Below are 72,089 nucleotides of genomic sequence, written 5' to 3' on the forward strand. Positions count from 1 at the left end.
GAGAAATATTTAATCCTATTTCTACCATAGGCTGCTATGATGGCAGAGGAACTGAAGAAGGAACAGGACACCAGTGCTCACCTGGAGAGGATGAAGAAAAACCTGGAGGTCACAGTCAAGGACCTGCAACACCGCCTGGATGAGGCTGAGAACCTGGCCATGAAGGGTGGAAAGAAACAACTCCAGAAACTGGAGGCCAGAGTAAGTTTAACTAGAAGCCTAGTAGTTTATCAAATAGATGCTTTTGTTAAGGTAATGAAATGTTTCACTAGTGATATATTAATGTATAAAATCTTTAAGGTGCGCGAGCTGGAGGCTGAAGTTGAGGCAGAACAGAGACATGGAGTTGAATCTGTTAAGGGTTTCCGTAAATATGAGAGAAGAGTGAAGGAGCTCACCTACCAGGTATGTATGAACCCTGTGAAATTAGGAATACTTCTGCTAAAAAATATGAGCTTATAACAAAAAATATGTCATTTGCAGACTGAGGAGGACAAGAAGAACATTAACAGGCTGCAGGATTTGGTTGATAAGCTGCAGTTAAAGGTGAAGGCCTACAAGAGGCAGTCTGAGGAAGCGGTGAGTCAAATTTGCCAAAACATTATAGGACAAAAGGGAAAGTCACTGGTAAAAACTCTATCTAATATAAAAACATAGCAAAAGCGTGTTACAAACTCTGTATATCTGCATACATTTAGGAGGAACAAACCAATGCTCACCTGTCTAAGCTCAGGAAGGTGCAGCATGAGCTGGAGGAGGCTGAGGAGCGTGCTGACATTGCTGAGACTCAGGTCAACAAGCTCAGAGCTAAGAGCCGTGATAGTGGAAAGGTCAGTCTAAATTTAATCTAGGATTTATAAAACATAAATCAGATTGGATTGTTTTTATGAAGTAAACCACAAACTTTTTTGCTTTCTTTTTTCCTCAGACTAAAGAAGAGTAAATCTTCAAGTCACAGTTCAGCTGCTGTTATACAATATAACTGTTTAGCAGAACTGTTTAAAATTTCACTATTAAATAAAATATGACATATTCTCTCAGCTGCCTTTGTTATTAATTCATATAGTAACTAAGACCTTTTTAATTTGCTATTGTTTTTAACTGTTATTTTTGTAACATGGATACCTTTTAATTATGTGCATTTAGCTTTTTCAAATTTAAATGTTTAAATTGCTGGGATTCAGTGACAATGATGTATTACTTTATCCATTTTAATAATTTAAAACACTTAATAAGAAAAAAAAATCAGTGGCACCATTAACACACTACAGCTCTATAAAATTTTCTACTTAATAATGTCGACCCATCTGAAACAATTTCAAAGTCAACCAAATACAAGACCTGGGATCCTCTTACTTGTTACTGCTGTTCCTAATGTCAAGGAATGTTCTATTGCCATGCCAGCTGGCACAATACAGTCCCTCCCGAAACATTTGAACAGCTTGTTCATAAACTTGTAATTTCTACCTGACAATAACTGCACTTACACTCTCTAGACACCAGGCACCTCTAGTAGGACAGAAATGTGACCAAATGACTTGGTGTTCTATTACTGTGCCATGTTGAAAGCCCCTAAGCTTTCTACAGGCATTGCATGGCTGTTAGTAGCGGGTGTGGCTAAAACAGCCAGATCATTCATTAGAAGGGGCATTTACATGCTTTTGGTTATAATGTACCTTTTAGCTTTTCATTAGGCCCTCACAATTTAAGACTTCAGGTGGCAGTTACATTGTGCTTCCAGTTTCCACTGACTGTTCAAAAACATGACCTGAAAAGCTGTGAGAAGAACTCTATGTAGACAAAGGGTCATGTTCCTTTACACTTGTTACTGTGGTCTTGCTATTTTAAGAAATGTAGCACATGGATATAACTTCTTCCATCGCTCATTCAATTATAGAGAGAAGTCAGTAAAGCTCCTTCAGCTGTTTACCAGAGCTTACATTAATCTACAGGACACAGCTGATCATTACTTCTCCTCTGTCTCCAAGCTTTTTTTTGTAAATCTGCTGGTCATGTTTTATTGTTTTACCTTGTTTCTTCTTTGTCTACAGTTAACAAAACATTACTACATCTTTCGTTTTCCTTACACTAAAATAAAAGGTGGTAAATACAAATACAAAGGCAGGTAAATTTTTAAATTTAAGCTTTTATACTGCTTCTACAATGCTTGCAATATTAGCTTTTATTTTGTTTACATAATAAATTTTATAGTATCATTATATAACTGTAAAAAATTGTTAATAAACATTGACATGATTATGATTGTGTGTGCATGACATTGTGCTCTAAAAGCAATCATAAATGACTAAAAGTTTCATTTGTAAACTACCGATATATAACTTATGCTGAAACAAAGCTGAGCATTTACTTACACACAAAACTCACATTTAAACTGCTGCTGTATTTAGGTTGTTTTCTCTAATATAAACCAAATAAAGACAGGATTTATGTTTCCATTTCATTGTTAATGCTTTGTTTTGTCTGGAGTGTGAAGAAAGTCTGACTTGAATGTCATTCGGGAATAGAACAGACAAAACAAACTGCTTTACCGATGATTTTATTATGACAGTTGAGGGTCTGAGCTTTTCAACAAAGTGTCAACAAAGTCTGTATCAATCAGATGCAGATATAAATACACTTTTAAAAGCATGTAAACAGTCTAAAAGAGACACCTGGTAGTACCAAGTTCTAAAGTTAGAAGCTATGGAGCTAATGCACCTACCACTAATACTGTGCATCTTGTACTCATTATCATATATAATTATTTTTTTTATCAAAATAAAAAAGCCATAACACTTGTTTATGCAATTTTAGGTAAGAAATGTTGAAATTAGAGACTATTTAAGACAAACGTGTTTGCTAAAACTCACTGACATGGATTGACAAGAGTTGTATGGTTCATCCTTAAAAGTCCTTAGTGAAAAGTATAGAAAAGAAAGGAAATCAAAGTTATTAATTAATATATTTTAACTATATTAGGTTTTGAACAGACAAATCAAACAGAAGTTGCAATGCACAAAATATTTGTACTGTTTCATAATAGCCTAGTGTGTTACACAAGTCCAGCTGCTACTGGGCAAGCTCAAACCCAGTGTGGCATGTTTGAAATAGCTGATACATATCACACCTACATGCAACACATGTCTATATTCAGAAATTACTTGCTTGGCATCCTCGGTAAGGCCTGCGAATCAATCTGGTAACTTGAACCAGAGTCTGAAAAAGCACATACTGTTTACTTACCTTGTAGGGTCAATGACATTTATATGCTTTCCATGCTAGCCTGATCATATATAGGGAAAAAAGAAAAGTCTGAAAAGTAAAAAGCATTATATTTTAGTGTAGGTACTGTACATGGTACTGGAAATTCGTAAAAATAAAACAATAGATAATAATACATTTCTGTTTTAGTCATCTTAAAACATACAATGCATCGATATAAGAATTAAATTAAATTCCATAAAGTAGCAGAGAAAGTAAAGTGGGTCCTGGGGATTACTGAGGAATTTCTCATGTCTGTCTGGAAGCACGTGGGTTTCCTTTAAGCTCCTAAAATTGTGCAAAAGGTGGATTGCCAACTCTAAATTGCCTTTAGAAGTAAGTAAAAAGTGAGTTTAAGATCATCTGTAATTCATTGGTACTCTGTCCAGGGTGTATTCCTTTCTTGCAGAATCATTTCTGGGTTAGTGTGGCATTTAAAAAAATCCTTGCAATCAATCCAGGATACAGCACCAGGAGTATCTGTATCTGACAGTTGGACTTGGCCTGGTACATGAACGTCCAGCCACTTCTAGCTTTGAGATCATCATCTTTACACCTAATACCCATGACACATATTTACGGCTAGTTTGAAATAGCTCTGGATTTGTAAATGCTTTCAGATCAGCAGCTCATCAAGGCTTCCCCACAGCCAGGATTTATGACTGCCTGCTTCCAAGCATTTCATCACTCAGTGTGCGAAATGAATGCCATGCTGCCTGTCCCCGCTGGGATAACAAATACAGACTAGTAAATCAGTCGATTATCAGCTTAGGCAAAATAAAACAAAGTCACTAATAAATTAGAGGAACTGACAAATAAATTTGTTAACTGTTGCCTACACCTAGGCTATACAATTATGCACTCCCCAAACATTTAACCATTAATCTGACAGCACTGTCCACAAAACAAATGGACATTTAATATCAGTCAGTTATCTAATTATGCAGTTGATTCATAAAGTATTCAGACCCTTGACTTTAAATTCTAAGCAGGATTGATTACATCATGAATGAAGCATAGTACAGAGAGATTTTAGACAAAATCTTACCCTGATCTTAGCCCCATTAAACATCTCTGGCAAGACCTTAAAACTGCTTTATACTGGCACTTTCCAACTAATTTGCATGAAAGTTACCAGACTTTGTTAAAGAGAAATAAGCCAAAAATGCTTCATTACATTATGAAGAATTAATTATGACTGTCCATGGTTTGTTACTGTTTTGTTCCCAGTCTTTCTGGGTGGCACTGGGTCCACCACAACCCTGATTTTTAAATCTGTGAATCAATTAATAAACAAATAAAAATATAATGACATGTAGAAAGGTAACATGTCGATTTAGACATGGCTGATAAATCAGCTGTTAAGGAAATTATTAGTGTAAACGTAATACACACAATCCCTGCAACAGCTCTTTTCACACATGCTTATTCTCATGTTCATAATCACACATGATGATAATGGGACAGCTGCAAATATGTAGCAAAAGTTTTGCACCTGTGAAAACGAAATCTGTAAAATGTGTACCTGTAAAAAAAAATCTGTAACTGTGAAAAAGATTTGTACCTGTAAAAAATAAATTTGTAACTGTAAAAAAAATCTGTAAAATTTTTTATCTGTAAAAATAAAATCTGTAACTGTGAAAAAGATTTGTACCTGTAAAAAATAAATTTGTACTTTTATTTTCGATGTGAGAATAAAAACATTGCAGCACAGTTTCAAATCTGCCCGCCACGAGTTTTGCAACAAATATCTCAGTCAGCGTGTTGCAAAACTGATCTGTACCTGTAGCTGCAGGGGCGGGGCTTAGGGGTGCAGGGGGCGGGACTACTGAGGAGATAGACGTAATTACCGACCAATCAAAAGAGCTGGTTTTTAGCGCAGCAGAAGCGTGTCAATCACAAAGTTTCAGTGTAGTTGGATCAGAACATCATAACTCACGTTATAACGTCCTTATTAGTGTTGCTGTGGATATTATGGTGGATGTTTGCTGCGTGTTGTCTGCTAGTTAATGTGTTAATGCGTTTAACCCTGCTAGTTTTATACTGGACATATTGGACACTCGGCCTGACATTCGAGTTTCTTTCATCTCGTTCTCGGCTAATAAACATTCAAAAACGAATAAACCTGCACGAACTGACTCTGCAGTAAACAAAGCACAAACTACAATCTAATATGTTTTTAAAAGTCTTTCTGTTTATTTTTATTTAACGCTATTTCGTGATTGTGAGCTTTATCTGCCTTGAAAAGCCAAGGGAGCCTCTCAAAAGTGCGTAAAACCAGGTTATAGTTCTGTATTACCTAGTGACATGTACCATTCACCACAACTGTATTAAGTCCTACAGTACTGGTACAGTCAAATACATATCGTGTAAAAGAAATCTAAATGTACATTTTAATGTAATAAGCAATGTAAATTGCAATTAAAATTTTCTATATTTCATTCTTTATTATTATACTCATGCTGTAGGACTTTGTATGATTTATCACTGCTGTAAGACTATTATGTAAAATAGTGAGTAGTGCAAGTGACATGGTAACTACTACAACCTTTTTTGTATACAAATTTACGTTTCTATGTTATATTTCTACGTTTATATTTTATTCTTCATTACTATACCCACACTGTAGAGCTTTTTTTCTGTAATTTAGGGGTAGTAGGTGGTGCATGTCACTACATTGCTTATTACATTAAAATGTACGTTTAGATTTCTTTTACACGATATGTATTTGACTGTACCAGTACTGTAGGACTTAATACAGTTGTGGTGAATGGTACATGTCACTAGGTAATACAGAACTATAACCTGGTTTTATGCACTTTTGAGAGGCTCCCTTGGCTTTTCAAGGCAGATAAAGCTCACAATCACGAAATAGCGTTAAATAAAAATAAACAGAAAGACTTTTAAAAACATATTAGATTGTAGTTTGTGCTTTGCTTACTGCAGAGTCAGTTCGTGCAGGTTTATTCGTTTTTGAATGTTTATTAGCCGAGAACGAGATGAAAGAAACTCGAATGTCAGGCCGAGTGTCCAATATGTCCAGTATAAAACTAGCAGGGTTAAACGCATTAACACATTAACTAGCAGACAACACGCAGCAAACATCCACCATAATACCCACAGCAACACTAATAAGGATGTTATAACGTGAGTTATGATGTTCTGATCCCACTACACTGAAACTTTGTGATTGACACGCTTCTGCTGCGCTAAAAACCAGCTCTTTTGATTGGTCGGTAATTACGTCTATCTCCTCAGTAGTAGTTACAGATCAGTTTTGCAACACGCTGACTGAGATATTTGTTGCAAAACTCGTGGCGGGCAGATTTGAAACTGTGCTGCAATGTTTTTATTCTCACATCGAAAATAAAAGTACAAATTTATTTTTTACAGGTACAAATCTTTTTTACAGTTACAGATTTATTTTTTACAGGTACAAATCTTTTTCACAGTTACAGATTTTATTTTTACAGAGAAAAATTTTACAGATTTTTTTTACAGTTACAAATTTATTTTTTACAGGTACAAATCTTTTTCACAGTTACAGATTTTTTTTTACAGGTACAAATTTTACAGATTTCGTTTTCACAGGTGCAAAACTTTTGCTACATATTTACCTCCATACAACACTGCCCCTCAATTGACCCTGTACAACAGTGGTTTTCTACTGGTTTCCTATGACACATGAAAATGTGACTCTCACTTTTAAAATATAAGCACATGATTATTGAAAATTAATATAGAACTAATGACTATTGTTGCAACCATGCTCAAATAAATTTTACTAAATTTACTAAATTTTACTAAATTTACTAAATTTTACTAAATTTACTAAATTTTACTAAATTTACAAAATTTTACTAAAACCAAATTTACTAAAGAGTAGCAAAACAAAGTAAAAGTAAACTTAGGAATTCAGCACTGACCTGCAGCCAGACTGGTTTATTTTGTCCAAAGTATGCATGCCATCTTGCATCTTCCTGCGGTATTTCCCAGTTTTGCTGCTTGTATTAGATATAATAACTAAATAAGACTTACTTAGGTTTATTGTTTTGGGCTTACTACACTAAAACGTTTTAAGTTACCCTGCTTACAACTTAATAATTCTGAGCTAAACGCATTTCTTTAACATTTTAATAACTTCGTGTATGTAAACAAATAAACGGCGCCCTCTCGTGGTCAGACAAAGTCACAACAGTGACCTTATAACAGTGTATTTTCAAAAACTGCTTCATCGTGTTCAGGGTCGTTGTGAATCTGTCAGTAACCAGAGTAACCAATCCACCTTTTGCATGTTTATAAAAACATACTTAAGGACAATAACTGAAATTTAAGCGAAACCAGGGCCCTAGGACACTGGAGCCATGTGCCGCCCATTCTGCCTACTGTGCCAACATGCTACCCTACTATTTTCTCATTTATTAATCGATTTATCTTCAGTAACTGCTTTATCCTGATAGGGGGAAATGTTAGGGTGGAAATCCATTGCTAAGTATCACTTACTCACTTACACTTACTTATTATTAGGAGCGAAAACGTGCCAGTTCACCTACTGGTAGGTTTTTTTGTGTGTGAGAGCCAAAATAAAACCGAACACATAAAAGAAAACCAGCAGTGATATGAAGAACATGCCAAACTCAGGCAATATTTAAAGCCAGCTCTTTGGGGCTTTGCTGCACCAACACTATCACAGGTATCTCCCTTTAACACAGAAGTTCAGCCAAACCTTCGCACCGTAATGTAGTCAATCAAAACGTGCTTGGTGTGTTTTTGAATGGAGCTCTGTCTCTATCTAGTGGTTACAGTAGGAACTGCACTCGAATTGAGTAAAGATTACTATCTGAATTTTTTAGCTGGTTAAAATTTCTACAATTGTTTTGGGGTATTTAATCCACTTTACAAGCCATTTTACTTTTGAGAGATTTAGTCTTTTGGCCTTTGAATAGCAAAATACATAAATAAATCAAATAACCATTCAAAAGTTTAGGGCATGACATAAAAATGTGTTTTAGCTTAGGTAGATGTGCTCAATGTTTTCTTGCAAATATATAAAAACATAACAGTGGCATTTTGCTGGCATGGATTGGGTAAAAGCAAACCAGGCATTTTAGTCATTTCAATTTTACTTTATTATTATTATTTTTATTTACCAATGCTTTATCTATGTCATGTCAATCATGTATGTATGTAGAAGCCCAGCAGGTAAATAGCACCACAGGCTATTCGAACCCTGGATCTCAGCGGCAGTGGGTTATATCGTAGTTTTCCACTGTGGCACTTGAGCACACGCATTTCTAAATGCTGGTGGTAGGTAGTTTTGCCATAATTCTTTATTTATGAATTATTAAGAGGGTATGTTTTGCTTTATCATTTGCCATTCTCTTTTTGTGGATTTATGATGAGCCTCAAAGCAGAGGCAATTTTTTTGTCATCCATCTATGGTCGCTTTTTGTCATCCAGACAAGATCAAAAAAAAAATTCTGCGACAGCAAATATGACCAGTTATCACAATAAATGAGTAACAGTGAGTGAGTGAGTTACTAACAAGGATACAGTGCCATTGTTGAGAAGCAGCAAGTGTGGCCGTTTCTGGAACACACACACACAAATGATGCCAACAGCGCCCCTTTGTGGACAAACCTGTGCGTGCTAAATGTAAGTACAGTATGTGAATAAGCAAGCGTGTGAATGAGTTACAAACCCAGTCCATGAAGTGATTTACAATTAAATATTCACAAACACATTTAATACACGGTTATATGCATTGTAAGTGCTGAATGGGTAGATATTGTTTTATTGCACTCACTATGTTCTTAATCTCTTTATAGCCTGAAATGGCAAAAAAAAAAAAATCAAACAAAACAAAAAAAACATACTTATATTTTCATCACATATCAATAGCCAACCAAAACTTCATTGAGTTTATTCGTTAAAACATCAGTTCACTTGTGCAATGGCAGTTTCAACAATGGCTTTGTTCTAAAACAGGCCTGTAACGACAGTCACAAAATACGAAACTAAATGGCACCCCTTAGTTTGAGATCCACAACCTGTTCTGTGCCAGGTATGCATAGAGTGGTGCCAGTAGTTTTAAAAAAGATATGAATCTTTAGGGCTTAAAAAGATACTAAATGTCCTGGCCCCACAATTGCCACTTTTTTTTAAAGAAGTTAATTTTATTTTAGTTGTTGCTTACTTAGATGCCAGCTAGCCATGAATCCTGCCAGAAAGAACCCCACTATAAGACATTACACTATGCTGTCAGATTACAAGTGAAACTGGCAAATCTCTCTGTTTTGCTTACAAAAATAGTTTGCCGTTCATCACCACCAACCACTAAATGAGATTCCTTATATTTCTGTTGGCAAAGACCGATCAAAACATGTGTAAACTGCTATTTAGGTTATCATTTACAAATATTTATATAAAATTTGTACAACACAAATCGCACCATTTATTCCCTGTACAAGAGCAAGAATAACGCCACACTAAATGATTCACAATGCAACAAACAATAAAGTCGCCTGATCAAAAGAGATAAATGAATAAATAAATAAATGAAAAACATTCAACACAACTTAAAGGCATTTGGCAATTTGGCAATCTCTCAAAGATAAAGCTTATGTTTAGTATCAATAGCCATGAAACAAAACTGCTATGGACCACTTTTTATTTACAGACAGCTAAAATCTCTGACAGATCCATGCTCCACTTCACGACCTGAATTTGTCTTTTAAAGTGCATGCAATAATACCAGGAAGGAATCTGACAGAATTGATTCATTGTAATAAACACCCTGATCAAAAACTAATGCCAATTAATTTAGGATACTTAACGATGAAAATTATAGCGCCTAGTTGTTTATTTTTTTAAGCCTTTTTAAAAACTGGTGTGTTTTCTACTACGATATGAAATTAATTGAATGCTTTCAATATAGTCACTATATTTTAAAATCAGACACTGTGTTAAAACCTGCCTTTGCATACAGCTCTGGTCGACAGTGTTCACATTCGCTGTGAGAAACAAAGACAAAAACAGCTAATAGCCACGGTGAAGACGGAGGACACATTCTACAGTCGCAATGTCCTTTGATTAGACCAAAGGCATTTTCGCACAATATGTTCACTTTACATGTAGGGTTCATACTTAAACATATCAAAGTGCTTACTTGTACTAAAATATCCTGAATTACTGATTTAATACCAAAAGTGGGTTGAGGGCAAGGAGAAAAAAAGTCTGTTCTTCTTTAGCTCATTCAGTTAGATCATCTGTTTCGGCTGCATTTTATGTCCTTTCAGAGAAGTTTCCCAGCCAGGATATAAGTAAAAGACTGATCCAGCATGTTCACTGTAAAGGTGATCTTGGTAAAATCCAAAAGTCAGGGACAGTACAGGCACAATGTGTCCAGAGACATCAGCATCAAACAGTCTCTCCGGCCTGGGTTCAATCATCTGTCGTCCTCCTTGGGAAAATCGAAGGAGGCCAAGCTTCCGAATCCCAATCGGGCGCTCTCAGCATCAAACATCTCCAGCTCTCGCTCCTGCCTTTCAAATAAATTCTTGATTTTTTCTGTCCGCTCTTTCTGTAGTGAAGTCAGCTCCTCTTCGATCTGCAAGCAAATTTAACAGTTTAATATTTGTTTTTTTCTTACTGATGATGACAATACATATTGTTAGGGTGCAGATGTTTCCTTTTTTCATGGTAACATGTAAGCCCATGACACTTGTAAGCTCATTTGATTTTGGATACTAGAAGCAATTTAAGGAAGCCAATCCACCTACTAGCACTTTTATTAAGGTGGAACAGAACTGGAGTATCTGGAATGTACATTATGAACACTAGTTATTTAAATACATAAAATGTAGTTATTTTCTTAAGCAAGTCATGGTATTACTATAGAAATTTATTATAAAACAAAAGCCCCACTTTCTGTTCCAGGTGAGCCCTGCGCAAGGACGCCTTCTGCTCCAGCTTCTGCATGTCATGCTCATACTGATCTTCGGCCTGTGCCTTTGTCTTGCTTTGGTAGGCATCCAAAAGCTCCATTTCCTGCTGCAACTGTCGCCTTAAAGCCTGGCATTCAGCCTCCTGCTCAGCATCCAGACGTAACTGAAAGCAATATCATACAGTAATAATTAAAAGAACATGTTAGCATTTTTACTATAGTTTAATCCTAAATATTGTGTTGTGTGTACAATTTCTTTAGACAATAATGTTTACATGTTTTCTTGTACCCAAAAGTAGTCAGTAAATTTGTGTAAAGAGCCAGATTCTCTTACCGCTTGCGAGGCCATCATGTCGTTAATGCTTTGCTCATACTGCTCGGCCAACACTCCAAGTTTGCGCGTCTGCTCCTCCTTTAGAAACTTCAGCAGAGTTTTGTGGTCACCCTTGGGCGAGACTTCAAGCTGATGGTTTCTCAGAGCTTTGTACTGCTTATTCTGAACCTTACAGGTATCCTGGAATTGCTTTTTGATCTGCATCTCCAACGCCTGGGTTTATCAGAGAGACAAGCAGAGCACAATAAACAATCATAAACGCTACAATCCCTTCTCTCCCTTCCTGTAGCCTCCCCTAACTATTATTCTTGTAAAGATGGACCAACCTCCACCTGTCTGAAAGGTCTGGTCAAGCCTTAATCTCATACCTTCCTTAACCTCATACCTTCTTTAGACGACTTGTGGTCAGTCCTTTAGGATTTACATGAAGACAAGCATCAAGGCTCTTTTCTGAATTGATCTTAATGGTTGTGTGGAAATATACAACCCTGTACTTCTTTATTAGCATAAGTGTTGTGTGTGGAGTAAAGAAAATGGGCTGATGCAGTACACTTCACTTCTTATTGTTTACTGGAAAACTTTTGTTCCTGCTGTTTTCAGTTCCTTCTGCAAGTCTTTTGAATGACTGCTGGCCTCTCGTTAAACTTCCTTATCATTAGTCTGAGGGCATGTTGTGCAATCCTGTGTAGTGCATGTGTGATACAAGGATTTAACAAGGTAATTATTTATTTCTGTAAATGTTTTAAAGCTGTGATTGGCAAAAACGGCTTTGCAACAAAGAACTATTATTAATTTATTGTCTTAATACTTGTTCTCATTCTGTAAAAAATATTTTTGTTTATGCTTATGAATTCAGATGTTTTTGTTCATATTGGAAGGTACATTAATTAGAAGTGGACATATGCACTAAAAGTATGGCCTTATGCAAAAATGTAGACACAACACATCCTCCACAGGGAAGTTATGGCTACTCTGGAGAATCTTTAATGTTGTTTGTAGTGCAATGTTTTTCCTCTTTAAAATGTATACCTTATTTACCAACCAATGATATTTTTTTTTTCGTATAAAGATCTTCTGACATGCACCTTGAGATTTTTGGGCTGCTGCCGGCGCTCCAGTGCATGTTTCCTGTGCAGTTCTCTCTGGCGTCGGTTGTTGTATTCCTCCTGGTTTTCCAGCTCGGTGTGGTGTTGCAGTCTGATTAGCTCCATACGAAGTCTCTGCAGACACTCCAACTGTCGTCGCTCCAGTTCCTGCGTGGACTCGTCATGTCTTATCAAAAGCGCCTGCTCCATCTCCTTCTGCAGTTTCTTCTTGTTTAGCTCCTATGACGTAAAGAAAAATATGTTATATTTTTTAAATTAACAATCTTTTGAGTACTGTAGCTCGATGTGAGCATGCTTACTTTGAACATTTTATATTTTGGGGGATGATTCCACCAGGTTTCTGATTTTAACCTAGTTAAGCTGTTTTTTGTTCTCTGTTAAGCTAATCATAGCTGATAGAGTTAAGGTCAGTGCTGGTCAAAAGTGATGAGAAGAATGATGGCCAGCCTATCTGGTCAGGTCAAGCTAGCCAATCCAAGCTGGATTTTTCTTTAGCAGGGTGACATTACAAGTAAAAAAGGCTAAATAAAGAAAGGTATTTTAATGATGTTATACATTTTTTTTTTTATTGTAATACCAACTCTCACCATAATGTTGCTATAAAAAGTGTCACAACTGACACCCAGCAGTTCACCAGTGCTGTGACTTACCTCTCGAATCTGCTCCTGCTCGAACTCATGTTTTTTTATGAGGCTTCGTCTCTTCAAAGCGCGACAGCTCCTCTCGTAGACAAGTCTCTGCTGGTTGAGCAGATGCGCCTCCTCCTCGGCCTGTGAACGCTGCATTGTCTCCTTGTGACGTGACAACCGCTCTTGTTTCTCCTCCTTTGGTGTGCTTGTGTCTTCATTCATCTCCTGGAGAAACATTAGTTTTAGCAAATGCTGTGAATTTCACATTAAATCCGTGCTGTCAGTGTTTAACTGAGACTCTTCAGTTTGATTACAGACTTCAGGGTCTCAAAGACTTGTGTGTGATTCACTTCTGATTTACTTACAAATGATTCCTCATTTCAGACATATTACCTTTACAAACAGCACTTTTATTTTATTCAATCACTGAAATATGCATGCATTTATACTGTTCAGGATTGTTTTTATATTAGACAGCACATGATTAGATAATAACAGAGTACCTAATGAACGAATACTAATACATTTTTAATCCTATTTTATGCTGTTAGTTTAGGAAATGCTCTGTTTCTAGAAAGGTTGCAGTGTATTTTGCCCTTTTTATAAAAGAAGCTGTAACAATAATAGTAGTAGCCCTCATGTATACACTGAATTTCTGAAGTTTGGATACACTGTAGAAAACACTGTACTGTCATCCATGAAACCAAAACCGGTCCCATCTTAAAACAAGTAATAATAAATGACAGACAAAATAAAAACAAGTACATGCTGTGAGGAAACAATGAGAAAGGCCTGCCATTTATGGGCTATATACTTACCTCCTTTATCTGGTCTCGGCACAACCTGTACTGCTTTTTTTGTGTGTCCAAGAAGGTGGTCAGTTCCTTCTTCTGTTGGACCAAGATTTGTTGCTGGATTCTTTTTTCCTCTGTGGCTATAGCCTTCATCTGTGATAGAATAAACATTTTGATATTATATATTCAGAATGCCGTTTATAAACATTACAAAGAGCCCTTAGCTGGTTGTTGGTCAGGTTGGTTCTGCCAAATACTGATCTTTTGTTGATTCCAGCTATATTTTATGATGTTGACCAGCAATAACAAGCATAAATTTGTTTAAAAAAACACAACAAATGCAGGTAGGCTCTAAGTTAACTGTTATTTTGCTTTTGTTAAGAACGTGATGCCACTGAGGTTTTTGTTTGATCAGGAGTGGTACTTAACAAGTAGACTAACAAGTTTGTGAACCACTAATTTGTAGGCCATTGTAGGTTGACATGCATTTTATTTTATACAGTTTGCCCGCTAAATGAATAAATTAAGTGCCAAAACTCTTACTATAAACTGGGGTTTATGTTACCTCCTTCTCCAAGTGGGTGGCCTGCTTCTTGGCCAGCCGTTCCAGTTCGATGTAAGTGTTGTTAGCCTGGGTCTCCAATTCCTTCTGCAGCCGAAGCTTGTGCTCATCCATTTCAGCCTTTAGCTTGTTTTCCAGGGCGATCAGCTGCTTCTGATGCTGCCGCCGCATGCGCTTGTACCCTGACATCTGCTCCCGCTGCACAGAGTCCTGCTCATGCTCCTGGATCTCCTAGCTGACCTGCAAGATGAGAAAATCATTTACATACACACAGATAATACAGACTTGAATGGTTATTCATGTAATTATAAAGTTATGTAAATTATCTTTAATTAAATAACAGGATTTTAGTTACACCTGGTTCAAAACAGCACTGACCTCACAGTGCATCTTAAAATACAGCTAACACAATTCAGGCAAACCTAAAATGAAAATGACGGCGTTTATCTGCGTTACTTATCTAAAGACTTTTTATTTGTATGTAATACTAAATAAAGTGCACTGAAATTTCCCCACCTTAAAGTGAGATAAGAAAAGTAACAACCACATCATTATAATCATATCATGTCATTTCTTCCCTTTGCACTCAGCTCTTACTGTAAGTAACTAAGTTATTTAAGGCTGCGCCCAAAACCGCTTAAGAAACATGTGGTTACATTTCTGTTTTGTGTTGTCTGTTTTAAGTTGCATCCTCCTCCCCCCCCCACCAATAAAAATTAAAGAAGTGCATGTGTAACATAAATAGTGCATCCTGATGGCCTACAAGGGTGGGTTTTAAGCTGTACAGGCCCACTGTGGCCTTGGGAAATGCCCATTCTATTTTTTTACTCTTATAGCCTTGACTTTATTTCAAGGCTAATCTAAAAAGAAGCGATTTAAAGCATAAAAAGTTTTTTTTTCTTGGTGCCAGTAGACTGTATATGCACCAATTATTTTAGTGCAGTGAGTCACCTAAGGGCTGCACGAGGACTCGCTGTAAGTAGCACTGTTGCCTTATAGCAAGAAGGCCTTGGGTTTGATTATCAGGTGGAACAGTCCTGGTCCATTCTGTGTGGAGTTTGCATGTTGTCCCTGTGTCCATGTAGGTTTTCTCCGGGTGCTCCGGTTTCCTCCACAGTCCAAAGACATGCAGTCAGGCCAATTGGAGCTACTAAAATTTCAATTTTGAAAATATTAGCTGTGCAGAATCAGTATGTGAATATATTTGATGTTTTTAGATCAGATTTACAGATTTTTTATATGATGACATTGATTGATTTTTTTAATTATTACCACAATTAACACAATATGTGACCTAATTTTACATGAAGTATATATCTCATAACATGCTAATATCACATGTAACATTTTAAATCATTTGCATCTGGTGCTTCCTGCCACTCTGGCAGACTCTGCCAACAGCACAAAACCTATACTACCCAAGAAAGGTCGCAGGCTAGCACATGCCTTCTCTGACATGTGTGAAGCCACCAGACACATTTTATACTGGCCAGTGGTGAATTCTTGCAGACAGCCTTTGTACATACAGAGAACTATGCAACTCTATCTGTATTTTACTGTGTTTGTGTCTGCACCTTGACTAGACAGTAGAAGTCACTGTTACAGTGCTAAGGATGTGATTCCCCATCCCAGCTTTCCTTCATTAGCCACAGCCAGTTTTGTACATTGAGTGTCTGCTCAGGCCGATGGCACGGATGAGATTCGAACTTAAGATTTCGGTCTCAAAGTTGATGGGCTTGTGCGTTGGACTGCTGGGCCACCCAAGCTCCAAATTACACGAGTGACTAAAAAGATAATAATAAAGCTCCTAAATTGGTAAAATAAAATGTCTATAAAATTAGCAATTAATGTCAACTGGTGGCAGTGGCTTATCGAACAATAATTGATGTTGACTGGCTGCAATCAAATATACAGTGTATGATGATATGCACTTACTGAGCACTTTACTGTTCTCGTAAATACATTATTTTATTAGTTTATATACTTATTATTATTAATGAACTGTTATTACTACTCATTTATTAGCTCATATTTAAAAGCAGGAAGGGTTTAAGAATGTGCTGTGAGTTAAACTAGGTTTAATGAAGTCTGGAGGAAAATGACGAACCATTTCTGAACTACAAACATCTAAATTTTGGGATATGTTCCTTTTAATATATGTTAATTTTGGGACATATTTTCTAGTTTGCACATTTCATATTGTTTATTTATAGAGTTTTTTCATTTATTTTGACAAAAAGTATGCATTCTATTTATTCAGTCACAGAAAAAGAATCACTGAAATAACAGAAATTCCAAGATTGCCATGCCATACTAGTCCGTTACAAGTGCATGTAAAATTTTGACTTCAGCTTAACATGCAATTTTCTGCTATGTGGTTAAATACAAAACTGCATTCCGTTGTCTTATACTGTATGATTAGCTGAATCTTATGAAATCCAGTCTAATCTAATTACATCATAGATTACACCGTATAGGGGAAAATGGCCTAATATGTGCCAAGAACACACTGAGAGAAAAAGGAAAGATGTTTTGGTTTACACAAACGAATAAATAAGAGCTGTACGTGGAGAAAGGAGAAGGAGAATGAAGAGGAGGAGGAGGATGAGGAGGATGAGGAGGAGGATGAGAGGGGGAAAAGGGCTTATTAACAGGATGTGGTTGCCATGGCTACAGATGCAGGGCCTACAGATGCGCAAGCGGCCTATTCCTTCTTTATGTAAAGCAATCGAATGAAAGAAGAAAACCGAGCGAAAGGAAAGAGGAAACGAATGAATGGCGAGCAAAGAAGCAGCGTGAGCTTACCGAGGACGCCGGTGCGCGGGTGCGGACGCGGATGCGGACGCTGCTCGGGCTTTAATGTGGGCGCGCGCAGCTCCGGGGAGAAGAAGCAGGCCGCGGCTCTGGCCCGGTTCGCCCGTCTCCAGCCTCATCCCTCACTCCAGCATCCTCCTTCTGCTGCAGGGGGGGAGCGAGCGAGCGAGCCACGGCTGATGGGGATGATGATAGGGGGTGGGCGCCAGCCGCGCGCCCCGCCGCCGCTTCTGCTGCTGAGGATGAGGCTGAGGATGCCACCGAGGATGCTGATACCGATGCTGCTGAGGCTGATGCTGCGTCTCCGTTCGACCCGCGTAAGGCATAGCTCGCGCCCGGCATTCTCTTCCTCTCTCCCCGCTTTCTCCACTCGTTATTCACAGGAGCAGCGCAGCCTTCCTGCCCGCGACCGAGCGCGCCATGGCGGCGGATATCCGCGGAACTGCACAAAGCGAGAGAGAGAGAGAGAGAGAGAGAGAGAGAGAGAGAGAGAGAGAGAGAGCAGGAGGAGGAGGAGGAGGAGGAGGTGAAAGAGGAAGAGTAGGAGGCAAACGGATCCGGTGGGAAAGGGTTAGTTGGCCTATGCAAAGGCCAGCAAGAGCGTAACGCTGCAAATAAGCACATGCACACAAGCTTATTACTACAGTTACAGATTCATTTATTTATTTATTTATTTATTTATTAGGATTTTACTTCATGTTTGACACTGGTTACATTCATGACAGAAATGGTTGTTACTCCTTACACAAGATTCATCAGTTCACAAGTTTTTAATGTCAAACACATTCAAGGACAATTTTGTATCTCCAATTTACCTCAATTGCATGTTTTTGGACTGTGGGAGGAAACCCATGCAGATACGGGGAGAACATGCAAACTCCACACAGAAAGGACACAGACCGCCCCACCTGGGGATCGAACCCAGGGCCTTCGAGCTGTGAGGTGATCTTCTTGCACTGTGCCACACACTCAGTTACAGATTTACATAGCAATGTTCGTAATACCTTTTAACTATGTCATTAAAAATGAATGAAATTAAACTCGTCCCGTAATTTAACAATTGAATAAATATTTAGACAGAAAGCAAATGCATAATAAAAGGTGAGAGGCATGGTGGCTCACAGCAAATAGGTCCTGGGTTCGATTTCCAGGTGGAGCAGTCTGAATCCTTCTGTGTGGAGTTGCATGTTCTCCCTGTGCTCGCGTGGGTTTCCTCTGGGTGCTCCGGCTTCCTCCCACTGTCCAAAGACATGCAGTCTGGTTAATTGGAGCTACTAAGTCTCCCATAGCTGTGAATTTGTAATAAGATAACAGGATAAAACAGAGGTAAAACAGACAAGGGATTAATGAATGAATAATTAAAGGTTATTAGGAAACCCCCAAACCTGCAAGAAGTGATCAGAGTGGCACAGTGGTGGAGCAGTTATTGTTTGCACACAGCATCAGGGTCCTAAAAAACAATGGCCACTGTCTGTGAGGAATTTGGCATGTTTTCATCAAGTCTACGTTAGTTTCCTTTGTGTAATTTGTTTTCCTTCCATCTCTCCCAAATACACGAACTAGCTAGTGTTGGATTTTATCGTATGCTTTATAAGAATGAAGCAATCACTGAGAATAAATGGCATTTTTATTACTCATTTTATCATGATCAGGGTAGCAATGAATCCAGAGTCCACATGAGAACCCTTTACTCACTTACTAAAACCTAGGGTCAGTCTACAGTGCCTACCAGCTTTAAAAACCATCATACTGTCTATGCAAGTAAATAATAATTAATATTCATAGTAATTTCCATACAAGGCGCCCAGTATATTTAATACTTAGCAAATTACAGCTGTCTATTCACATACTGGTAAGTTTTTGAGAGGTCCAAAGAAAACCAAAGACAGGCAAAACATGCCAAATTACACTTTGGACCTTGAGGTTGTGCACCAACACTGGCTTTTGGGCTAACCTGCCTTTTTTGTGTGTTACACCTTAAAGCAGCATCAGCTGATTTTTCAAACTTTTTTCTGCAGGAAACGCAGATCTGGCCTGGTCGTTTGTATGTTTTACCCAGAAAGACAGGGGGAAATTCCTCCCATAGACATTTCCTGTGTGGTGAAAGTGTTAAGAGAAAGTGCCTTTGATCCTTTTCAACGTAAATACACAGATATGTAGTCTAGACTAGGTCGATAACATAGTAGCTGAATTAGCGAAATTGACGCAAAATAGATGATGCTTGATTTTTTCTAATCGCAAATGTTTATATTATTTAAATACATTTTAACTCTTTCTCAGCAGGGATTTAAAGATAACAGACACAGACGTTGATCTAGAAGCTTATCTTACAATATATGTTACCTGAATGTAAACTAGACTTCATCATAAAGGCCTGAAAAAACACAGTGATTTTGTGCTGATAGAGTATGTTTCCAATAAATGTCACCATAGTAAAATTATTTAAATATATCCATAAAATAAATAGTTATTATTACTCAGTTACCAAGTACCAAGTACTGTAACCTCCATGTTTATGCATTAGAAACGAGTAAATCTTAAAAAAAATTAGGCCTTTCAATTAAATTCTTCAATTTCATTTCATTGCCATTAACCACATCATCCTTGTCAGCTGTGAAACACTGACCATCATGCCCACAGGCATAGCCAATCATGTTTGTGTAGATGCCCAGCCAGCCAATCCAGGTTTGAATGACAACGGCTTGGGGCTATCGTGATAGAATGTTGCACAACCCAAGTGTGGCAAAAAAAGTGGTCACAATAGATAATACTCTACATAATTGTGGCTAAATGCCACAGAAGTGGAACAACAAACCCTCCACACAATTACATTAGCATCTTTATGAACAGCAAACAAAGTACATCATAGTACCAACATTCAGAAACTGCAGTACAAATCTGGACCCTGAGCAATTGGGCAAAAATGTAATTTATAGGTAAATATAGGTAATTTTTTACACTTGAAATAATAATTTTTTTAATTATTGCACCACTGCCTGCTGCAAACTTAGACAGGCATTATGCAGATACCATTAGATCCAGTTATTGTTTTGCATGGTCATATAACAGCTAATACGTATAAAGTAAATTTACAGGACAAGGTGCACCTTATGACGCAGGCATTTTATTCTCATGATGTTTCTATATTAGAATGATAACAACTATACTGAAGTATTACAATAAACACTGGGATGAAGTTAAACTATTTATGGTCTTTACAATCACCAGACTTAAACCTTTATTAAACTCACAGACTTAAAGATGCATCCTGAACCATTTCCTTTTGAAGAATGTCCCAATACTGCACAAACCATTTTAAGAACATTTCAAGAAAGCTGTTTTGAAGACAAAGAATAAATCTATCCTTTATATTGTTACATGTTTCAGATTTCATCCACTATGTTTTTGGGATGATATATTTTCTTCATGCCTCAAATGTTCTTGCACAAATCCTTAGACAAACATGGAAAGTACCTCGGTTTGCGAGTTGAACGGTTGTTGCCAGTTTTACCTGTGTTTTGCTGAGAAGACATAAGAGTTTCCCTCCCGCTGTTTCATTTGGCTTGTGACCACAACAACCTCAGACTCAGGTCTTATACCGGCAATGTTAGCATGAAATGAAAGTTAAGGTCAAACATGGCATTCAAACACACCAGAAAAACAGTAAAACAGATATTCTCTCTCTCTGCTATAAACAGCCAGTTTACTGCCAGTTTTAGCATGGGGGGTTTCCCGTGTGGTTTTATGCTATGAAACAAGACCTCGCCCACAGTAATTCACAAGTTTTATTTTACCTTACTCCCCCTACTCCTGCAGATAGAGCCGAGATGATGCTTTCAAAATCTCTATGTCAGTTTTGTAAAATATACTACGCATTTATGAAAGTCTTGAGACACAAGTATTGAGACACATTTCCTGCTTCCTATTGACCAATAAAACACAAAATATTGACATTATAGATATTCCCTAGGAATTTCAATGAACAGCACTTTTCACAGTTTAATAGTTCTAAAGTAATGAAACTTTGTGTTTATTATACTGTACATAAAAAATATAATGCAAATATAATGCAAACCCAGATGATGGTAAAGCAATGTGAAAAAGCATGTACAGTAATTGCTGGTGGGCTGACAGACTTTTTTCACCACCCATAAAATCATAGAACACTCCATTGTTAACATAGCACACACATATACAAAACAGAATTATATATGTAAAAAGTGAACTGCAGTGTCAAGCCAGTCATTTCTATGTCTTTATTGATCTCACTTTGTGCTGGTATGTCCCAAGTGCTAAAACATTCCTTAATTCTTGTTAAGAAATATGTTTGACAACAGCTGTTTTCTTATCTTTGTCCACATAAAGAGGAATAGTTTGAGTGCACCTATTAAAAACTACATGGAACAGTGGTCTCCTGCCAAGCTCGAGAAGAAAATAAAGTGTCACCTTATGCTGAGGGGCAATTTGACCAGCTCAATTAGGTTATGCAATAAGGCAACAATTCTAAGCACAGAACTATTCAAAAGAAGCTTAAGTGGTGTTTTTAAATGACTAAGTCAAACCCCCAAACTGCATTGAGATAGAAAGGTGAGTCATTATTTCTCCAGTTGGTTTGCAAAAGGCTAATCTTAGGCTATCAGATGCTTTTGGTTGCAGTTGTTACTTCTAAAGGTGGCATCACTGTTTATTGGGTTTAACGGAGCAAGTAAAGGGGCAAGTAGTTTTTCACATGAATGATACAGGTTTTGCATAACCTTTTTGTGTTGTGCTTTCTCATGTTTTTGTTCCATAATTCATTTTGTATGAGGAATTTGGTGTGACAAATATGTAAAAAAGCAAGACACCGTAGAGATGGAAACATAGGCCAACTAAAGTACAGTGTATGAGGTATACTCAGGGGTCAGCAGTACAATTGGTGTGTAAGTAAGGTGTGTTGCCATTTTTGGATGGCAGCAAAAAGAGGTTGGCTTCAGAAGGCTGGGGCATTACACATAGTGCATGTGATGCAAAGACAAGAAGAAGAAGAAAAAAATTCTGGGAAATCTTGTTGTCTCACAAGGCGTGCTGCGTCATTTCCTTCAGTGACAAGTGTGTGGTTTCAGATCTTTAAAAGCTTATGCCGGGCTGCGTTCATGACTTAGTTTCACCTCTGTGCATGGAGAAATGAATGGTCATGACAGGAACATGTTTTGGCAGGCACACAGACCACAATCAGCATCCAGTAAGTACTACACAAAACTACTGCAGATACAGTAATGGTTAAATGAAGAATGAAAATATTATACATTTTGAATAATAAACAAACTCAGTTGGAAAAAATTAAAGATTTGGGTATATCTACAATCAGCAGAGTACATTACATGTACATTTAGTAGCACATTCAATTAATTTTGTGAATAGATTTTGTGAACTTTAGTCTGTTAAACTAAGTGCTATATTGTATAAAAGTGTAGTGAAGTCATTCTGTGAAAATATTATGCAAATTCATACAGCTAAATTCGAAAGTACAATCTATAATTGTACAATGATTTTTGTAGCTGTAGTCAGTCAGTATAACATGCAAAGTACAGTTTTAGGGGTGTAGGCAAACAAGGCCTTTTATATGGGCACAGAGAAGTCAACAGTCCAGAAGGAATTACAAGACCATGTCATTAAATTCCATTAAACTATTATTTAAACTTTATTAAACTTTAAACATCACCAATAATGAAAATTGCTGTATGTATTTTTGACCCAGCATACTCTCAAAAAACCTACAGTAAATGTACCCCCCACACCCCCAACCCACCCAAAAGAAAAACCTGGCTGAAGAATCTGCATGTTTTTTCTTTCTTTCATTTCTTGTGAACCTCAGTGATCCTGCTCTCCATAGTCTTGTTAAGCATCATCGATCTGACAAGTGCAACCATACCATGCAGTGAGAAGACCTGCTGTAAAACCCTTACTAAGGGTGTGAAGCTTGCCAAACTCATGAGCAAAAGAACTGAAGATCTTTTAAAGACATATGTAAGTGATCTTATGCAATACACACAATCGTATTATACATTTGTAGGTCAATGATACAGTGATTACATGTATTGTGTAATCAGTTTTTAATGCACCAAAATAAAAATATAGACCTTTTTTGTTTCATTAAACCATTTATTTATCTTCAGTAACCACTTATATACATAGATACTGGCGGCAAAGTAGAAATACACCTAGGAAAATACCTAATGCCATTTTTTATATCCAAACCACCTTCCACATATTGTTGGAAGGTTGGAGAAAACCATGGTAGCCTTGCCTTACTGTGCCATATGCTAGCATTTTGCATCTCAAAGTCCAAAAATGTCAAGAGGTACAACCATGCAATCTGTATTAACTGATAAAAAATCGATATCTGTGCAGGGTGTTACCAAGTAAAATTCAATATTTAGATATTTCACTAACTTTCATATTCTAATCTGTATAAAGTGCATATATCAGATTTTAAGTGTACCAACTGTCGGTTTAGTGACATAACGGATGTCAGTTTACTGATGCACAGGGCCAACTTCAAGCTGCCAATATAACAGCATATAATTGGAACATAGGTAGAAAACCTGGAGTACCCAGAGGAACTCAACTTGGAAAAAATTAAGAACACTAATTACTAAAGTTTTTACGGATACAAAGACCACGAAAAGGCCACGCTGAACAGGAAAGGGCCTTCCCTAACCTGTTGCTGCACAGTTGGAAGCACATAATTCTCTTCATATAATTGATTTGTTACACTTGTGAGCAGCTGTTGTGGCTGGAACATGAATTTCCAATATTTTATAATATATTTGTATCACATTTGATGAGATAATCCCTTCCATTCATAAACGTATGTGCAGCATTTGTGGGTGTCTGTGGGTACGCAAGAGGAAAATAAACAGTGTTGACCATGATATAATGTCTGTGATATAATGAGAAATTATCACTCACACCATCATTATAACATTGGCTGGAACTTTGCCCTCTATATATAGACTAGGTATACACAATATGAAAAGGGTTGAGTGTTTTTCTGTGAGTCATATGGAGCTTCTTTATTTGCACACACTGACTATTAATTTATTATTAATCCTTAAACAAAGCACTTCTTTTTTTCAAGATTATTCTTGACCCATTCAGGTTTACTGGCCACAACTCTTTGTAGTACTACCAAGATCACTGATGTCTGTACAACATTAATACGGTTAATTATAATGTTAATTATAAGTTAACACTCGTAGGTCTTTCAAACTGTCCAAAGAAAATGGGACTGTAGTAGCACTTGACTACTTGTTCTCAGAGTACCTTAATGGTCATGTTCTGATGTTAAAGAGACATACTAAGGGTTCTAAAGATGTACATAAGTGGACAACCATTGTGACAAGGCATGATACAGCATAGAGGCTATGTACCTAAGATGAAAGGGACCCAAGAAGAGTGGTCCTATAACCTTAATTACTTTACAGACTTACTGAAGCATTTGTTTATTTTCTTATCTAGCAAGCCAGCCAGGGGGACTTTGCGGAGCAGTTCTGCAAAATGCAGATGGAAAACGTTCCATCATCAAGCCTCTCAGGCCAAACACCAGACGATCGCGTGCTGAGCATTTATACCCATCTAAAGGAGTTCCTGCCACATATGAAAAAAGTGCTGGAACAGCAGAAAGACTTGCAGCCTCCTCGCTGTGTACTGCTAAGCGAACTGGCTGAAACGGTGCAGCAAGCCGGCCACCTTATCCAAAAGGTGAAAAGCATTTATCAGATCCTTCAGCCCAACATTCCAATACCCGAACCAGCGGCAGGGCCCACCGGAATTCCCCTGCCTCAAAATGTGTTTCAGCAGAAGGTGTACGGGTGTGTCATCCTGACTCGGCTCAATGAGTTCCTCTCTAATGTCGTCGACGAACTGAGGTCACTCAAGGGCAGCAAATGTATTAAAAGGAAACATGCTAAAGTGACAAAACTGTTGGACAATTATTTGAACTAGTTTAGGTGTTTTTTAGATTTATTTATGAAGTATTTATTTTTGCACATTAATTATGTATATAACAAAGTGCCTTGAGGAATAAGGATGCACTTTTAAGAAAGTTTTCATGTATAGATATATTTATTGCTTTTATTTATTCTGGTGTCATAATTAATGAATGTAAAGCTATGTGTAATCTGTTTATCAAAGTGCAACTCTGGATTCTTTAAGCAATGATTCACTTTAATCAGTTATAACTTTGTGGTTTACTTTATTCTGTAGCAGACCCATGGTTGCACTTTGACCCAGACTAAGATTTCCTGCCCCTAACGGTCATGTACATTGTCACATTTGACAATGTTTGACTGCTCAAGCTTTCACAAGGAGTGTGATGTAAGAAGGTGTTAGCCATATTGGCTTTTGTGGTCTGAATAAACTGGAAGATGAATATAGCATGCCTGGGCTGTTGTCTGAGACATTGCATTGTGTTGAGATGGGTTTAGAAGACAGGAAGTGAAAGAGACTGTGATATCAGGCTCTAATGACGCATTCAGCTCGACAGATAGGAAAGAAAAAAACACTGACTAGCCGTCTCCCTTGTCACAAGGTGCGCGTCTGGGTGTCTGTGCATGCATCTGAGTGGATTATGCCACTCTTACCCAGGGTCAAAACACACCCTGATTCACATCCTAATTCTTGGAAAAAACTTTTTACTCAGCTCAGATATTGAATGTGCTATATGGAAAACTTGACACCTGTCCTCCTGACATACGGTATGTTAACGCATCCACGTGTATTACAGTCATTTACCTATTGTGTGATGTGAGATCTTTATGTTTAAGACAGTGAACAAAGCTGCGCTTACACATGTTGCTGTCAAAACAATACTGAAGCTGTCAGGCTTGCTAATTGGAAACCAAGGTTTAAGGTATATAGGCATAGAAAGTAGTGCATGCCAACAAATAATGCCCTTTTTCCTAGTCACATGTTTATGTAAAAATGGAAGCAGAAAAATAGATATTCGGTCAACTTCCTCGTTAGGAGATGTTGACATGTCAGGATTTAGCAATACTGGCAAATGTTTTGCCAAAACTGCAGAAAAGTTATTTTTTTGTGTTTTTGCCACATTTTATAAATACATTTTTTTTGCACAGGACAACACTTTGCTTAAAAAGTCTGTCTGTGTATATAGTTACTTACTGTATCCCAACTGTTGCTTTGTACACTTGGTCAAATCCTTTTAATCCGTCTATCAATGCAAACTGACCCCTACACGACCCCAAGTGTCAGGGTATTAGGTGCAGCAGTTTTAAACTAGGTCAAAAATATAAAGCCAACAGCATCATAACAGGAGGTTCTGATAAGTTCTTTGTCCAGTCTCTGTGTCACTTATTTCCAGCCTTTGGTTCATATGCAGGCTCTTAAATCCTTCCAACTGCCTCTCTGCCCTTCAGAGCAGCATCTACGCAATTCCAAGCATTAGTCCTTCTCCTGCCTTCAAGTGTATTCACCCCTTATTGCAGATTTAAAAAAAAAACTTCTTCTGTCCATCACTCAACACTATTCAGCATTCACTTTAGTGTCTCTTTATTGTAGACTCTTCAACATTTTAGTCTCTTTGTCCCTCACTGCAGCATCTAAGTGCTTCTTTTGAGCATTTCTTCTGTTAACACCACTTCACATTTTGCTCCAACACTCTTCTTTACACTGGCCAGACGAATTCCTACAGAGAATGTATAGAGAATCACTCCAGGCTCTCTGATTTATTCATTTATACAGATGTGGCAGAATCTACTGTAGATATAACAATTATGTAAGCTGTCCACATCATTTTTTTTTCATTTAGCGTATGATGTAGGTACATATACCTAAAGAGTTAACTTTAACTGTAATGCACCCAAATATTATTATTAAGCTTCTTCTAAATACCTTAAATAGTTGGGTTAAATGTGTTAGCCTGTAAGTAATGAGTAAATTTCTATAACATTATAGTTTACAATTTTTGAACCATTATAGTTCTTAATAATTTATTATATGAATCTACACGAGACCGAATAGGTTTAGTGACACTAACCAAACCGCACATATGAGATTCCCCGAAAGCATGCGACCGTCTTTCCTGTTTAGATCTCCCCACAGAGGTAAGTGCATCCTCACTTCTAAGAGCTTAATACACCAGGTGGTATGAAATTGTGTTCTCAACTTGTTAACATCTTTACAAGGGATATTCTGCAGAAATTAATCTTAGGCGTCTATTATACATCAGCAAGTTGTTAACTCACAAAAATAAAAAGTGAGACAAAGATTGAAAAGAAAAGGTTTTACTGTAAAATAGAAAGAAGGGCAGTGGGTAAGGGAAACAACCCTAACCCCCTCCTGCCCACAACCAAAGCTGTACCTGTGTGAGAACTACACCTAACATTTCTCGCAAAAAAATACTTCAAAGAGGATGTTTTCTCATTTACTCACAGCTGCAAGCAAAATAACGTTTTGAAGTGTTTGATATAAAACCAACATCAAAGTCCTGATGATAAATTTCTGAGTGTTACTGGAAAGGTTTATACAACAGGGGCACAGCACAGCTTTCACGAGTATAGACAGCAAAAAAAAAATCCTGTGATTCTATTTGCTACTAACATTGCTATACTGTGAAAAAAGCACGTGATTTACAGTAAAATTGTACACATCAGTACCCTGTAGACAGTACAATACAAAAAAATACTACAACTTTGTAATTAAACAGTTTGCACTTACATAATGTAATGAGGGAACAGTCCATTTTTTGGAATGTATTTTTATGTGAATATGTAGGTTTTAAGTTTCCGTAAGTAAACAGTGCTAATCATAGCATGATTACAGTCAAACTGGGATCAAACTGTGGCAATACATTGATTCAGACAAGAATATTAAATTAAACTAAGTCTTCGAGTGTTCCCAGGACCACAGTGGCCTCAATCATTTCTAAATAGAAGAAACCATCCTAGAGTTGACCTTTTAGACAGGTTTTAGTCAGAGACAACCCAACAATAACTCCAAAAGTAGCTCCAAAGGGCTGTTGTGCAGACATGGTACAATCTGTTGGAAGGACAAATATCTATGTAGCACTTCATAATTCAGGTCTTTCAGCAGAAAGTCAAGTAAGAAGCCACTGTTGAGTAAAATGCATATGACATCCTGCTTGAAGTTTCCTAAATGATATGAGACAAAACTGAACTGAACTCTTTGGACAGAACAGCAGCAGTATGGTGAAAAGCAGGCACTGCTCATTACCTGGCTAATACCACTCCTGTGGGGGAACATGGTGGTGGCAGCTGTGTGTTTGCTATGTGCATGCTTCTCAGCAGAAGGCACATGGGGACTGCAAAGAATCAAGGGAAAATCTCCAGAGCACACGCAAACTTAGTTTGTTAGTTTGACAATTCTGTTCTCAGCACTGTACAGACACTAACATGGTAATGTCATGGTAGTGTGTTGTTCTGGTATTAGTGTATCAGGTATGCTCTGATATGTGTGTTGTTGGGATTGCTAATAATGGGAAAGCAACTTAATGATCCCAAACAAACTTTCAAATCAACCAAAGCTTAATTTTATTCAGACAAACCAGTCTGGAATATCTTGGAGTGGCATCAAAGTGTCTATATTTAAATCTAATCTAAAATCTTTAATGGGATTTAAAGAAAGCAGCTGCAGCACAAAATTCATCAAACCTCAATGGACAAAAAGCTTTTGGACAAAAATGGGTGAAGATTTTACAACAGAGTTGTTAGAAGCTTGTTATTACTTACCGAAATTGCCAGAATTATGAGAGGTTATAAAGGCAAAATGATGTTTCACAAAGTACTAAGGCTGAGGTTAAGGATTATGATTGAAAATCAAATTACATTTTAATAAACAATAAATGCAAAAGTCCAAAGGGTTCACAAACTTTTTCCTGCAATTGTACATGTATGAGGACTGCGGATATGAATTAAAAGGATTACTCACTCACTCTTCCTCTGTAAATATTCAAGACATTAAGTAATATAACAATATTGACATCTACTGGTGACCAGAATAAAAACAGAGATATCAGATTTATTTTATCAGAAGTTATTTTATTTGTTTCTATTAATGCATAAAGGCCATACATCAAAATAACATCAGACATCATTTTACTTATATTATGTCTTATATGCTCACAGTGCAGGAAGGTATTGCTAATCTACTCAGTTTGTATTGCTTTTCTGAGTTGAACATTCCCCTGAATAAAGCTGTCAGACACAGTTTAACAGAAGTACAGTTCTGTTATGACACATTCAACTTATTATTCTACTTATTGCTTAGAATAATGTAATAAATGTAACAAAGTTAGATATGTTAGCACAAACCTCAGTTCCAACAGAAATGTGACAGTATGTAAAATGCCAAAAAGCATTTTGTATGTACTTTGATGTAATTTGACTTAAAAACAGTACCACCTTCCTTTTTATTATGCTTATTTGACTATTTTTCTAAATACTTTCAGAATAATTTAAGACTGGAAACACTGTAAAAAATAAACTGTTTAGAAAGTGCATTCCTTAAAGATGATTGCAAGGGTTTTAGTCCTAACTTCATAATAACCTCTATTGACATCTTTGGGTATTTTCAAGCACAAAATATGACAAGAAGTCCCATTGGTTGTACTGTAGGAAATCTGCATTAAATTCCACTTTTACTATTTTATAATCGGTCTTCTGTCCCTACATCATTATTGATACATCAAGGAAAGATAATGTATCACATTGATAAACACTTTTGTGTTGCAGGCATCAAATTTTAAACAAAACAGTTTTCTTAGTGTAACATCAAATATGTTTTGTACACTTTACACAGGTCAAAGCCAATTTACACAATCCTCTTATTTTATTAGCATTTCACATACTGTCTTTTTTACGATTAGTTTACTACTGTATTTGAGCAAATAATCACAGTTCTTCAGTTAGCTAAAGTACAGTGTACCATTGTGCACATGCAAAGTCTATTTATGTCTATGGACTTAAACATGCCACACTAATGTTGTTTTAATTGTGAATCAGTTTGGCATTCACGCTGAATGTGATTAGTTCAGAAAACTACAGCACTAAAACAGTACCCGGCCAATTTAATGCTACAGATATAAAGTGCAGAAATGACATATGTAGCTTTGCATTGAGCTTTTGTTTGTCAGTAGCTGATATATGAACAAACATTACTTGCATAGCACCGATGTGTCCATGTTTAAGAAACGGATGTTCATCCTCGTCTCAATTTCTAGCCCCTGCAAAATCTGTGTGGGAAAAAAATGTGCATTATACATGGCTATAAACCCACCTAATATAGACATAGTAGGTTTCATCTAGTGTTATTAATAGTACAGTGCCTTGCATAAAGAATATTTGGGTAAAAAGCAAACATTTAAAACATTTAGGCATTTGCTGTTTTTTAAACTTTCACTGTTTCTAACTGCTCTTTTCAATAGATATCCTGTTTGAGATTCATTAATTCACCTCATGCAATTAAATATTATTTTTATCACCCTTTTTCAACAATTCTTCATTAATTTCATGCAAGATGTGAACTACAAATGCAACCTAGCACTTTAATTTGCACATGTCATTTAGTACTGGTTATTGGGAATCTTATCAATATCATAAGATTTAGGGTTTAAATATACAAACCTGCAGAAAATGCTCAAATGTGATTCCCTCATAAAATTTATCCGGACCCTGTTAAAAAAAAAAGATATCAATTATTTGTGTAACCTGAGTTTAGAATCACTGGCTTATCAGTGGATACCACACTACTACAGAGTGCTGTTAACCTGGGATCAAGCCTCACTCCCAGTCATTTCCATTCAACTCCCAAAGCCTGCAGAAGGGGGATTGTCTCCTCTATATATTACCCTTAGCTGCCCAATATATTGGGATCCTGTCTAGTAAGTATGTCTGTTACTAGATGCTTATATTTATTGAGACTTTAAACTGAGACATGCATCCTGCCCATTAATTAAATGTCAGATATTTCATTTAGGGACACAACAGAGCTCAGAGATTTGAACTCACAAGCTTTTCATATATGTTTGGTATGCAAACAAAACTGAAACTTCCACAGGAGTCCAGCAGGAGGCACTGTTAGACCACAAGTTAGTGTAAGAATATAACACTAAAGAGATTATACCTAATAGAATGTAGGCCGGTCAGTCAGTAAAGCAAATTTACTACTGGTGAATTTTCATACAGTTTTCATACCGCACAGCATGCATATAGCGGCAAGGACGAAAAATACAAGCACATAGAACACTGTGACAATACAATTAAAAATTCCTGTTCATTCATTCATCCATCCATCTATTAGTGGGTTATGATTCACTACTCACTGAGGATGTGTATAGTCAGACTGCACCTATATACTGTAGATGTGGCTGTTTATCATTCAACAGCATACTAAGTAAGGAACGTACCAAGGGAGACTTTGAGATGTTGGCAACCTCCTGCATGGCAGCATCTGCAATTCCCTTAGCTGTCTCCATTTCAAATGAGCCACTCCGAGAGAGCAACTCTTCCACCACCTGCAGTAAGAATTTACCATGTAAAACACCATATATCCATATCTGCTACACCAATAACCTTCTTATGCACAACAAATTGACTAATGCTAAGTTAACAATAAGGGGTTCATTTAGTTAGAAAACAATTTAAATATAAATCCTGCAGTATTTATAATGTATTTTAGACATTTTATCATTTTGAAAAAATGGGGATTAAGATCAGTTAAAGGGTCCTAAAAGAATATGTATTACAGAGAAATAAAAATAGTTTTTTTATTTCATGTGCAATATAAAGTCATAAGCAATAAATTAATCCTAAATAAATAAATAAATAAATACCAATAAAAAAAGCAAGAACAATAAATAATTCTGGAAGCAGAGGGTTCCAAAAGCAAAAAATACACATGGGCAGTACAGTGGTGTAGCTGGTAAAGTGGGTACCACACAGCAAAATGTGTCCTGGACACCTGGGTCCAATTCTGTCATATGGTCACATTCTTTGAAGAGGTTTCTAGTGTACATGTGTTCTACTGATACTTCTGATCTCCCAAAAATATGCAGTAGGTAAACTGCAATGATCTGTATTGTAATGGAATAGGATCCTGTCCAGGGTGTATTCATATCTTATGCCTACTGTTTCTGGGTAATGATGTCCCCACTGCAAACCTGACCAGGATTAAGAGATCCTAAAGCAAAACATGGATTCTAAAAGCAAACAAACTGAGCAACAAAAAATATAGTGTGCATATTTATATTAGTGTCCGTATTTATATTTGCTCCATCTATATATATTTACTATTTTTGTGGATCCTTTCATTTTCTTTACTTTTGGAACATAATCTGCTTTATATGATAGGTCTGCTTGTGAATTTTATACAAAACATGTGTTAGACTAATGTATTTGCTTAACAAATATTGATTTTGCATATCTTACCCGTCTGTATTCCTCCAGTGTTATGGTGCCATCATTGTCAGTGTCGTGCATGTTAAACAAGACTGTCAGAGGAAAAAAAGTGGCTGTTAAATATTAATGAAGTTTACAGAAGGTGAGTCGAATTTCCACCGTACACGAGACGCTGGGCAAAGAGCCAGAGTGGCTTTAAAAAGCACACTGGTATTTAAGCATAATTCAGCGTTTCTCCTGCTCAAGCTAAATAAAATTATGCTAGCTATCAGTTTCTTAAAGAGCCAATTTATTATCAATAATTTCCTTCAGGATAAATAAAGTATCTATCTATCATCCATCCATCCATCCATCCATCTAGACTTTTCCTCTTTATGTGATTCTGTGTTCTTCATCTGAGTGATAAAGATCCTCACAGCGCAGTTTGGTCCTCCGTATCTTTTCCCTGTTTTCCTCTGTCATGTGCACTGATGGAGCTCTGAAGTATGACATGACTGTCAGGAACTCCTCAAATCCAATCTCTTCAACTTTGCCCTCAGCTCCAGTCTGAAAGTTTCTGTTAAAGAAAAGAATATGAGCTTATATTATACATGGCACAACAATGAATGAAACCCATATTTGAAATGGCTGTAATGTGTCTTGTGGTTTTAAATGTGCAATTCCAACAATGCTTTAAAAAGTGACTTTGACCTGCAGGTTTCCGTTCTGTTTCCAGATCTAAAAAAAAAGCTATAAATGTTGTAGGCGTATATCTGACTTAGTTTAAAGCTAGTTTTAAAACCAGACCCTATGCTTAAACCAAATTCTAAAATCAATCATAGGGGAACATTTGTCAGTGTTAACTTTTAATACAAATCAAGAAATCATTTCTCTATGAAGTCTATTTTAACAAGCATTTATTTAAAAAAAAAAGAAAGAGATGTTCTGTTGTTACAATAATAAGCAGTGAACTTGCATAGTACAGGCCAGTAAAACACAAAATTGTAAGTATAAGACAATGTCTGTTCATGCTGATGTTTATTTGTTCTTAAAGCTACAGTTAGGTTTGTGCCTATTAAACATACAATTACCACTGTCAGCGCTATACAGGCCGTCTGTCACAAAAGAATTAACTTCTTCAGAAAACAATCACATGGTATGAATATTCTCCAAGACCAAGTAGCATAATACAAAATGTTAAAACAGCCAAACTGTATTTGGACGAACCTGTCAGTCTAGATGGGCACCCATAACAACAAGTCCGCTCAATGAAAATACAAATATCAGAAAATAAACAGCAAATTAATAATTGTACCCATTGCTGACCTTTTGTCATAGAAGGCCTCTACAATCTGGGATCGGATTGGGTTGCTTGATAAATCGGGAAGAGTGTTCAGATCTTCTTTCCTTTAAATAAAATAAAAAAACATTAAGATGTAATAAGGTTACTTCAGATGTACCTTAGCAAATCATAACTATGGTTCTGCACAATTGATAACAAGTAAATAAAAGTGTGTACAGAAACACAAAACAATAAGATAGACGCAGTTCATTTGTAGCAGAGAGAGATTTTCTAATCTTGGAAAATGCATACATGAAAGAATATATCTGCAGGCAGCAGAAGGCTGCTGTTTACCTACCGTAGCACATCTTCATTGTGGCTTAACTGCTTGAAGCGATTATGCAAAATCACAATCTGGTCCAGTGAAACTGTGGAAACAATGAGGGAAAAACAGCGTTTATCAGATTAGTGAGAATAAGTAGCAGATTTACCCCTGCAGTGCCATTCAAAATAACTTGTCAAGTTTACACACAAAATACCCAATAATACCCAACTATAGCAAAGGTTATTAACCTTAATTTTCACAAAGTGTGCTGTTTAGGAGCAAAGCTATCTTATTGAAGGTGCACTGGTCGATATTTATTGATCTTAATCCTAACTCCTGCAAACCATGGTGTAGACATGCCCTTAAACAGTCTTCCACTTCAGTTCAGCTCTAGTGATCACAACAGAAAACATGGATGGTTGCTTTTTAAATGTCTAGCATCTCAGGATAAGGTAGCTGTGTGCAAAAAACATCATTAGTTTCACCATGTAACCACCGAGACTGGAATTCTAACCCATCTACCATTAACAAAAATGAACAGTCAAAATTGCACAAATATATTGAACAAATATTTAATAATATACTTTGAAAATCTAGAATCCAACCCCAAAACAGTGAAATAACACAAAATAGAAATAAATTTTTTCATATTTTCTCAATAATTTATTTACAGTACCGGCTTCGTTCTGATCAGTTTTGCCAAAACAATGAGTTAAAGCATACCTGTATCAACACACCAGTCCATTTACCAACTTCTCACATCTAGGGGCATTTTCAGGAAGTCAGTCTGCCATCTGCATGATTTGTGAGGCAGGGAGAACATGGCAAACTCCTTGCAGAAGTTTTAAAACCCAGGTCCCCAGGGAAGTTTTAAACCCAGGTCCTCAGGACCTTTTAAAAGGTTTTTTTACAGCACCCCACATTAAGTACGTAAACAGTTTATTAACCAGTGTTTTGTGACTTGGAATAGATTTAAATTTGCTGGGAACCATCTCATGTTTCTGCCCACAGACAAGACCCTAAAAAGCAAACAGATTTCGAACTGTTATTTCCTGTTCATTTAAAGACAGTGCTGGTTCAAAAACAGGACTTTGCCAGCTGAACAACACCCTCACTGACCAAAGAAGGCTGCAGACTACCACACTCCTCCTCCAACACCTGCAAGGCCACCAGCTGCTTCTTTACACTGACTAGTGCTAGTTTTTTTAAAGCTTTAACACATATCAGGTATCACACTATGCTTTCTGTATTCCACTGTTCCACCCACTGTTACTTATTTTTAGTTTTAACAGGTATACATATATAAGATATTGTTGTGTATGAGACTAGAAAGGGCTAGGCAATACAACAATACAACCTTAAGGTGTATCATGTATCAAGAATGATTACAATGCCACTGTCACATTATCATATTACAAGGTCCTACCTTTGTCTGCCAAATCACCAGCACTGTTACACAATGGAAAATAAAACACATGCTTATTCAAAAACTTGCTGCGTTTGTTATAAGCACTGCAGAATCTTCACAGCTACTGTTTCCTGTTTGGCTTGTACAATACTGATTTCCTGTTTACATTGTTGATATTTATAAAGTTACTTACCAGTGGTGGTTGAAATTACATTTAAAAACATACATAAAATTAAAAAATAGGAATCACATTGATAACAGAACACTGCTGTTTAACAGAGCCTGCATTTTTGCAGAAGTAATAAAAACCTCATGGGAAGAAGTTGGGGGAGGTTGCATTTATTTGGTTTATATTTATTAGAAAGGACACCGGGTGACCTCACATGAACATTATGCACATCGAAATAAACTTTCCTCTGATGACTGAAAACTTTCTGTTGTTTTGTACAAACCCAGTCTCTAGTTGGGACATTAAGTAAAATGCAATCTCTTGAATCTTTATGTGACAAAAAGTAGAACAAATGTATTGTATTCATTGATTACTGTTCACTGTCTGTAAATATAAACACATATATTTAAAGGTTGGGACAGGGCAAAATAAGCGTAAAAATAAAATAAGGTACAGTGTTTTAAAACATTCCACAATGAACATGTGAATTGGTAACAGGTGAGGGAATCATGATTGGGTATAAAAAAAGGATCCACCAAAGGCTCAGTCTGTGTCATCGATAATAGCTTATGGCTCACTACTATGTTCCTAACTTTATGAGAGAATTGTCTATCAGTTCAAAAAATAACATGTCACTACAAGATTGCAAATAATTTAGGTCTTTCACCAACTACCTTACATAATATTGTCAAAAGATTTAGGGAATCTGGAGAAATGTCAGTCCGTGTAGGGCAAGAACAGAAACCACTACTAAAAGTGCATGAACTTCAAGCCCTCAAATGATAAACCTTCATGCTACTGTGATAAATATAGCCACATGGACTTGGGAGTACTTCAGAAAACTGAACACAGTCCATTACTGCATCAAGTAATGCGACCTGAAACTTTATTACACAAAGAGAAAGACGAAATGGACCATCCAGACTGTTATCAGCAAAAGCTGCAAAAGCCAACAACTGTCAGTGGCCATGGCATGGGTCTGTGGGCACAATGCCAATGCACTACAACAATGTGTACAACAATGTGTACAACAATGCACTACAACAATGTGGCTTTATAAACACAGTGTGTGCTTGAGTGACCTGCCTGCAGTCCAGATTTGTCTCCTATTCCAAATACAGTGTATCACAAAAGTGAGTACACCCCTCACATTTCTGCAGATATTTAAGTATATCTTTTCATGGGACAACAATGACAAAATGACACTTTGACACAATGAAAAGTAGTCTGTGTGCAGCTTATATAACAGTGTAAATTTATTCTTCCCTCAAAATAACTCAATATACAGCCATTAATGTCTAAACCACCGGCAACAAAAGTGAGTACACCCCTTAGTGAAAATTCCTGAAGTGTCAATATTTTGTGTGGCCACCATTATTTCCCAGAACTGCCTCAACTCTCCTGGGCATGGAGTTTACCAGAGCTTCACAGGTTGCCACTGGAATGCTTTTCCACTCCTCCATGACGACATCACGGAGCTGGCGGATATTCGAGACTTTGCGCTCCTCCACCTTCCGCTTGAGGATGCCCCAAAGATGTTCTATTGGGTTTAGGTCTGGAGACATGCTTGGCCAGTCCATCACCTTTACCCTCAGCCTCTTCAATAAAGCAGTGGTCGTCTTAGAGGTGTGTTTGGGGTCATTATCATGCTGGAACACTGCCCTGTGACCCAGTTTCCGGAGGGAGGGGATCATGCTCTGCTTCAGTATTTCACAGTACATATTGGAGTTCATGTGTCCCTCAATGAAATGTAACTCCCCAACACCTGCTGCACTCATGCAGCCCCAGACCATGGCATTCCCACCACCATGCTTGACTGTAGGCATGACACACTTATCTTTGTACTCCTCACCTGATTGCCGCCACACATGCTTGAGACCATCTGAACCAAACAAATTAATCTTGGTCTCATCAGACCATAGGACATGGTTCCAGTAATCCATGTCCTTTGTTGACATGTCTTCAGCAAACTGTTTGCGGGCTTTCTTGTGTAGAGACTTCAGAAGAGGCTTCCTTCTGAAGTGACAGCCATGCAGACCAATTTGATGTAGTGTGCGGCGTATGGTCTGAGCACTGACAGGCTGACCCCCCACCTTTTCAATCTCTGCAGCAATGCTGACAGCACTCCTGCGCCTATCTTTCAAAGACAGCAGTTGGATGTGACGCTGAGCACGTGCACTCAGCTTCTTTGGACGACCAACGCGAGGTCTGTTCTGAGTGGACCCTGCTCTTTTAAAACGCTGGATGATCTTGGCCACTGTGCTGCAGCTCAGTTTCAGGGTGTTGGCAATCTTCTTGTAGCCTTGGCCATCTTCATGTAGCGCAACAATTCGTCTTTTAAGATCCTCAGAGAGTTCTTTGCCATGAGGTGCCATGTTGGAACTTTCAGTGACCAGTATGAGAGAGTGTGAGAGCTGTACTACTAATTTGAACACACCTGCTTCCTATGCACACCTGAGACCTAGTAACACTAAAGAGTCACATGACATTTTGGAGGGAAAATTACAAGCAGTGCTCAATTTGGACATTTAGGGGTGTAGTCTCTTAGGGGTGTACTCACTTTTGTTGCCGGTGGTTTAGACATTAATGGCTGTATATTGAGTTATTTTGAGGGAAGTATAAATTTACACTGTTATATAAGCTGCACACAGACTACTTTTCATTGTGTCAAAGTGTCATTTTGTCAGTGTTGTCCCATGAAAAGATATACTTAAATATCTGCAGAAATGTGAGGGGTGTACTCACTTTTGTGATACACTGTATATGGTGCATCATTTAGAGGAGAATCAGACAACAATGACCTCACACTGTTGAGCTGCTGAAGTCTCAAATTCTCAAAGATTCCTCTGTTCATTGCATCTTATAAAATCTCCCAATTTTTCTGGAAATGGGGTTTGTATGATTCTCATGACATTTGATACAATTTCCTTCTTAAAAACATTGTCCATGAAGAAGCAGACATGATTTATTATAATCGTCGTTTAAAGGGAACAGGCTGCACTCTGCTTCCCCAAACACAAGCAGTGTATCACACACAGCCCAGATTATCCCCTATTTCACCCATTCATAGAACACAGCATCTTCGTATCACATACAGAACCTGTCATACTTACAGCCTGTCTTCTGTGATAAAACCCGATACTGATGATCCTCAGGGACAGAATGAAATGCCCCCATGGCAGCAGAGATCTTGGCGCGCTGTTAGACAGATTAGATGTAGAAGGAACCTGCGCTGCTTTCAGTTTCCAACCACCCAGATGCAAATTTAAACTGAGCAGTGGAAGTTATTTCCGCAGGGTCCTAGTGCTGAAGGTCAGCTGCACAATACAGATAAAGCACAATACTGTACAGGAGTCATTCTATAATTTGGGCAGTGTTGTGCCAGTTCACAGCTTTTCTGAACTAGTTCAAGTTCAGTTCATACATGCTCAAAGTGAACAGTTCACGTTCAAAGTTCACAATTTTAATTCTGAACTAGTTCAAAGTTCAGTTCATTTTACTTTTTTCGTGAGATATTCAAATAAATACTTTTTTTCACACTACAAGCTAGAAATCACTATACGTTCTTTGAAACTGCTCATTGTAGACATTTGCTCATGACACTGCAATTGTGGGTTTCTTACCAGGTGATGAAACTTGCAGCAGTACAGACAAGGTAGACCAGTTCTATACTTAGTGCAATGAAATCTACCAGCATTTAATTAAAAAAAGAATATATAATATGAAATATGTATATATTATTTGATATATATGATATTATATATACATATGTGTGTGTATGAAATGAAACTCTTGAATGAAGGTAATGAAGGCAAAACTCAAAGGCACAAAAAACTTTATTTTTAAGGAAACTGCGATGCATTGCGCACACAATGTCAAAACCATTTCTGTCTGGTGATACATGATTTAAGCGGCACCAGCGAGAATACAGGAGGGAGGAACTTTCTCTCGTTGCGTTTCAAAAGAGAAAACAGATGTCACTCAGTTTTCAATGGAAAACAAATTCCAACGTTCATTTACAGTGATGTCTGCCGTTCATGACACATAATGTGAACTAATTCACGTTCAAGTTCTTTATTAAAAATGTGTTGCGTTCAGTTCAACGTTCACGAAAAAATGAGCGTGTTCAATGAACGCGTTCTTTTGAACTCGTTCACGCACAACACTGAATTTGGGGTACATTCCATGTCCACTGATGATAAATATATTTATTCTAACTATTTTCTTTAAAAATGTCATATTTTACCTATTAATGGAAAACTTTGTAATATCACAAAAACATTATGTGCATCCTATGCTTCATTTAGCTTGAAATTTGTCATGATGTTCCTAAATGAACAGTTTTTGCTGTGTCCATTTTTTAAGTTGAGGCAAGGACAGATTAAGGATAGTCTGGGCCCCTCCAAAAACATAAATAAATTAATACATTAAACAACCTGTCAATAACTAACCCTAACACAAGAATCTATATTATATAAGTTTATTTCTACTCTTCTTTCTTGCAAAGTCATCCACTAATTCATCAAAATTAAGCTGTCTGATCAAATCTGATTCAATGGCCAGAAGTGACAGTGAGTTCAGGCGGTTTTGGCGCATCCTAATCCTGAGTTCATTCTTAATACGAGCCAGTTTGGAGAATGAACGCTCCCCTTCACAATTTGTGATAGGCACAGTCAAAAAAAGTCTAAGTGCTATGTAGACATTTGGAAAGGTTGACTGTAAATTCAAATTTATCATGGTTTTGAGCATTTTACTAGGACATTTTTCTTTTTCTGTTATGAATGATTTGTATTGTATCAATTCATCTGCCAGGCTCATGTTCAGATCTGAAGGATATGCTGCAGCGAGTGAGTTAGCCTTTAAAGTGAGCTCACTGTTGGACATATTGTCAGGCATGAAAAGAACATCAAATAGCTCAGTTAAGTGTGTGTATGCATTCAAACGGTGGTTGAGACAGGACACAAGTTTGTCAATGACAACATTGAAAGTTTCGATCCGAAACTTGTCCTTTCCGTTAAATGCTACACCTGGCTCTGCACTATCATCAGACATAATTTTGCGCTTCTTTGTACGCTGGAGGTCATGCCTGTACTCTTGGGAGACAGCAGTGGTGACATTTAAAGCTGCCCCTTCAAACACCTCAAAGACTAGAGCTAGAGTGACCACTGGTCTCTTTACTGCTGTTTATTAAAGGGGAAACATGAAACTAGTCAAATGGCTTGTTGTTTTCACATAAGTGAAATCACACCCTTGGCCAAATTCACTCAATTTAATCGGTGTCAAAGATAGCATTCATCAGACAAATTGCTTGTCTTAAATTTAAATAATTGCAAAATTGCTAAATTAATTTGTGTCTCTGCGCTTAAGAGAAATTAAACATAATAATTTTGAAACAATACAAATTCAGAAACATTAAGTAAGGGCCTGAATCGCATATTTGCAACAAAACGTCTGTTATGAAATATGGTAGCTTGCCTGGCAATTTGTAGGTCCCTAGAAAGTCAAGGAGCCATGGTAAACGACTTCTATGGAAGTCAAGGGCTCCATAGCAGGGGCCCTCGTGATCAAGGGCCCTCTAATGGTGTGCCCTGCTCTTCTCTAGGGCCCCCTGGTAGGGGCTCTCATAACCAGGGCCCTCTAAAAATATGCCCCCCTCTTTCCTAGGACCCCTAATAGCCAGAATTCGAAGTCAGAGCAGTGCCACAACGCCTCATCCATTTTCATAAGGGGCCCAAAAGCATGGCTAGGGCCCAAAAGCATGGCTAGGGGCCCCAAAAGCATGGCTAGGGCCCCCAAGAGGCCCTGGGGTCAAAGTCCCTAATAGTCAGAGGACCCTTAAAATGGAGGGCCCTCGGAAATAAAAATATATTGTATCATAAAAGGCCCCACTGGCCCGGTCAGTAATCCAGCCATGAGTTGAGGGTGCCTTGGTTTCAAAATAATGAATAAAATTATTAAGGGCAACTTATTTTTTTATTTATTTCAATAGTTTAAACACTAAAGAAAAATAATATTTTTTAAATTGAGTTTCTCTTTTAAATAATTTAAATATATTTATTTATTATTGTCCGCAAAAGTTCTGTCAACTATGTTACTAACAGAACTCCACTCAGCAACTCAAAAATGGTTTGTTCTAAAATTATGTGACCAGCATTACATTATATCATTTTTCTCTGTAGAGGGCATATTGAACAAACTGTGGTGAATGTTCTCTTATTTTTAAAAATATTTTATCTATAATATAACATTGTCAATGAGTATATTAATTGACTGTCAACTATGTTACATACATTGTTATGGTTACAATTTTCTTTATAATTTTAATTCAAATGTATGTTCAAATTAGACATTACTCTGTTCAAGAAATGACATGTGGTCAGCCAGGCAAGGTATACCACTGAAGTTATGGGTCAAAATAGGGAAATTGCCAACCATGTTACCTGTCAACTAAGTTACCTAGTAGTCTACATCTACTTGCCCTTTTAAATAAAATAAAACATAATTATGTTTAAGCTTTGCAACTAGTGGATATGTTACACTAAAGGAATATATTAACTTGAACCACTGATTGTTCTGTTGAGAAAGAACATTGTTTTTGTACTTTTTGGTGATGTGAAATGTACCCCAAATTATAGAATGACCCACAGCTAAAGCTCGAAAATATTCAACCCCAAAAGAAAACATTTAAACTAGATATAGAATATCTCTCAACCTCGACTTGGTCAAAACTCATCAATTTCATACAACAGTAAATCTTAAAGTACATTAATACAATTTAACCTGAGAAAGCAACAACAACTCCCACTAGATATATGCAAACCATTTAGTCCACTCAAATAACCTCTTCACAAATGCACTTTCCACCTTCACCTCCTCACGCACGCACACACACACACACGCACCACACACACACACACACACACACACACACACACACACACACACACACATAACAAATAACGGTATTGCAATCACATTTTAAATTAACAATCAATAATTTCTTTCCTTCTGTTTCCATCACCTTTCTCTCTTGAATTTTTATCATCATCTCTTTTCTCTTGTTCTTCTTTTTGTTACCCTCCCTTGAGAAGGAAAGGCCTAAAAAATGCAAGGCAATGTTCTCTTAGTAATAAAGTACCAAAGGTCCTCCAAAGAGGGCAGGAGGGGTGGTGGTGTGCAAAAAAAATAAAATAAAATAAATAAAAATAACGAAACCTAGATATTTAATGCTAGATTAAATAAATACATTGATTAAATACAATCTCTATTAGGTGAATGATACAGCAAATGAACAAAATATAAATGATGTGAAACAACATCAAACCTATTAAATGATTAAATGAAAGACAAACATGTTGCTTTGTCATTTAGCTTTTTACAAAACTATTTACAATTAAAACGTGGCATCATTGGTGTCTGGATTTGAAATGAATCCCAAATATACAGTCGATACACTGTCATGAAGTGCAAAAATCTTACAGGGCAATTTCTAGATGCTTGCTAGCACTATCAGTGCAGTTCGCGTGAAGCCATCAGGCATTCCACTCCGGGGTCCTTCACATACCAGTAATACTTGTTCCACAATCTAAAAACAACTGCATTATAACTGCCCTCCAGAAACAGAGCAACAGTCTTTTTATATCTGAGTAATTTAATTTACATTGAAAGGTCTGGAACAAATAGACCAGAGGTGTCACATTGTATCTTGCAGTAAAAACTCCTAAAAGCATAACCTCTAAAAGCTATGTGGCTTAAACTAGATTATCCATGACATCAGTGAAAAAGCAGAGTGGAGAATATAATGAAACTCTTCATTTGCTTGATACTAAACAATGTTGTCATTGATTCTTTTATCTCTTGTCTTTTTAAAGACAAGGACCATGCATTTTTAAGCAATCTAGCATTAAACAGCCTTTTGTACGTGTGCAGGTAGCTCATTGCAGCTAATCAACTTTATTCATAATATTTACTATTAAGAAAACACAATTAATTGAAATTATGATTTTAAACAAAAAAGCCATTTGTGCTGCTTTCCAAAGTAGTAATATCACCCCTGATTGTGCATTACTTTGACTAACTGTTCAGTACCTTAGCTTAGCCAGCTAGCTAATGAGCTAACATCTAGTTTTAAATTACAACTAGACAGGCATCATGTTTTAAATGTTTCATTAAATCATTCATTTAATAAGTAATTAGTAATGTACCACTCTAAGCCAAACATAATGTTTGTTTCAACAGAATCGAGCTGACCATATATAATTTAGCAAACTAGCTAATGGTAACGAAAAGGCCATCTTCTGTGGCTCATTTTAAGATGTCTGTTAAAACTTGATTTTGTACCAGCAGTTTTGTGTGTGTGTGTGTGTGTGTGTGTGTGTGTGTGTGTGTGTGTGTGTGTGTGTGTGTGTGTGTTGTTTTTTACTGCAAAACATACACAATAGTATTTTTGGGGTTTGCAAATACAAATATGTTATGGAGGAGAATGCAGATTTCACTAGAGCAGGACTGACCTTGAGAACTACAGCCATGCAAATTAGGCAGTTTTGAGTGTTTTTTTTCTTCGGTTGATCTTTTAGGGATTCAAGCTTATAGGTCTAAACTCAGCAGTTTAGACTTCAGTTATTAATGGCATATGAGTCTGAATGCAGAGAAATAACTAAATGTTTTGTCAGTCAGTTGAGTGCATGTGTTAAGTTCCCAACAAACTCCACTTGGTGGCAGCAAGATCCTGAAACACATGTAAAACCACCCAGGTACAGTAGTTCTCAAACTGTGGGACAAGAAACCACTGGTGGTACTTGAAGCTCCTCTAGATGGTACTCCAGATGACCTTGGAAAATAATTAGCATGAGCTAAAGTATATAGCCTCTCGTTTTTATTTTGTTCGTTTAGCATGAGAACAGTTTTATATTGTAATAAAATCGTTGTTGAATGTTCATTTTAAATACTGTTTAGGCTACACAGACTGTACTAAGTGACTTGCCCTTTTCAAAACTCTAGACTTCCAAGACTTATTCTACTAAAATCTACCACTTATCACGTTTGATGGATCAGAAATCAACATTGTAATAATCAAATGACTGACTATGTGGCATCTGGTGTCTTATCAGACAGAACTGCTAGTGCTGGCAAGAATTAAAATGTACAATATTGCACAATGCAATAAACATGTTCTTGTAGAATAAGTGGTACTTTTAATTTTAATTGTTTGGGACAGCATGGTGGCACAGCTGGTAGCTGGAGTCTGCTATCTTGCAACACTGGTCCTGGGGACCTGGCTTCAAGTCCTGCCTTTGGTGGTATGTTCAGTTTTGCATGATCATCACTTGCAGAGGGTGTTGTAAAGGGTGTTGTGAAGTAAATAAGTTAGTAGTTGAAGCCCTGTGATGAATTGCTACAGTGAGGACCACGGTGATTTAATTTGCATAATCCATCAGTGCACCTTTAATTAAGGGATCCTGTATATTGTACGTTACAATTAATTAATACCTGTTACACTAAACCAGGGTGTAGATTTTCTGATGAAGATTTTTTTCTGGCTGTTCACCAGCTTGTGATGCTCCTCACGCCTCCGCTGCCCCCACCAGCGGCCAAAGTCATTGTCTGAGTTTCAGTAGCCCCAGGTCTCATTCATAGCAGCTGTTGTTGGAAAGCTAGAGACAGGTTCTGACATTCTGTCAGATTAAAGTGTTAGAATCTCCCTAATGCATTGACAGCTTTTTTTTCCCTTAAACCACAATTAGTCTTCATCTTGAAAGGAAATGTATTCACTCATCAACATAACTCTAATGGTACAAAGTATTCCAGTCTATGCAAGTGCCAATGTTGATTTTGCTGAGTTTTACCAAGGCTTATATTGCTTTTGTGTGAGGAAAGCATGCATCAGTACAAATGTCTTTTTTCTTTGATCCATGTCAACATAGATCAAATTGTACAGCTGCAAATATTCAATTGTTTTTGGCTTGCAGGGTGAGCATTGTTAATATTCAGCAGGCAGAGAGCTGCTTTCTTTCTCTGTCAGTTAAGGAGGCTGTTGCTAGATAGAAGTGGACATCATGTCCTTGAGCAATACACCATGCTCCTGAATCTAAAAATTGATGATTTGCTACACCTTAGAGCACGTTATTCCTAGACCAACAACACATGACAATGCAAAAGATTTTATACTGACTGTGTCACAGCAGAAATAAATTTATTTCAATTGTCCTTCAAAGGCAATGTGGTTATTCAAACCAATAAACCTGGATGTAAGGTGCTGCAACCTGTAACCACAGTTGATATATATTCCTTGACATACATAACCACATCAAGATTTTGCCATTTGCCTAAAAAAATGTTTACACCTTCATTTTCAGGTTATGTTGCACAGGGTCTGACCTGTCCTGCAGGTTCCTCCTTTATATCATCCACATGATTTAATTATTTTTCTTCATGAAAGCCACTTTGAAGCTTGTTCTCTCTCTTGGTTTTTGGGGGGACTGAGACTGGACCTCTGCCACTTTTTACTGGCAGTTCTTTAAACCATCAACCCTTTGCAGCTAATTCCAAATGCAGTCTACCCAAGTACTCTCACATACTTTAAGTAGGACAATCATAAAGGCTTTATTTTATACCGGCAGCCACTGGTGAAGTGAACTTTCCATTACTATCTAAAAAGTTGAGTCTTTTGCTGTCAGCAATGATAACTGAAGACCCAGTACTTCATTATACACTAAACTTGCTTAATTGTAGCTGAATGGTGTTCTTAGACTCTTAAGTATTTGTAATGTATTAAGAACATGTTTATGAGTATACAAAGCATGTCTGTAAGTCACTTTGGATAAAAGCATCTGCTAAATGCTGTAAATGTAATTCAATTATGCTGCCTAATATAATGGCATGATAATGATGATGATTATAATTTAGTTTGATGTAAAAGCAATATTCTTATATCCATGAAAACTGAAAAATTTTACCCACTTGAATTCTTCTACATTTTGTAACTTAAACTATGTAATGAGTCTATTTAATTGTGATGTAACCGGTTGCCATCAGTTGAAACCAGTTGTCACATGTCTCCAGCATGCAAGAGACTGAAGCTTGGGTAAAATGATTACATGTCATCAGGACAATGACTAAGCAAACTGCTAAATCTACGCTAAGTTGGTTCAAAACCAAAATCTTCATTGTGTTAAAATGTGCAAAGCTAACAAAAACATATTCATGAAGGATTTGCATCTTTCTAGTCACATGATCCCTAAAACAATAAGAAAAAAAATATTGCACTATTATAATATCCTCGGGTGTAAAGAAACAGCTGAAGATACACAATTCTAATCCAGACACATTTCTAAAGAGATATTTAATAAGCACATTTCATTTGGTCTGAAAATTCAGCTGCAGTTCTCCACTAATGAGCTGCAGGCTGCTCGGGGAGTTTGAGGCCACTTAGAGAGCTATTATAAGTCAGGCTTAAGTGAGAAAGTGAAATGACTTAAAGGCTAGTCTGGGTAATATCACTCCTGGCCCAAATAAAATATTTAAGTTTTAACTACTATGAGAAAAGTAAAGTCTAAGTTAAAAGCAGGGCTAAAGAAAGAAATTCACTTAGGTATAATTATTTCCCATGGCATTGAGGGATTAATGTTCCTGTCACTTGTAAAAGACAATAATTATTCACTGCAATATTTTGATAAGATTTTATAAGAAGACACAAATAAGCCAGTGCTTGACAGATACAATTGGTCATCTTTGAAGGAGAAAAGGTGACTCCTGTTGTCTGATTCAGGTGATGGCAAAAACACTGCATTGGCTAAAAGGTATGTGGGCACCTTACCAGGAGCTTGTTGGAAATTACATTGCATGATTTATAAATGCATTTCAATGTCACAAAATTGATTTGTGGGACCAAATCAGGTTCTACATGCAGATAGTTTTATACCATGTGAGTCAGCGGCTGTAAACAACAATAAACAATAAAATTAATCTAGAGTAGGGTTGGGCGGTATGACGGTATTACGGTATACCGCGGTATTAAAAATGTTGACGGTATTTTAAAATGGTGACGGTATTTTAAAAAATGTGAAGCGCCAAATTTCTGCTTCAGGTTTACCTTGAAAACTGAGACTTTAAGACATTCGCGCATCCACAGTAAGGGAGGGGTGGGAGGGGTGGGAGGGGTGGTAGGGGTAGGCGGTTGGAGCTCACTGATTGGTTGTAGTTATGGGAATTATGGCTCCTTGAAGGGAGCCGGATCTTTTGGTTCGGTTCCTTTTAAAGAGCCGTTCAAAAAATGACTCTTCGTTCCTCGGGAAGCGCTACTGGGTAAACTATAAGAGCCCCGATATTAATATCAATGATGAACAATCATGAACATTTTGCTACCTTGCCTTAAATGTAGGCCTAATTCAAACAACACTTAAATGAGAAAAAAAGATTTATTTTAAAAGTAGAGAAAAAACTACAGAGAAGAGACATACTGTGGTTGCATCGCATTAAGTTTCAGAACAATCCTCTTTTGTGCAGAGATGTGCCTGTGTTTATTTCTGCTTTAAAACATACGCACCATGAAATAATCAGATTTAACATAATTAAACAAGTTTATTTCTTAGTTATTTGTGCTCGTTTTCTGTATGTTCTCTTTGTATCTCTCTCTCTCTCTCTCTCTCTCTCTGTGTGTGTGTGTGTGTGTGTGTGTGTGTGTCTCGCTCGCTCTCCGCAATATTAAAAGTGTTTTCGGATTTAAATTTCGACAATAAACAGCTCTTATTATGACTGACTGATTCCTTCTACTGATGCCAAGCTGAATGGGTGGATTACAGCCGATAAGAACTGCGCAGAAATAAAAAAATATATATAAAGAGACGCATTTACACTTATGCATGAAATATTTATTATAGATCAGAAAGGATAAGCAATGTTTGACGTTCTGATTGTTTAATTTTTTTAAATAAAACATTTGAATACTGTGATTACACTGTAAAGTTTGTCCAACCCCCCGCGGTAATACCGTATACCGCGGAATTTTCTGAAGATGGTATGAAAATCGGCAATACCGCCCAACCCTAATCTAGAGCTTCTGATTTATATAATTCAACTTACTATAAGCTGCTGGTACATTTATACTTGTGTGTCTGTACATTAAGCACCAGCTTTATTTTGAAATAAGGGTTGTTTAGTCATACATTTACACACATTTACACACATTATGTGGGTTAATATATACAAATCAAGTTGCATGTACATAAATACATGAAAAATATTTAAAATAACACTTTGCCTTCATGGAGACTCAAATCTAAAGCACTGGTAGCACACTGCACAGTTAAGCAGGCTTTGGCTGTAGAAAAACACCCAGGAGCTCATCAGTTCTACTACTTTGTTGTCATGATAAATGCATTGAAATGCTGCCAGGCAAAATTTACTAAAAGGAAACATTTAGTGCCATGGCCAACAGGTCCATCTGGCTCTTCTCATGGGGACCAGGTGCTAACAGAAAAGAAAGAAAATGACATTCAATACTGCAGCCTGAACTATGTGCCATTCTCTCGGGTGACTGTTGTATGAACAGGTTCCGTTATCAATATTCATAGAGCTTGGGCATGGAGTCTAGCTCTAGAAACATGCCCACATGTTAGTGTACAAAATAATGCACGTGGGTGACCTTGCCAGGAAGTTGCATGTAGTCAGGGTGTAGCTACAGGATGCAGAACAGTGGGCAGCTAAGTGGGTGTGAATGAATAAGTAAATGTGTTTAACTGTGATGGGCTAGCGCCCTATCCAGGGAGAATTCCTGCCTTGGGACCAGTGTTTTCAGTGATTCTTCATCTTGCAGTCTGACAGAATAAGCTTGACAGATGGCAGTAGGATGCTACTTGCCTGGGTGCAAAGTGCCATGACCTCAACCTTATCAAACTAATTTGGGATAAATTGGGATTTGAAGGCTAGGGCGTAAGGCTCTAGTAGTTAAACACTGTATTATTGTTATTGTGGCTGAATAGCAATAAATCCCAGCTGTCCAAAATCTTATATTAAAATTTTTTTACTGTGGGTCAAAAAAAAAACCCATTTACATATTAATGAATAAAGACTGTGTTGCATTATTGGTGACCCCACAGACGTGCAAGTTGCTCATTTGATAGGCGCTATTACAGCCCCATTACAAGTAATATCCTGGATTTTAAATTTTACACAAGCAACAATGTATTTTCTTTTTATCCAGAATAATGCAAATCAGTACCTTCATTTAAAAACAATTCAATATTTTCTATACTTATTTGCTCTTAACATACTGGCATCAAAAAGACCTTTTGCACTACGTCCTAGCCTCCATAGTCTGCAGACGTGCCTCTAAATTTACTGACAGTGCCTTAAAATGTCTTTGTTTTCCTCCTCTATTTATGATAACAACCCCATTACATTAGGTTCCTCAACAATCTGCACTTCTCAATCTGAGGATATTTACATTCATTGCCACACTCACAATTAAAGTGTGACATTGTTTCATGGTGGGAACAAGATTTATCACTCAGCATCAGCACTCTGAGTTAGATAGATTGGTTCTGGTGAAATACCCTTCTCACTTTGGTTTTTCCTTGGGATTGCCTGATTAATCTCTCATCTCTTTTGGTCCTCTGTGGGGAGCTCATTGCTGTCACAAGGCCCATAATTCAAGCACTTGTGAGGTGCATTCAATAGGAGATGTTCACCCCATAGAGCCTTCCTAAATCTCTCAAATCCTTAACTAATATCCTTTTAAGAAGAGACAATATTTAGCTGGGGCTAAAGAACAGCAGTTTTACACATATTATTACATTACGTACTGAATTCCACATAGATGATTAATTAGGACTTTTAAAAGGAGACTTTTACAGCACATCAAGACACCATTAAAGGCCTCTCTGATATGCAAGGGTTCTATCATCATGCCCATGTGGCCTCAGTCATTTCTATTTATTTACTTTATAGCCTTCTTTGGATCTTCCTACTAGATAATAGCAGTAATGATACTAGTGCAAGAAAGAAATGTCAGCAGTTATTGAGCCCCTGCTGATTATAATTACAAAAAACAGAGAGGAGTTTCATAATGTGTTCACTAGCAAATGAAAGCCATGCCCATGTAGCCATTAAAAACAACAAGTGATCAGATATTCTGATATTCTGTTCTATTTAGACAGTATGAAAAATGTAAAAATAAAGAAAGACTTCTTCATTTAATGAATTAATGAATTCATTTAATAAATAAATTAATTAATTAATTTTTTTAACATTATTATTTATTTTAAATCTAACAGCTCCAACACAAACCAAAGAAGTTGGGGGAGGGGGAGTTAACTGGCACTAACACCTGAATTATTCCATCCAGTGTTTCTTGAATAAATCATGAGGTATCTCCCCGGAGTCACCTTGCAGAGAACTGTGGTGGTCGGACCTCATACTTATGTATAAATTCAGCATGAAGATAAAGTGTGGCAAATCTATTTGGTCAAGACAAAGACTGATTGGATGAGGGAAGCAAAGGCACGTAATGTAATAGTACAAGGTAATTGACTTTTCTACAGACAGGACTATTAAGGAGTTGCTTTGTATTTGCAAGGTCAAGGTTTAATAACACAGCATGCTCTTAACAAACAGGTCCAAAATCTGCCACTATCTGAAACAAAGCATTCTATTAAATGTAACCTTGCATGACAGAAATAAATAGTAAAATTCTCTGGAGGATTAGCTCACAGACAGATGCTTATTTTTACTGAAACAGATTCTCTACATGAGAATGTGAAGGATGTGAATGCTTAACCAAGGTGGAACAATATTGTGGCTAAAACACCACAGGTAATAGGAAAATAAAAGCCACAAAAAAGACACAAAGAACATCTGCAGCCTGCAATGGAGAAAGCAGATAGAAAAGGGATGGAGCAGATGAAACCTGGTCAGTTACAATAGTGCACAATATGACAAGCTCCTTAAAGCACTTACAACAACCCAGTTCTTGGCAAAAGAGAGAAGAAAGAAAACCGAGAACAAGCCGGGGATGGCATTTCATGACCAACACCCCACCTCAACAACTGGCAAAGACACTAGCTGGGTTTCCAAGAAGAGAGTGCTGGCATCTGAGCGGGCAGAAAATCGAAACGGATCAATCTGGCCTTCACAGTTTTAAAAAAAGCAGGTTGCCAACAGCGGAGCCTGCAACTCAGTGAGGAATAAACTGTGATAAATAGAAGCACTTCCACCTGGAGCAAATGAACATTCAGTGAGACACAGGTGACTGTGAAATAAGATAAATGAACATCAATCATCTGTGCCCTCAGCTGGCTATAAATGGTAAAGTAGGAGGACATGCCTATGTAAGTGAACTCAAAACCACCCCCACCTTTGTCCAAGGCAGATGGGTCCATTACAGTTTGTGTATTGACATTGTCTGTTTTTATGATTTAAAGCACAATTTATCAATAGATGTGACTAAAATGGCTCAAATTAATAATCTGAAGTGGTGTCTACAAATGTTTAGAGGTGTAGTATTCTGTATGTCTGCCTTATCACCTCAAGCTAAGTAAATTATTCACCTTGATGCCAGACATGCACACAAAATCTAATCCACTTCTCAAAACATAATGCCCTTAACAATCTGTAAAGGTCACCTTGAATCCTTTTGAGCTGAGCTGATAATTAAATTTAAAAAAGGTCACGTTCATTGTGCCATGTAGAGCTAACAAACAGACCTATACATCGACCTATATTTCTTTCGTTTGCGGCAATTTCCCATGGTAAAAAGACCAGTATCTTCCAATAGCTTATGATCTGCAGAATTAAAATGACACACTAATCTTTTACATGGGGCACAAAGATACAGTGAAATATATTCAACGAAACAACCTGGTTACCTGCAAGTAATCTTGACGAGTAAAGCATGGACTTGTACTATATATGAAAATGTAAAGACTCATTAAGCATGCAAGGGCTTGCATTATGTATAAAAATAATCTACTCCAGTACATAATATCAGTAACGAGTCCACCTGCCGTGGAGATCAACAGGGAGCACGATTTACAGAGTCATGCCCATCCGTCATGCCATTTATGGCTGTCGGAAGAGGCATAAAGTGTGGATTTCTCTTAACCAACAGTCACCTTCGCCTCATTGAGCGTTAATTTGCTCCCTCTGGAGGGATGTGTATTTTAATCATGGTTTCTGCACCAGGCATTTGCTGGCTTCTCTGTTGCCAACCTGGTCCATTCTCTAACTGTAAATGGGATATTCCCAGCTCAGTCCTAAGCTGGCATGTTGTTTTGTTTTCTATAAAATATTTTGACAGGTTTGGATGATACACAGTTTAGACACTGAAGCTGAGCAACACTTGTGACTGACACCAGATGATTATAAACCAGTAAAAGAAGCTGTGTGTCACTGTCTTCAGACATCTGTAATGTTCAGGCTCAGTCTGATGAAATATCTGAAGAGACAGCAGTGTTGTGAGCAGTTGCAGGTTTATTGTGGCATCAGGTTTTAAGCCCAAACAACATTCATTCTACACAATGAATATAGCTGAATAAAGAAGTCTGACGCAGGCACCTACTGATGACTGGACTAAGAATGCAAATTTTGCCAAATTCTTTTAAACAATAATCAACTGTGATAAGACTTCAGCTGTTAACTAAGGTTGGACCATAGGGGAATACTGAAGTTTATAATAGGTATTTAAAGGTAGAAAGAGAAAAGAGAATTGCTCTGTATATGATTACCTCTACTATTCCAAATGTCACAATGATTAATTTTAGAACGTTAAACAAAACATGATATCACACAAAAGGAACTTCTATAAAAACAGACCACATTTTGTGAAACAATGTAATTGATGTAAAACATTCAAAATGATTTCCAGCATCCATACATCATTCTAAGAAATTACACGATAATCCAAATGTATTTTCACAAATTGGCAGATGAACACAGTGTTTTTCGCATTTTGGAGACACTAATCTTAGCTTAAGACATTCTCTACACACACTCTCTCTTCCCAGATAAGCTCTTTTCCCTAAAGCGCCTCAAACATGGATGTTAAGTGCATGTTTAACACAAGATGTTGTTATTCTAAACTCTGTCTGTTTAATTATTCTATTTTTTATCTGTTTTGAACATATATTGGATTTTCCCCTCTGTTCGTATTTTTAACATTAGCTGAAGCATTATAAATTTGTTGTTTTGTGTGTCTGTGAACTGACTGATACATTCGAGCCCTGTGATGGATTGGCGTCCTGTCCAGGGTGTGTTCATGCTTTGAGCCCAAAGATTATGGGTTGAACTGGACCCACAGTGACCCTGACCAGGATAAAGCAGATAGCAAAAATGAAATGCTTGCTAATTTTTTTATACAATATGACAATGTTCAGTGTTACATGTTGTGCTGGAAGATAACTGCATTTATACTCTGTATATTAATGACTTGTAGATGATTTGTATATAATTAGCAAACCCTGTACTTTACATTTACATTTTCGGCATTTAGCAGACGCTCTTATCCAGAGCGACACACAGAAGTGCTTCCACAGTAAACATTACGTTACTGTAGTTTAAGTAGACAACAGTCCAAGAACACAAATCTGTGCTGCATACAAAACGATCCTAAACAATGGTGGTGTGGCCCAGCACTCCCAGTGCGGTCAGAAGGCACCCAACAAGGACGTCTGCTTGTATCAGTCCTGTTATTCAATGCCCATGAGATAAGAGATACGGCATGTTTTCTGCCAAGAGAAACTCCCGCCGGATTTTAGGAGTCTAAGACGAGCACGAGGCCAGAATTTCAATGCGTTCTTTCCTGTGGAATCTCAGGATTTTCCATTAGGCTTCAATTACAATGTGAGGAGGGCCGCTCAGAAGCTGTCAGAGGTGTGCAGCTGCGTACAGCTGTTGGGATTTTCAGCAATGGCCTCCAGTAAGACAAAAGGGAATACAGTTGAGCTTTTACAGAATACTTAATGATATTTTACCTCAACCACATGTTCAATATGAATTTATCACTGATAGTAATTATAATAATGTTTTCCTGTACTACAAAAAATCTGTTTACTTAAAATTTTAAGTAAATGTAATGTAAAATTAAAATTTGGGTACTTTTTAGGGCAGCCAATAAGCGTTAATGCAAAACATTCTCCTGTAGAATCAGTCAAAGAAATAAACTCAGCTCTAAAGTCTAGTCCACAGTGAGGTGAGTATTATATGTAATTGAACCCATCATCATTTTCTCCTTCAGCACTGCGATGCCCTTAATATGATTAGCTTCAGCAGAACGCACTAAGCTTCTTTAAAAATCACTTTTACCTTTAAACAGACATATTTAACTTCCTAAAGAAACCCTGCAAATGTAAGGTTTAAATCATTTTTAAACACTGAATTCCAGAGGCCCCTTGTTAGTGATGCTTATATGAAGCACAGATTCTTGTTCACTGCTTTGACATTTAACATAAGACGTGCAGATTATGGATAATAAAACCTTGGACAAATTTGCTCGCTGCACTGGAAAAAAATACTTCATTTCTTCACAGATATCTGAGTGATTAGATGAAAGTGTCCGTCGAATCTGACATTTATCCACGTGACATATAATCATCTACACCCAGATCCCCAGTAGCACCATTCCTCCTAATTGCCAACATTTCCAGAGAGACATGGTAATGTAATGCCAGCCTGATATGATAACTGTGTATTAATTTGACTTTTCACAGTCCCTAGAGCAAAATGAAAATACACTCACACGAGCGGATGTGAGTGCATGTAGTAAATCAGTTTATACTCTCACCCAGCTTGTTCATTTGCCATTTTTTACATCTGAACAATTATTAATTCCTCAGTTCATTTATCTGTTCACACCTCTTCATTTTGATTTAAATTACAGTGGATTTGGAACATGTCTCAACACTTCAAAATTACTTCAGTCTTTTACAGAGTTTTACACACTCAATTATTCATATATCCCACATTCAGCCATTCTCACCACCAACTGAACATCTAAAGTGAAAAAGTGTTTTAAATGGATAAATGATGTTTAAGTAACCCTGAATGTAACCTGTAATGCAGAAGGTAGTGTTGGTGCTTCAGGGCACAGATTTGAGCTCTGTTTATTGTCTGTGTGTAGTATATTCTTTCCTAATGTGTGTGTGGGACCCTAAATGTAGGTGAGTATGAATCACTGAATGTGTGATGCCCTGCAAAGGAGTAAAGTAATTGTAATTATTGGAATATGCAATTTAAGAGAAGTTAACATTTTTCAGCACCACACCAGGAAGTTACCATAATTAGATTGTGACCTTTTGAAACTGCAGCACAGTGGAGCTAAAAGATAGTATGGCTTCAACACAGCAACAAGGGTCTGATCCTTGGTGTGAGTAAGCGAGTTTAAGTGTGTGTGTGTGTGTGTGTGTGTGTGTGTGTTGCCCTGCTCAGGATTGGCATCATGTCTAGGATGTATTTCTGCCTTGTATTTACTGCCCTTATTAGGATCAAGCACTTAGTAAAAATGAATGAATGACCTGCTGAAAGACAAAGAAAGTGGAAGGTATAGGTTCCAGACTGCTGCCTCTAAAATTGATGCCCCAACCCTTCAACCCCCCCTTCCCCACACACTCACACACACACTTAACCATCGATCCAAGAAAAAAAAAATCCTCCCCAGCAAAGATAAACAACAAAAGCTTAGAGACTGGCCAGGAATGGAGATGTTCAGACAGGCAGAACAGCACTATTCGGTCTATCAAAGGGTCTAAAGAAGCCTTTTGCCTCGACCTGTCCACCATGCATTTTTTTAAAGTTCTGGTTAATGAAAAACTAAATAAACTCCCCAGTTCAAATCATAACACATAACCCAGTGATTTATGTTACCACTTTGTATTATTAATCAAAGTATCCACAAAATGCCATTAGCTTAATTATAGCTAATAAAAAGTGAACTCATCCGTGAATGTAATTTATACAGTTGAGTTTCCGCTAAAGTCCCTCATGAACACGTCCCATTTATTTTTATCTCAGCGGGCAATGCAGCATTGATTTATATATAAAAACACATTGTTCATCATTTGCATGGAGCAGCGAGACCATTCAGCAAAGCACGCTGCTGCTGCAAAGGCAAAACGTCGGTCAGGCCAAACTCATGCAAATGAGGGGCAGATAAGTTCCTCACAGTGGGTCAATGCACCAGATGTGCTCAGAAATGAAGTGAAACAGCATTAACATCAGAAGCAATCATCAGTGAAAGCGCTGACGTGACCCCCCATCATAGTCCAGCCATTCCACAGGGATGCTAAGTGAGTTATTGTAACACGTCAAAGTGCTGTAATCACGTTGAGACAGTGAGGGCTCTGCAGAGCTCCAAAACTCAGGAGAGAAAAAAACAGGTTTGACAGTAAACAAGGATAAGCAAGGGCAGCCCTCACACTGCGACTGCACCGAGGTTAAACCCACCAGGCCACTGAGCTAAAGAGCAACACTCTTCAGATCCCTCAGAAACCAGAGTAATTACACACCGTCTGTCCTCTTAGACTGATGTTATCACAGCTGTGACACCTAAAGAACAGTCTGCTTCATTTCCAGCCTTATCACTGTGAAAAGTACCTCAAATCTAAACTTATTGTTGCAGTCTAGTACATTTAGTGCTCTATAGGTGAGCTGTGTTGTACTTATTTAGTGGTGGATTCATGTTAATTCAGCAGGTGGGTGGTCACACATGTTCTCCTTGTGGGTTTTCTCTGTGTGCTCTAGTCCCCCCCACCTTTAAAAAAGATGCAAAATGTGGATTTGCTGCTTTAAATTGTCCATAGTGTGGCTAAGTAAGAGGGTGCCTGTGTGATGTCCTGAGATGGACTGGCGCCCCATCCAGGGCCCTGTTTTGCATCCAGTGTTACCTGGTTGCTCTAGACCCAAATAAAGCAGTTACTAAAGATAAATTATTAAATTGATTATTTAAGTGGCTACTTCTATATATTTTATACATCTGCTTTAAATGTATAGATCAAACAAATGTCTTGTTTTGTTAGCCTTAAAGTTATTTAAAGCTGTAAGTTATTTGACAGTTGATATCTGACAAATGCCTCAAAATAACACACATCTTTGTCAAATGTTTACAAATATGAGTTCTTATATAAATCTATTATTGTCTGCTAGGTAAACATACAGTAAATGTAATATCTGGTTCTATTCCCCTTTTCTATTTTCACCTGTATCTGCAGCAGTGGAGTTCTTTTGTGTAAACCTTACCGTAAAACATTGTTAGTACAGCAACAGTATATTTTTCTAAATGTATTTACTTTTTTAAGACTAAACAATGACATTAATCCTTTTCAAGCATGACTGAGCTCCTGTGCTCAAAGGCATGGTTTGATGTTGAGGAACAATGTACCTTAGGCACTTACCAGCCACAAATTTATAGCCAATCAAACACTGTATTAAATCTTGAAAATCGATATAATGTCTAAGCTTGGTGTGAGACTTTATTACTATTGCTCCATGTGTGTATTTTTAAGAAACCAAATTATGAACCAAGATCTCTTTTGTTTTAATAAACCTAGTTTAATACTGACTCCCAGTGGTTTATTAACATATAGGAAAGTGATAGTATGAAGTAGCCTTCAGCCCTGAACTTAGAGAAATACTTTTCACTATTAACACTTAGAATAAAGGACCAGTTTTGTTTCATTACACTGTTATAAAATACAATACAAATACAAAATACAAATGAATCCATGATGCTGTTACTTATTCTCTGTTGTTGAAACACATTCCCAACAATATTTCAATACTAGAAGTAAGGCAATAAGTGTGAATATCTTTAATAACAAAAAATGTACCAAATTTATTTGCGAGCTGCCAGTGATGCACTTATTATTATTATTATTTCCATAAAGGAAAAGTCTTAAAACAATATTAGCTTTTATCTGGGTCATACTGAGCAAGTTTTTGTCCAAAACTTTGCAAGTGTCTTATTCAAGTTTGACATGAATGACCTTCAAGAACATGTAACTAAATACCCTTAAGATATGCATCCATTTGGCAACATGAATAAAATATGTGTTTTTTATATGCCAGGCTGAATTCAGAGAATGACTGATTGTAGTAGTAATTCATTTGCATGATGGCCACAGCGCTTTTTCTCCCGGGAGGGATTAGTTGTCTTTGTCGGGTGAATTAGCTCTGTGCTTGTACTTCCAAATATTATTTTTTTCAAAGAACCAGCTGCAAAAAAAGTATTTTGACTTTAATGATATTTCAGTACATCAAAGAATGTGCTGTAGGTTTTTTCACTAGGTTCCTCCAAGTTAATATATTTTAATCATTATGGATGTTTCAATACTTTATTCTGCATTTCTGCCAATGTACGTTTGTTTCCTTTTTAAAGTAATTTCTAAAAACGCAGAATTGCAATTTATGAGATTTTTGTAGGAAATCTATTTTTATATTAGCAAACTGTAACAACACTGTTTAGTTTAAATGTTATACACAACACACAGGCACACAGAAAATACAGAAACTCAGCAACACTTATATATTACATATACATATATTGAGATCTACAGTGGTGTTAAAAAGTGATTGTTCTCTTTCCAAAAAAATGATGGGTCTGTGTAACGGGCCCTACAATCTCTGCTTCCACCTGTAAACAGAACTGCAGGTCGACTCAGCAGTTAAATAAAATGAGTGGTTTAGAGTGGTGCAGAAGGTAATGTAGATGGCTAGTCAGTTCACAAACCAGCAAAACCAAAACAGCCAAACTAAGGCTAAGACTGAGACCCCTCAAGTTGGTACCGAACACAACAAACCCGCTACTCAGTCCACCAGAATGTTGGGACCCAATTGCAGGTCGGTGCTTCTCTCTTATCACTGGTCTGTTTGAGCACTTACATAGAGCAAGAGAAAGAGTTCTAAATGAAGAAACCTCCTTCTCTTGAATTTTCTTTAAACTGATTAGCTAGGGCTCAGGGCTAATCTAACCTACCCCTTGCTTTTTCATAATGCTGAGCTCAGGTGTGGTATTTAGTATATAGTGTGAGGTATTTGATAATAAATTAAATGTCCTTTTTATATATTGTTTCCTGCTTTTTACTTTTTGTTTAAAATTGTATTGTCGTATCTTGTCTTTCTGGTTTTGACCTTGAATATGAACGTTGCTGTATTTACTGTGTCTAAAAGACTATGAATCTATTTTAATAATCCTTGACTATGCATTGCTATTCTATATACAGGTATTCACTAAAGGCTGGGTGCACTGTGTTAGCACTATCATGGCTTATAAAATGATTAAATTCAGATCACACGCAAGTTTCTATCAAAACAGCCACACTGAACAGTTATCCATGTCGATAAAGCTGGGGGCAATTACAGAGACAATCAATATTCTCAAAAGAATTTGGTGTGGTTAACTGTAGCCCTGCAGCTCTCATTGATGAGTTCTTTAAAGGTTTCTCTCTGCTCTGCTGGTTCAACAGATTACATTTCTCTACACAGAAGATGCACTTCTGGTTCTTAACTATATAAAAGGGCCTATATACCTATTTTATGTTCAAAACAAGAGCCCTGTGAACACCTTCTTTTGTTAAATAGAGCAGAGAAATGTGAGCCTCTTTATACTCTAATCTCAAAGCAATATAGTGAAGCAGATTGCATATGTAGAATCACACTAATCATTTAGAGGAGGAACTGAAGTGAGGAGATTTTTTTAAATGGCCTCAATTTCCTCAATATATATCAGATTTACACAATTTTCTAAAAATGCAGTTCATGCGCCAATACTAGGTGGTACAGGGGAATGGGTCATGCAGTGTTTTTTCTGTAAATAAATTAAACCTTTATCAGTGTCCAGACACTTTCAACGCTTGTGTAAATACTTTCAGCCAAACCCTTCCCCCTCCATACGCCTCAGGCATAGCAAAAACAAGTCTGTGAAGATGCCCGGAAGGCCGATAGATTCGAACTCAGATCTCAGCGGTGGAGGGCTAGCATAACAGATTATAATACATTCCCATGCAAATAAAAGTAAAAGAAAAAATAATAATAACCGACCATCAAATGACAAAAATTATTAAGCTTTTGTGGTCTTAACAATATCAAAATAATGAAACATATTATAGGATGCCTTTTTATTTAATTGACCTTTTATAGTAAAGTAGAAAATCTACTGACCAATAAGAGCAGCTGAAAAAGCTTTTTACACCACAAATTATTTTCCTACACACTTTACCGTGATGAAAATGCAGTTACTGTTGTGTTTTCCTAAAAGTCTTTAAAAATACCTTTTACCATGCAATCACCATACAACTCAAATCATGATTGATTACCCAATAAGTGGCAGGAGCACATCTTCATGACAGAAAACCTGCATAAACAACCCTCTGGGAATAGTTGTTCCTGAAAGAGCCTTGAATTTCTCTGACAGTTTTTTCAGTCTTTGAGATCCCGTGCAGGACGTGGCATCAGGGCTTCCAGATACTTCCTTTATTATAAAATATTTCTTTGGAAAACTACCCCATACAAACACTACATTTACATATCACTGTGCTGCTGTTTATGATGGAAAAAAATTACTTTGCAGAGTATGACAGCACTTCAGGCATGTTTACTAGCTACTTCTCAAGATGGAGTCTTTAGACAGAATCTTAAGGGATAGCAGAGAGTTGCGACTCCTCATGTGAGACCAGCAGAAAAACGAGCTGTCAAACAGGTTGGCACCTTGAGCTACAAAAAGTTACATGAAGAGGAATTCACTCAGGGGGTGATGAAGTGTTTGACAGGACCAGAGTGCAACTGCAGGACAATGTTGGCTGCAACAGCATTTGAATGTAAATACAGAAATATTGAAATGTATTTTATATTGTGTCCTATACGGTCAGATACTATTGTGATATGTATAGAATTAAATGAAAATTTACTACAAGAAGTCTCAGTATTTGTTGTTACATACACACAGTTTTGAGAACTTAGGTTTAACATCGTCTAGTTCTGTAGACAATTGTCCATGTGCACCATTATTCGACCTCAAGCCTCAGTATGTGGTGAAACACTATTTTGCGCTGAATTAATCTAATAAAGGATTTTTGTAAGTGCTACCAAGCTTCTGCCTACTCTCTTGTGCAATATTTACCCATTCTTCTCATAAAAAACTTCCAGCTCACTGACGGTTGATTGCTTTGTGCAGCAACAGTGTTCTTTAAATCCCACCAAGGACCGCCTATGGGATTTAAATCAGTAGACTGAGAACATAACTCCAGGACTTTGTTGATGTTTTGGTTGTTCCACTACTCAGCATTCAAAATGCTTCTGCTTGTCTGGTTCTCACATGTAACTCCTTGACGAAAATAAAACACTGTCATCTTGTCACTGCCAGTATCCTGTCCAAAACCTTTGCCCCTGCTTTCTAGACCTTGAAGGGCATCCAGATTATCTACGCTTCTTGATTCAGAACTACACACTTACACGATCCTTCTCTGAGCTTTAAGCATTTTGTAGTGCAAGACCTTGCTGTTTTAGCATCCTAGGTGCTTATCAGAGAAATGAGCTTCAGCTGCAAGTTACAACAATACAGACCTCCACTAAGTGGCCAAAAGTATATAGACACCCTTTCGAATTATTGAGTTCAGGTGTTTTAAACAAACATATTGCTAACAGATGTATAAACTCAAATGCATTAAATAATAAGAGCTTTCGCATTTGTGGCAACAACTTGAGAAAAGTCCTTCCCTGTTCCACTATGACCACAAAACCTTTGCACAAAGCAAGGTCCACAAAGACATGAGCTGACAAAGTGGTCTGTACAGAGCCTTGACCTTGACTAAACACCTGAATGTTAGAATGTTGTTTGCAAGCCAGGCCTTTCAGTCGATGAGGTCTTTGTTTTTGTACGTTTTGGACTTCTCATAAGGGCAAATTTTATTTTAGTTGTAAGTGGACTTAAAAGTGTAAATATGATACTGTACATACACAAAATATCCTGTGTGAGAACTAGTCTCTGGATAGAATTTGTACTTTTAATTTTCCATTAAATGTAAGTAATTGTTTGTTACCTGTATTGTCTCAGTTTTACTGCATTGCATTAACAAATGTGTTTATTTGATTTTGGTAATGATTGAATAAATATTTGTAATTTGGCAACGATTGATCAATACTAAATGAAATTTTTAGAAAACTCAACGTAAAATTTTTTATTGCACACAGGTTAGATGTTTATTTTTTTATTCTACAGATCAGTCGGAAATGACGGTGCTGTTTTGCATCTGCAAAAAATCCACTTGTGTGCAGCATGTTAACAGTCGCACGTGTAATGGTGCAGTATGATTCACTGCGTGTGGATGCGTGCGCCGCGGATCCAGGTTTGGGTGCATTTGGAGACGGGGGGCTGATATGGTAATTGTGGGATGATACCGGACTAATGTTGGGCAGATATTTTAGCTACACACAGCATGCAGGAGGGACAGTTTATCTCCAGCATCAAACCGGATGTCATGGTCAGTTAAAGCTGGGCTTTGAAGCTGATTGTTTGCACCGTTCTACCGGATGAGAGTCACCGTCGCGGTGCTTTTTATCCTTTATTTCCTTTTATATTTATACATGTTTATCTAATGGGAAAAGTTGATGATGGATGTTGGTGTGGAATTATTCCAGACAGTCAGACTGCCGCAACTAGAGGACGTTTAACTACCTGTAGGATTGCAGAAGAAAACACGGTCATAATAAAAAGAAGATATAAGGCTTGTATGCAGTTTGGTTTTACGCGGTGTCTTCCACGATTGTTCGGATGTTTGGCTGTTACGCCTGAATATGATTTCTGATCTTTAAAGAACGCGTAAAATCTCAGAAAAAAAAACAGTATCTTGCAGACATCCGAGCACGCACATCTGATCCCAGTGGCATCATTTGCGCATCCAGTCTCCTTCGGTATTATCTCAGATTACAGCAAGAAATCCATGGATTGAGACTTTTTGGCGCATTCTTTAATATCCTTAAGCAACAAGTAAATGGTAATTTAGTGGAATTACCATTGGTGGTCATGTAGGGGGGTCGTTAGTGATCCAAGCACGGCGCGCTGAGTGGTGCAGTCCGAGCTTTTGTCCTCGCAGCGATGCCCGTGCGCGCAGTGCCCTCCAGGTTCATGTACAGGGGACTCTGCTCGGTGCCAGACATCCTCTCTTACAGGACTCCCGTCAGCCTCCCCGAGGATGAAGTTGAGGGTAAGAAATTTGTCTTTTTGCACTTTTTTAAAAAGTTTACTTTTACTTGTAGGACACATGGCTTTCATGGTAAACTTGAGGTTTCAGTGATAGTAAACTTTGATCCTGCATGATCTCTTCTTTTTGAGTGACTGAATAATTAGAAAACATAATCTTTTGTCCCAAACTTTAAAATCAATCAATTCTTAAACAGTCTCTCCAAAATGCTCCATAAATTCTTAATGATGTTTAAAGACTAGGGGGCCATAAATGATGTCTGGCTGTAGCGTGGACCCTGAATAATTTATCAGTAATACATCACTATCATCCTGAAATACAAAAATGTTTCTGCTAATGTTTGTTGGCACTTATAAGCACATGCAAAGCACCCACTGGATCTAATAGGCAAGCTACCCTAGTACTTTACTGCAGATGGCCGCAAACTTGTGGATTAAGGGCATCCTTTGGTTTCTTAGACGTTCATTTTTTTCATTGTTTTGGAGGTCCAGCTTTTGTTCTCCTTACACTAAGTTGTGTATATGACTCTTTGATCCAAAACCTCCCTGAATAGCAGCATTACCATAAAAGGCTTTGTAAAACTTATGCCTTAAAGTTTGAGACAGGTCACAAATCACAGAGAGGCTCATTAAATTCTATTATTTAGGCTGAATTTTTGGCAATTAAGCAACTATTTTGTAAAACGGATAATCTAAACCCTGTCAGTAAGCTTATACTGACCACGGTTCCTCTTTGTTGATGCTGTTTCTCAATGTTAACTATACACTGGCTTAATTTTAATTTTCTAATCTTACAAATCAAATAACAATTATCAGAGCTGTTCTGTATGATCAATCTAAGTCACTTTAAAATCAAACTTGTATATCAATGTGTCCATAGTTTTTAAAAAAATTGTGCTAGATAATTTGTCATAAAGTTACACGATTTACCTAAGCTGACCTTTTTTCACTAGAGTTTTTGTTGCTCATTTATCTGCAGATATGTCAACATCTTCTGAAGGTCAAGAGTGAATAAACACTCGGTTCAGAACAGATGCACAGTTGGGTGCTGGAACTGAAAGCTTCATGCTGTATAAACCCTGTTTCTGAATAAAGAAACAAACTCCCTGCAGTGCTGTTCATCTGGCTGTTACATTATAGAATCTAAATTTAAAATTTAAAAGTACAGAAAAAGCAAAAAGAGCTAAAAAAAACCAAGACTGGGGATATTTTCTTGCTTCACTAAAATCTAATGGCTCAAATATAGGGGACATGTTTGTCATAATAGTTAATGATTTTAAGACTGAGTAGTTAAACACACTTAACTTTACTGATGTAAATTTAAGCATTACAGTGGGAAAGTTTGGGGAACTCTCTACAGATATCAAAAAAGCAGAATGTCACAGGGAGTCACTGTCATCTGGTGCGAAGATCATTAATATAAACAATATTCCATTTAAAAGGTACAAGAAAACCTAAATTGTCACTTTACGTTGAGAAACAATTTTTTCAGGTGGTCATATGCAATTCAAAAACCACCAAAACACATGTCTTCTGACCAAAAAGCCCTTTTTAAAAGTAAATTTTTGACCAAAGTAAATTAAAAGAATGAAAGATACGGCATTAAAACCCAACAGCAATACACCTTAAGTCTATTTCAGGAAACTAACAAATTAAACTCTACCAATCTTGCCAAGTGCCTAAAGATTGTCGGTGGTCGTCAGAACTGGGTGATCGATGTCAAAAGAGAGAGTATGCATGTCTGTCTATCTTTATGTATTTCTGAATGTATGCATTAGGAAACTGGAATAAAAGACTTAAATTTCATCTCCTCTGAGAGGTCCGGAGTCCCTCCTGCTTTCAACATGACTATACAGATTATTTTGCAATTTCATTTTGAGTGTGCAGGTGTGCTGCAAAAGAAAATGAGGAATAACAAAATTAGCAGACAATAACAAGCTGTGCTTGAGATATTTGCTAGTATTGGAATATTTGTATGGTTGTGTTCTGCAGATACAAGACACTGAAAGAAAGCATTAGATCAGTCAGGTACCACTATACCCATTGTAAAATGTGGTCATGGTAGCATCATTTAAAAATGCTTTTGAGCAACAAAGATCTTGGATAGGAACCCACTTTACTGGGCCTCAGAAAGTTAGAGAATCTAAAATTATAAGATTTATGTTGTGCTACCAGAAAACTTTCCTGAGTACTATTTTAATTTCAAATAACTCAAACAGATTTGTTTAGGTGTAGATTTCAAAGTGCAAGGTGGATTTTACTGTACATTTAAATTTAGCAAATACGTTATTGAGGTAGATGGACAGCTGAATTGCACATTAATATTCATAAATGGTCTGGTCTCACACTCACACACACACACACACACACACTTAGGGCAATTAGCCTGACTGCTTGTCTTTGTCATGAAGCCGGAGCACCCAGAGAAAACCTGTGCTGACACAGGGAGAACATGCAAACTCCACACAGAGAGGACCGTTACTGCCTGATCGCTGGGTTGTTGTTATTGTTGTTGTAAAACTATCTGTGTTGGAAAGGTTTAATTGTTAATGTGAAATACACAGCAAATTATTATTATTTGTAGATTACTGGGTATAAAAATGTAAAGCAACTATTAAGCTTTAATATGTAACAATTATAATTATTGTTTATTAGCCCATTACTGCTGAGATCTGGAGATCCAGGGTTTGAACCTCTGTGGTGCTATCAGCCAGTCGAGCATCTGCATGGGCACGATTGGCTAATGTCCAGGAAGGAAAACGGTGCCAACAGCCTAGTTATTTGAAGGTGTACTTGTGCACCTCAGTGCCAGTTCCAAGCCCAGACAGAAATAAAAGGGTTGTGTCAGGAAAGGCATTCGGTGTAAAAACTGTCTGGTATGAGGACCAGATCCGCTGTCACGACCCCTATGTACGGTAGCAGCTGAAAGAAAAAGAGATTATAATTCAACTTATAATTCGATTATAACCTAAGAAAACATTTTCTGTTAATGCATGTTGGTGGATCAGCATCTCAGAGTAAATGTGTAAGGGTGTGATGTCCTGTAAAGGACCAGTGCACTGTCCATTATTTCCCGGTAAGCTCAGGGCCCAGCATGACTCAGATCTGGATGAAGCAGTTACTGAAGATGAATGAATGACTTATGCTTTGAAAAACATTTTTATTTGGGGAATTTAGATAACGGCCAGCTAGTTTGATTCAACAATTTTATCTTTTTTAATTTAAAAAGAGTTAAAGCTTCTATAGGATCAATAAAGTTCTATCTGTTAATCAAAACTTTTATCAAAAAAAAACTCTGTGGAGAAAATTAAGCAAAATTGCTGGTGGAAAGATGTGTGTGACTGCAATATCAATGATGAGAGCAAATAACAGTAGCTTTTGCTTTGAAATTGTGGTGTGGTGCTTTAATGGGAACTCGTGTTTCTTGTACATGGTGGATTCACTGCTTGTTAGAGCTTGAAATGATTATCTTTTGTAATTAGCCATAGATGACATGTATTGTGAAAAAAAACAGAATTTTTTTTTAACTTAACAATTTATTTTAGTTTTCTACCCTTCGTCTAATAAGTCAGACCCACTGAGACCCTGACCAGGATAAAGTAGCGGTAAAACAGACAATGAGTTAATGAATGAATGTAAGTGTAATTAAATATAGCACAGGCAATTTGACCTACTGCTACAAAAATCTAGTGTGTTGAGCGTCTCATCATTACACTGTTTACGTGGATGATTAATATGTGAAGAGAAGGGTCTGTTCACGTCTGAGAATCAAAGCAGATGTTTGATCTGAAGAAAACACCTGCTGACAGTTTTATCTAATATTTATTACTATCCATAGAAATATGTAGAAATGATAAAGTGTGTCGACATTTCATATGCACCAGTTTTATCCTTTATTCCTATCAGTATGAGACTAGGCTGCTCATTACTGGCCTTTTCAAGATTAAAAAGCTGCCACTGGAATTCCTGAGAAATCAATTAAATGAATGTTTTAACAGGATTTAAGGTGCAAGTGCTTCTAAACCCAGACAATGCAGAACAGAGTAACGGATTAAATGTGTCTTGTGTCTGCAGAGATCCGAGAGGCCTTTGAAGTGTTTGACCGTGATGGGAATGGCTTTATCTCAAAGCAGGAGCTGGGTGTGGCCATGAGATCTCTGGGTTATATGCCCAACGAGGTGGAACTGGAGGTCATCATTAAGAGACTGGATATGGACGGTACATAAACGTTAAGTAAAAATCATGGGTTGGTTCATGGTTATTGTCAAAATTTTACATACCACTCTCATCGCAGTCAGGGGTTTTCAGAACAATTTTGGCAACTCTTCTTTTACTGTGACTATATACATACACGAAGGATCTTCATAAAGTTTAAATTAAATGTCATCTGATTTCCACCTTTTTGGACTGCTTAAAGAAGCTTTAAGGGGAAGAAGATTTTCATGTGATGATGATGTGAAAGCAGCGGTGCATCAGTGTCTACGCACTCAACCAAAAACATTTTTTGCTGATGGCATTAAAAAGTTGGTACAACGCTGAAAAATGTAACCAATGTATATATATACTGTATATCGGTTATACGTATAACTGAAGCAATTTTACCTCGATCAGAATTTGAGGCTTTTTACTGTATTTTTTCTTTTTTCTCCCTATCTAGTTGTGAAGAGTGATGAAATGTAGTAAAAAGGTGACCCAGTGGTAGATGAAGTTACAATTACCCCATTGTAACTTCCTCCACGGCTGCACACTCCCACCCTGAACAAGGACATGCAGGACATTATACATGTATCTTTTTTACATTTAGTAAAGAAGTATGTTAATGATTGCCTGTTGTTCTATCTTTAGGTGACGGCCAGGTCGGCTTTGAGGAGTTTGTAACGCTGCTCGGCCCTAAGCTGTCATCAGTTGGCATGCCTGACAAGTTTCACGGAGCAGACTTTGATTCTATATTTTGGAAGGTACTCAATGTTCTGATCCTGAATCTGAAAGCCTGTTGTGTTAGCATTGTCTTTTCTATTTGGCACAGTTTCCACCTGAGTGTTATTGGATATGATGACTTGTAGAATGTGCAGACCGTTCATGCATTATTCACACGCTGCCGATGTTACTGCCACTCTAATAAAACTGATTTAAATGGAATGCCAACAGCTCTTTCACTGTTATTACTTTTAGGAGACAATATACTGCTCCCTAAATTTCACATCAACGATAACATATCTTTCTAGTAACGTTTCTGTTTAAACATTTATTAGAAACCATGGGTAGGGGCAGGGGCAGGGGCTGTTATCTGCATGATGTAGGTTATGTTTCTACCTGCTATGTATTTTTTCAGTGCGATATGCAGACGCTGACGGTGGAAGAGCTGAAGAGACTGCTGTACGAAACGTTCTGCGATCACCTGACGATGAAAGACATAGAGAACATCATCATGACAGAGGAAAGCCATCTGAACACCGCCGAGTGTCAAGTTGATATTGACAGTAAGACTCCACAAACTGATTATTCAATTTTTACTGTAATAACCTGTTGCCCTTGGCTGATTTTGTTAGATTCGCATCTCTGTGTTCACGTTCACCTCAGTGTCATTTTGAAGTGCCACGAAGTTATCATGTCAATCAAAATGAGCTGTCAAATTCACCAAGGCAATTTTAAAGCTGTTTTTCAGAGAGGTATCTCTGCAGAAAAAGGCGGGAGAGGGTGTGCCATGGTCACGCTAGCTTATTGTCAGCAGAATTTCACAATTTTATATATTTATTTTAGAATGTTTTACCTTGTATTGCCTTGTAAGCTAGCTTGTTTGCAATGGACTCAGATAGTTTGACAAGCATGATACATGGATACAAGATTTTAAGGCTCAAAAATAAGATTTTGGATTTTGAATTGATGTTTACCAAAGAGCGTTTGTCAAATGCTGTCAAATGGCCACTTCTTTTAACCACAAAGAAACTGCATTGAATTTGAGAGCAACAGACAACCCCAACAAATGCACAAATGCTCATTATCTGAACCGGCACAAATTCCAACAGACACTACAATATCTTATGGAAAGTATTTCCAGGGCCGTGGAAGCTGTAATAGCTGCAGTTGTTTAAATTACAGTCATGCCTAGGAAAGTATAACTAATGAAACAGATTTTAGGCAAATTAGTCCATACTGTGGAATGAGAATGTCAGGGTGTGTATGGAATGCACAGATATATCATAAAGTCACTGACATAGTGTCCAGACTTTATTTATTTGAACTGATTCTGCCTCCTTTTTCATGTTTTGCCCTTAAAGCAGGCTCGATGCAACAAGTCAAGCACACGTGTGTGCGAAAGAGCTTGATTTGTGCCTTTGCCATCGCATTCATCATCAGCGTCATGCTAATCGCAGCCAATCAGATGCTTCGAAGAGGGATGAAGTGAATAAGTGAATCTCATCTCCAGGTATTTTCTATGATGTTAACGGACAGAGGTGTGTGTAGAAGAACATTAAGAGCTACATGTATAAAGGTTTTACAGCTGATGTACTGACACAAAGTTGTAAAGCAATACATCGGAGGATTCTGTTTAATTTCAGTATTTCTTAATTTTGCAAAAGACATTGCTGTGCTAAATCAGTATGATGTCATTTATAAGACTAGCTAATTGGGGCCAGAGGCAGCTGAATTAAATAGCAGATTCTCTTTTTGGGGCTATCCTTATTACAATAGTATAATTAGGGCTAGTGTTCGAATTTTCAGCCCGAGCAACATAATTATCCTCAAAATGAGATCTAATGAGACCCATGTTGTTTATTGTGCTAGGAAATATGTGATGTTATCAAGCAGCCTGCACTATAAAAACTTTTTATCTGCTCATTTACATGTAAATTTGAATTAGCGTGGTTGAAAAGTTTGAATGAATGTATTTTTCTGTCTGCACATCAGCTTTAGGCCAGAGGCTTTTAAAAGAACACCAAGATAAGGATGCTCGGTCAGAGAGAGAAACATTGCAGCTTAGACCGCAATAATGATGTGCTTTCTGTTTATTAAGCAAACCGCCAAGCATTGACCTGTTTAGCACAACAGTGCAGTGAACAGTAATGTCACTCTAGTAAACAATTGTCAAAAGGTGTGAAATTGTAAAAACCTAATTGCTTTTACACTGGATATTTGCATCACACAAACATATGCACTTTAATTCACAGGCTCACAACCTACTAAATGAGAGAAGTCTGGAAAATACTTTTACAGTTTTTAGTAGGCTGATTTCAGTCACCTGTAGATTTAAACAGCCGGGATTAATATGGACTGCGTTCCAAAACTGTACAGCTCTTGTGTGCTTAGTAAGTGTTCAGCTGTCAAAACCTTGGAAGTAAGCTAGATTGACCAAGCAAAAAATGACCAAACAAAAAGTCTTAAGTGTGACATGTGAAGAACACATTACATACAGCACAAAGAGAAAAAACTGATAAAGCTATAAAACTAATACAGCAAAAAAGAAACAAACTGAGCTATAAGAACTGGTAACTAAATTTATGCAAATATGAGCACTGGAATTATGTGGTGTGTTGTGAAACCCCTCCGAGAGATCTTGGAGCTACAGTAGCAGGGGCTGTTTTGCATGTCATGTTTAAAACTTCAGCATTTAACAGGGTGTTTTTTTAGAAACTAAAAACTCTTTTTACCACAACTTATAGCCACCATTTGCCAACACTTTCCCCAGACATTTTACATTGGAGAAAAAACTGGACAAAACAGGCCAAATCTATATGGATAAGAAATATGAAAAAACTTATGGATTCAATTGAAAAAATGCCCATTTGAGGGTTTTATCAATAGCAACTGTAAGGTTTTGTTTTGGCGGTAGAGCTGTTGCAGTTTCCCTCTCTGGTTTGTATAGGTAACAGTTTAGGCTGATGTT

General features: G+C 37.3%; 4 protein-coding genes across 4 annotated transcripts in view; 2 read left to right on the plus strand and 2 right to left on the minus strand.

Moving 5' to 3' along the window:
• Positions 1 to 943, plus strand: part of LOC134303738 (myosin heavy chain, fast skeletal muscle-like) — a 10,214-nt gene extending 9,271 nt beyond the window's left edge. The window contains exons 34-38 of the mRNA XM_062989209.1: positions 31 to 201; positions 301 to 405; positions 484 to 579; positions 699 to 830; positions 929 to 943. Of these exons, the coding sequence (XP_062845279.1) occupies positions 31 to 201; positions 301 to 405; positions 484 to 579; positions 699 to 830; positions 929 to 943 (519 nt within the window). The remainder of the gene's footprint in view (positions 1 to 30; positions 202 to 300; positions 406 to 483; positions 580 to 698; positions 831 to 928) is intronic.
• Positions 944 to 9,036: 8,093 nt separating this feature from the next.
• Positions 9,037 to 17,499, minus strand: taok3b (TAO kinase 3b). The gene is made up of 8 exons (XM_062988500.1): positions 17,437 to 17,499; positions 14,635 to 14,871; positions 14,094 to 14,222; positions 13,297 to 13,500; positions 12,626 to 12,865; positions 11,541 to 11,753; positions 11,188 to 11,370; positions 9,037 to 10,870 (listed from the first exon to the last, which is right to left on the minus strand). The coding sequence occupies exons 2-8, from the start codon at positions 14,818 to 14,820 to the stop codon at positions 10,709 to 10,711; spliced, it is 1,317 nt and encodes a 438-aa protein (XP_062844570.1). The 5' UTR covers positions 14,821 to 14,871; positions 17,437 to 17,499; the 3' UTR covers positions 9,037 to 10,708.
• A 12,751-nt stretch (positions 17,500 to 30,250) lies between these two features.
• tescb (tescalcin b) lies at positions 30,251 to 39,241 on the minus strand. The gene is made up of 8 exons (XM_062988836.1): positions 39,138 to 39,241; positions 34,481 to 34,550; positions 34,167 to 34,247; positions 33,278 to 33,417; positions 32,892 to 32,953; positions 31,871 to 31,978; positions 31,089 to 31,136; positions 30,251 to 30,697 (listed from the first exon to the last, which is right to left on the minus strand). The coding sequence occupies exons 1-8, from the start codon at positions 39,199 to 39,201 to the stop codon at positions 30,620 to 30,622; spliced, it is 651 nt and encodes a 216-aa protein (XP_062844906.1). The 5' UTR covers positions 39,202 to 39,241; the 3' UTR covers positions 30,251 to 30,619.
• A 24,858-nt stretch (positions 39,242 to 64,099) lies between these two features.
• On the plus strand, positions 64,100 to 71,179 carry cabp7b (calcium binding protein 7b). Its single transcript, XM_062988424.1, has 6 exons — positions 64,100 to 64,208; positions 68,279 to 68,422; positions 69,050 to 69,162; positions 69,537 to 69,684; positions 70,483 to 70,631; positions 71,114 to 71,179. The coding sequence occupies exons 1-5, from the start codon at positions 64,100 to 64,102 to the stop codon at positions 70,608 to 70,610; spliced, it is 642 nt and encodes a 213-aa protein (XP_062844494.1). The 3' UTR covers positions 70,611 to 70,631; positions 71,114 to 71,179.
• Positions 71,180 to 72,089: the final 910 nt, after the last annotated feature.

Source organism: Trichomycterus rosablanca, chromosome 26 (assembly GCF_030014385.1).
Source record: "Trichomycterus rosablanca isolate fTriRos1 chromosome 26, fTriRos1.hap1, whole genome shotgun sequence".
NCBI lineage: Eukaryota > Metazoa > Chordata > Actinopteri > Siluriformes > Trichomycteridae > Trichomycterus > Trichomycterus rosablanca.

Coding starts and splice junctions, on each gene's coding strand:
- taok3b (XM_062988500.1), bottom strand. CDS start 14,820: ATGTCAGGGTACAAGCGCATGCGGCGGCAGCATCAGAAGCAGCTGATC. Junction 11,371..11,540: donor ACATGATGGCCTCGCAAGCG/GTAAGAGAATCT, acceptor TATTGCTTTCAG/TTACGTCTGGATGCTGAGCA. Junction 10,871..11,187: donor GGGCTCACCTGGAACAGAAA/GTGGGGCTTTTG, acceptor ATTTGCTTGCAG/ATCGAAGAGGAGCTGACTTC.
- cabp7b (XM_062988424.1), top strand. CDS start 64,100: ATGCCCGTGCGCGCAGTGCCCTCCAGGTTCATGTACAGGGGACTCTGC. Junction 64,209..68,278: donor CCCCGAGGATGAAGTTGAGG/GTAAGAAATTTG, acceptor TTGTGTCTGCAG/AGATCCGAGAGGCCTTTGAA. Junction 69,163..69,536: donor TTGATTCTATATTTTGGAAG/GTACTCAATGTT, acceptor GTATTTTTTCAG/TGCGATATGCAGACGCTGAC.
- tescb (XM_062988836.1), bottom strand. CDS start 39,201: ATGGGGGCATTTCATTCTGTCCCTGAGGATCATCAGTATCGGGTTTTA. Junction 33,418..34,166: donor GAGGCCTTCTATGACAAAAG/GTCAGCAATGGG, acceptor TTTCTTTAACAG/AAACTTTCAGACTGGAGCTG. Junction 31,979..32,891: donor CACTGGAGGAATACAGACGG/GTAAGATATGCA, acceptor TTCTTACTGCAG/GTGGTGGAAGAGTTGCTCTC.